Raw genomic sequence first — 72,089 nt, 5'->3', positions numbered from 1 at the left:
ACTGTCGGAGGGGCAATACTGAGGGAGCGCAGCACTGTCGGAGGGGCAGTACTGAGGGAGTGCTGCACTGTCAGAGGGGCAGTACTGAGGGAGCGCAGCACTGTCGGAGGGGCAGTACTGAGGGAGTGCTGCGCTGTCGGAGGGGCAGTACTGAGGGAGCGCTGCACTGTCGGAAGGGCAGTACTGAGGGAGCGCTGCACTGTCGGAAGGGCAGTACTGAGGGAGCGCTGCACTGTCAGAGGGGCAGTACTGAGGGAGCGCAGCACTGTCAGAGGGGCAGTACTGAGGGAGTGCTGCACTGTCGGAGGGGCAGTACTGAGGGACCACCATGCTGTCGGAGGGGCAGTACTGAGGGAGTACTGCACTGTCGGAAGGGCAGTACTGAGGGAGCGCTGCACTGTCAGAGGGGCAGTACTGAGGGAGTGCTGCACTGTCGGAGGGGCAGTACTGAGGGAGTGCTGCACTGTCGGAGGGGTAGTACTGAGGGAGTGCTGCACTGTCGGAGGGGCAGTACTGAGGGACCACCGCACTGTTGGTGGGGCAGTACTAAGGGAGCGCCGCACTGTCAGTGGGGCAATACTGAGGGAGCGCCGCACTGTTGGTGGGGCAGTACTGAGGTAGCGCCTCACTGTCGGTGGGGCAATACTGAGGGACCGCCGCACTGTCGGTGGGGCAGTACTGAGGGAGCGCCGCACTGTTGGTGGGGCAGTACTGAGGGAGCACTGCACTGTAGTAGGGGCAGTACTGAAGGAGTGCTGCACTGTCGGTGGGGCAGTACTGAGGGAGCGCTGCACTGTCGGAGGGGCAGTACTGAGGGAGCGCTGCACTGTCGGGGCAGTACTGAGGGAGCACTGCACTGTCAGGGGGCAGTACTGAGGGAGCGCTGCACTGTTGGAGATGCCGTCTTTCAGATGAGACATTTAACTGAGGCCCTGTCTGCTTTCTCAGGTGAACGTAAAAGATCTGATGACACTATTTCGAAGAAGAGCATGAGAGCTATCCCCGGTATTATGCCCAATATTTATCCCTCAATCAACATCACTAAAATAGATTATAAAAAGTATGATTATTTTTAATGGCCCTATGATTTTTCTCCTGGGTTGCTCCCAGCAGTGTCGAGGAGATTAATCTTCAATTCCCAGTGACTCCAATCCTGGAGAGTTGGCGGCCCTACTTGTGACCATGGGCTCTGGCAACTCTGGCACTGATCTTACTGCTCCAAGGCTGGACCTTTGGAGACTGTTTCTGCTACTAATTCAGAGCTTGGGATCTCACAGCGGATCCATAGGCCCTACACCCATCCTGTGGCAAGGAGCAGGGCCTCAAAGTTTGGTGCGGAGGAAGTTTTTAACTCCATCCAGGAAGCAACTTTAGCCACACTTTACTCTGAGGAACCCGGCAAAGCTAAAGTACATTTGAAAGGGATCAACCCTGATTTATGGCAACATCCTTCCATTTGCATGGAAGGGAAGGAAAGGGAAGGAGGTCTGGAAAGGTCCTGAAAGATCTGGAAAGGTTACATAAGAACATAAGAAATAGGAGCAGGAGTAGGCCAATCGGCCCCTCGAGCCTGCTCCGCCATTCAATAAGATCATGGCTGATCTGATCCTAACTGCCAATCCACTATCACAGAACCATCTCCTGAATCTAACAGAATTAGACACACGAAATAGGAGCAGGATCAGGCTACACGGCCCCTGGGCCCGCTCCGCTACCCACAGGGCCATGACCGATCCGAACCTAGACTCATGTCCAAATTCCTGCCCGCTCCCCGTAACCCTTAATTCCCTTTACTTCTAGGAAACTGTCTATTTCTGTTTTAAATTTATGTAATGATGTAGCTTCTACAGTTTTTTGGGGCAGCATATTCCATGGACCTACCACCCTCTGAGTGAAGTAGTTCCTCCTCATCTCAGTTTTGAAAGAGCAGCCCCTTATTCTAAGACAGATTGGAAAACCGCAAATGCAATGCTGTACGAAAGGCTGATATTTAAAGATATTTAGTAGACGAGAATCATATATGTATAACTTCAAGTGTAGCCATTGACCAAATAATATTACCCATAATTACTCCTGGGTAACTAGATAACTTGTTCAAATTGTAGCTGCAGTCAAAAGCAGTTTTGACTAAGTTTTGATAACAAACAGCCCCAGACTGCGAGTGAAGGTTAAATCATGAAATAACATATTATAATGCTGTATCGAACTTAGAATTCACTTAACAAAACTATAAACAAGATAACACTGAACATGGCAAAGTTGGTGGAAAAATACTGGAAAGGCAGGATGCTACCTTAGTCTGAGTGACAATGGTATTTTGACCATTAGAACCAATTAAAAAAGGTGATTTTGTTAAAGACCATATATGGACACTGGCCAAACCAACTTTTGATAAAAGGGTTAAAACCTCGATACCCAAAGAACAACTTCACACAGACATAAAGCGAGGACAAAGGAACAGACTTAAGACGACGTCATCTGTGTCGGAGAGGTTCCAGAGGCCAAGGGCTGCGAGCTACTTGTTAAATCTATGGCCTAATGTTAAGTATATTACGCTGTATGCTTAATAAATCTTGATCTATTGCTCAAACATACTGGCTGCTGCCTATTGGCGTCTTGTCCAAGAACTCGGAGATCGTTAAGATCTTACAATGCCCATATTCAAGAAAGGAGGGAGATAGAAAGCAGGAAACTATAGGCCAGTTAGCCTAACATCTGTCATTGGGAAATGCTGGAATCGATTATTAAAGTAGTAGTAGCAGGACATTTAGAAAATCATAACACAATCAAGCAGAGTCAACATGGTTTTATGAAAGGGAAATCATGTTTGACAAATTTATTAGCGTTGTTTGAGGTTGTAATGAGCACGGTGGATAAAGGGGAACCAGTAGATGTAGCGTATTTTGATTTCCAAAAGGCATTCAATAAGGTGCCACATAAAAGGTTACTGCACAAGATGTTCATGGTGTTGCAGGTAATATATTAACATGGATAGAGGATTGGCTAACTAACAGAAAACAGAGAGTTGGGATAAATGGGTCATTTTCAGGTTGGCAAACTGTAACTAGTGGGGTGCCACAGGGATCAGTGCTGGGGCCTCAACTATTTACAATCTATATTAATGACTTGGATGAAGGGACCGAGTGTACTGTAACCAAATTTGCTGCTGATACAAAGATAGGTGGGAAAGCAAGTTGTGAGGAGGACACAAAGGGCTGGATTTTCCAAGCCCCGAGGAGGCGGGACAGCGCGTAAAATCAGAGATATTGGGGGCGGGTGGCAAACCCGCCCCCATCCCGCCTCCATGCCCTTTTGCCAGGAGGCGGGAGAATGTACAGCTTCGGGTCCCGTCTCCTGGAGGCGGGAACGGCTTTTAATCCTTTTAACTGCCTGTTAACAGGCAGAAAAAGGGATTAGTGCCATTTTACCTTCACAGGTGAAGGCTTCCCGACCTCGGAGAACCCCACCGGGTTGGAGGAGACATGGAGGAGGTCTGCGGCGGTCGGAGGCACCTGGAAGTAAGGTGTAGAGGTGAGTGATGGGTGCAAGTGTGGAGTGGTAAGTATGCAAGGTGAGTGATTAGTTTAAAAAAGTATCCACTTACCTTTTTTTCCTTCTGTAGCCTTTAGCCGTGCTGGATTGGGAGAGCGGACATCCACCTTGTCAATTTCAGGTAATGGCTGATGAACCCTCTGATCCATCAGACATTACCTGAAATTTACTTTTTTACAATGTTTTTTCAGTCCTCACCACAAAAATGAATCAAACTCAAGAGAATGTCCGTGTTTGACAGCTTCACCGAGCTGTCAGACGCTGTCATTTCTTCTTTCAAGAAGTCTTGACAGTTGACGTGATCTGTCAGTGACTTCTTCCTAATTGGCTTGCTGAGCCCACAGGGCGGGCTTAACAAGCTCAATCAGGGGGAAATCCCTCTGAATGGTCAGGCGAGGATGGAGGCGGGATATTGACACAACAAGCAGCAGTCCCGCCTCCAACTCGCCTCCATTGACAAAATCCAGCCCACAGAGTCTGCAAAGGGATATCGATAGGTTCAGTGAGTGGGCAAAAATTTGGCAGATGGAGTATAATGTGGGGAAATGAGGTTATCCACTTTGGTAGGAAGAATAGAAAAGTGAAATATTATTTAAATGGAGAGAGACTACAGAATGCTGCGGTGCAGAGGGATCTGGGGGTCCTTGTACATGAAACACAAAAAGTTAGCATGCAGGTACAGCAAGTAATTAGGAAGGTAAATGGAATGTTGGCCTTTATTGCAAGGGGGATGGAGTATAAAAGCAGGGAAGTCTTGCTACAGCTGTACAGGGCGTTGGTGAGACCACACCTGGAGTACTGCGTACAGTTTTGGTCTCCTTATTTAAGGAGGGATACACTTGCATTGGAGGCAGTTCAGAGAAGGTTCACCAGGTTGATTCCTGGGATGAAGGGTTGTCTTATGAAGAAAGGTTGAGCAGGTTGGGCCGATACTCATTGGAGTTTAGAAGAATGAGAGGTGATCTTATCGAAACATATAAGATTCTGAGGGGGATTGACAGGGTGGATGCTGAGAGGATGTTTCCCCTCATGGGGAAATCTAGAACTAGGGACCATAGTTTCAGAATAAGGGGTCGCCCAATTAAGACGGAGCTGAGGAGGAATTTCTTCTCTCAGAGGGTCGTGAATCTTTGGAATTCTCTACCCCAGAGAGCTGTGGAGGCGGAGTCAGTGAATATATTCAAGGTGGAGATTGACAGATTTTTGAACGATAAGGGAGTCGAGGGTTATGGGGAGCGGGCAGGGAAGTGGAGTTGAGGCCAAGATCAGATCAGCCATGATCTTATTGAATGGCGGCGCAGGCTCGAGGGGCCAAATGGCCGACTCCTGCTCCTAATTCTTATGTTCTTATGTTCTTATGAGGGAGAAGGGGAGGGAGGGAAGGGGAAGGAGGGGGAAGGGGAGATAGTACTCTAGATAAGGGACTATTACTACACAAGATTAAAAAATGCACCTTGGATTAACACACAGAAACATTGAAATGGCAACTGATGCTAGATCAATTGTTAATTTTAAATCTGAGATTGATAGATTTTTGTTAACCAAAGGTATTAAGGGATGTGGGGCAAAGGCGGGTTTATGGAGTTAGATCGCAGATCAGCCACAATCTCATTGAATGGCGGAACAGGCTCGAGGGGCTGAATGGCCTCCTCCTGTTCCCATGTTCCTAATCTGTAACTCAAACAGGGCTTCACGGTTTCAACCTGTTTAGTCTGGCAAGTTTGTACTGGAATGAATCCATTTCGATCTCTACTCCAGAAACTGATCATTGTGAATCTCTGCCCCCAGACCCCACCCCAAAAAAAAGCACCCACTAGGATGAAACCTTCCCGTTCTGGTGCTGGGATCCCGATCAGTGCGGACAGGAGCTTCGTCCGATAGCTGAAGGAATCATTGATGTCTTCGGCATATCTCCAGACAACACAGGGCTTTGGGTTATTCCCTGGCTCCACACCTGCATAATTGCATTTCCACGATGTACAGCAATATTTCACGCTTGCTCCCCTCTGCCGAGGTTTTCCACACAACCTCTGCTTACCTTTCTGAGTCAACATACCCATGGACAACCTCCGCACAGACCAGGCCTCCGCATCATTCCTTGGACTAATCTCTGAGCAGTGCGGATTTTAATATCTCCACTCTGCCAACTCGGTGCAGGAACTGACAGCAGCCAAGGCAAAGCAAATCAGGTTTATTTGAGCGATGCTGCGGATTTTAAAGCAGCCTTTTCAATCCCATCTGCTGAATATTCAGTGGGTTTTGCTGCATTTGGGTTCGACCCAATTAATTGTGTGAGTAAAGTGCGAGAGGATTAAGAAATTATTTACAAACATTAGGTGTTTAACACACAAAGATCTGTTTCCCGAGTTCTCCCCTCAAGGTGCAATTAAACTGGATGTTGAAAAACATGCACTTAATGAGGAATGGTCCTATTTGTTCTATCGGAGACCTCTCCAGGCATTGGCTCAATAGACAGTCTTTCCCTGCACTTATGTAGATAATAGGCTTGACACTTGCTTTCAAAGCCTTGGCAAGAGCTCACAAAGTACTGTCTCAGTGCCTGGCATTGGTGTAGGAACAGGAAATAATACACTTGCATCACCTGTACAAGGTCAGATCATTAGTGCTAAGTGGGATCAAGACTGAGCGGCTGAGGAACAATTGGAGCTGACTTATTGCCGCAGGGAGTCTGGTCATAAAACGCAAAGCTGAAGTGCAGACTGGATTCAAAAGAGCAATAAGAGCACTGTGAGCAGTTCTGGGCACCGCACCATAGGAAGGATATATTGGCCTTGGAGGGAGGGCAGCGTAGGTTTACCAGAATGATACCTGGACTTCAAGGGTTAAGTTACGAGAAGAGATTACACAAATTAGGGTTGTATTCCCTAGAATTTCAAAGGTTAAGGGGTGATCTGATCGAAGTTTTCAGGATATTAAGGGGAACTGATAGGGTAGAGAGAGAGAAACTATTTCCGCTGGTTGGGGAGTCTCGGACTAGGGGGCATAATCTAAAAATTAGAGCCAGACCTTTCAGGAGTGAAATTAGGAAACACTTCTACACACAAATTGTAATGTATGTAATGTATATATACCTTAAGGGAGAGAACTACTTTTTACAGCTCCTGTATACTGTAGTACCGGCAGTGACCACACCTGTATATAAACCCTGAGTAGTGATCTGTCGAGTTAGTTCTAGAGTAACCCTCATTCAGTAAACACCTGTTGAATCGTTCCCTGCAGTCTGTTGTCAGATTATTGAAGGACACAACATTAAGATACACGGACATAACACAAAGGGTGGTAGAAGTTTGGAACTCTCTTCTGCAAATGGCAATTGATACTGGATCAATTGTTAATTTTAAATCTGAGATTGATAGATTTTTGCTAACCAAAGTTATTAAGGGATATGGGGCAAAGGCGATTATATGGAGTTAGGTCGCAGATCAGCCATGATCTCATTGAATGGTGGAACAGGCTCGAGGGGCTGAATGGCCTTCTCCTATGTTCCTATGTTCCGATACTACGATCTTAGCTTTCATTGGCTGAGGATAGAGAGTCACTGGATCACAGCCAGAGACGTGATTTGCTGGAGCTGATTGGCCTCCCAGGAACCCGGGCTGGAAATGCTCAGAGTGGAGTGGAACTTGTTGTGTGGAGAATTGCAAGTGATAGAGAATCACCTGATGCTGAAACCATCCTATTTAAGATTTTGAAAAGAGACTACGCAGGGTGGAACATGGTTTGTGCTATATATTGTGCCTATATTGATTCAGTACGTTAAGAAAAAAACATCAGTGGTGCTATAAAGATGATGGCCTTCTCTCTCTCTCTCACTTGCTCTGGGATGGGGCAGAACTCAATTGCCTGCGATTCACAACCTGCTAAACTGGATCAGCTATTTCAGATGTTAACTTCAACAGTCTCACTTTTTAAGGCCCTCGTCACTCCCAGGGGCAAAGGCGCTTGGGGTGGAGCGACAAGACTGACCCACAGCATCAGAGGACTGAGTTATGGGAACAAATACACTGTCGGAGGGGCCGTCTTTCAGATGAAATGTTAAACCGAGGCCCCGTCTGCTCTCTCAGGTGGATGTAAAAGACCCCGTGGCCACTATTTCGAAGAAGAGCAGGGGAGTTCTCCCTGGTGTCCTGGGGCCAATATTTATCCCTCAACCAACATCAATAAAACAGATGATCTGGTCATTATCACATTGCTGTTTGTGGGAGCTTGCTGTGTGCAAATTGGCTGCCGCGTTTCCTACATTACAACAGTGACTACACTTCAAAAAGTACTTCATTGGCTGTAAAGCGCTTTTGGACGTCCTGAGGTCATGAAAGACATGATATATCTACCTTTTTATAAACTTTCCGAGTCTACACCACACAACAGTACGACGAATCTGCAGTCACACTGTCAGACTGAACACAAAGTATTAATTAATACTCACACACAAAGCTAGTTCTGCCTCGATATACGGTGACAATACCAGAGAGCTTTTCACAGGCTGTTTTGAAATGCCAAAGGTTTAGAACAGAGGGCAGAAGAAACTTCTTCACACACACAGAGCTGTGAGGCTGTGTGATTCACTCCCAGGGCTAGGGGTTCAGGCAGAAATGATGTCCAACATTCAAGATTAGATTGGACAGGTGGATGAAGGAAAGGGGATAGGGCAGGTAAATGTGATTAGGACCAGCTGCTCCTGTGGAGGGTAAATGCCAGCAGGGGCTGGTTGGGCCAAATGGCCGGTTTCCTTGTTGTAATGTCTATGTATTCCTATGTACGTTGTCATGTATACTGTAATTAAACCGATACAGTGTACAGCGCAGAACTGTGTGTTTTTACAAAATGAATTTTACCCAATTCTCTGGCAGAATGATTTTTAATGCATGTTATGAACATTACGAAGGCCAATTGGGGTGGGGATGGGGGGTGGTGGTGGGGGGGGGTGGTGGTGGGGTGGGGGTGGGAGGGGGTGGGCGGGGTGGGGGGTGGGGGTGGTGGGGGGTGGGGTGGGGGAGGGGGGTGGGGGTGGGGGGTGGGCGGGGGGGTGGGGTTGGTGGCGGGGTGGGGGCGGGGGGGGTCGAGGGTCATTGATTGGCGATCAGGAGTAGCTGCTGTTCTCTCCACCCCTGCCTGGTCGCAGCTAATCACAGGCCCGAGAGTGAACCGAGGACCTTCTGTGGTGCTTCAGTGACCACACTCAGAGTACAAGGACCTCCCACCCAGGGATGTTTGAGAGGATCATGTTTTATATCCTCAGAACAAAATGTTCTCGGTTAACATCAGAATGGGGTAATAATCCCTGCCCTTGTGATGTGATGTTGGTCAGTAAATCCTGTTGGATATTATGGGATTGATTAATGCCAGGTTGGACAGTATGGGGACATGGTTAGAAAATATGGATACAGCAGTAGAACTCTTCTAAATCCTACAACTGGTTTATGGCCTGCTGAACCATTCATCATAGTCCCTTGTTCTTTACATGCACTTTATTTTCTACTAACACTGGCACAATTCTAGCTGAACACGTCATAGAAATTGCAGCACACAAGGAGGCCATTCAGCCCACCGGACCTGTGCTAGCTCCACATCCGAACTCATCTACTGGAATTCCATTTCCCTGCTCTGCCCCCATTGCCTTCTATTCCCCGATTTTATTCACTCCACCATTGGCGGCCGTGCCTTCAGCTGCCTGGGCCCCGAGCTCTGGAATTCCCTCCCTAAACCTCTCCGCCTCTCTCTCCTCCTTTAAGACGCTTTTTTAAACCTGCCTCTTTGACCCAGCTTTTGGTCACCTGCCCTAATATCTCCTTATGTGGCTCGGTGCCAAGTTTTGTTTGATAACGCTCCTGTGAAACGCCTTGGGACATTTTACTATGTTAATGCTGCTATATAAATGCAAACATTGTTATTGTATTGACCCCATGATGCATCCTAATGTGCGAACTCTGCAGGGGTCATTCAGGCAGTTGGGGGAGAAAAGGTGAAAGGTTTCTGACTGTTCCCCATCCACAGGATTGGTTTTTGTTGCTAGGGTGACTCTTACAGTAACCGCCTGGTGACTGCCCTATCCAATTCGTCCGGAGCAAGATGGTCCTTCCAGGAATGTGATCGCAGTAGTAGATATCTCCAAGGATTTCATTTATCTTCAAAGTCTATAATCATTGTTAATTTTAGGTAGAATTACACAATGGCCCGTAATTTCCGATCGAAGGCTTCCTGAGTGCGGATGCCTCCTATCGGGAAAAGATCTCCGCCCTTACCTGAGGGCTCCCGAGGTCCGGCCATTTCCGCTCCTGGGCCTCGCCACAGTCCCCACATATCCCAGGGGCGACCCTGGGATCACGTGGGCCGGGCCAGCCAATGAAAGAAGGGAATCCCCCTTCATACTTTTGACAGATAGAACTGCCAAAAGTATGAATGGGAATCACTGAAAAAAGACACTAAAACATGAAATAAATTTATTTTTAAATCACGTTTTTAAAATGAGTTAAAATTACATTAAATTAAATATTTTAAACAAAAGTTAAATTTTTTGAAAAGAATAATTAAAGTTTTTTATGGGGCTAAAAATAAATTTACCTTTTTTAAAAGTATTTTTTAATTATAAATGAGTGAAAAAAAAATTTTTTTTTTTACGTTTTGAACTCTTATGCTGGTAAAAGCAGACCTTACTCCTGCTTTTACCAGGCGTTAGATTTTTAAGTGATTTCAGCGGGCGGAGGTTCTGCAGAAAGCGGAACTCTCCCCCCGCAGAGGCCCTTCTCCAGGGCAGGCGTCCGATCTGTCGAGAGGATTCTTGACTGATCGGAAATGCCGGTTTTCAGCGCATGCGCTTCGCCTGAAACCGGTATTTCCTATGTCCCTACGGGTGTGTATGCAGCGCGTACTCACCCATAGGGATCGGAAAATACAGGCCATTGTATTTACAACACAGAAACAGGCCATTCGGCCCAACTGGTCCGTGCTGGTGTGTCTGCTCCACACGAGCCTCCTCCCACCCTCCTCATCTCGCCCCATCAGCATAACCTTCTATTCCTTTCTCCCTCATATGCTTATCGAGCTTCCCCTTAAATGTATCTCTGCTATTCATCTCAACCACTGCCTGTGGTAGCGAGTTCCACATTCTCACCACTCTCTGGGTAAAGAAGTTTCTCCTGAATTCCCTATTGGATTTATTCGTGACTGTCTTATATTGACGGACCCCTAGTTCTGGTCTCCCCCACAAGTGGAAACATCTTCTCTATGTCTACACTATCGAACCCCTTCATAATGAAAGACCTCTATCAGGTCACCCCTCGGCCTTCAGAAAGTGAAGTGCGGAATGATCAGTGTGTTCACACTTGCGAGCCTCCCGAGATTATGGAGCACTTTCGAATGACCTCTGACTCCTTGGCCAAGCCCAAAGTTTTTTTGTGTTTTGATCAATAATTTAATTGATTTGGAAACAAATGATTGTGCTGCTGTTTTTAATGTTTCTGCACTAGTTATGGGCACAGTGCAGACAGTTTCCATCTCCCACAGCTCCATGTTTTCTTACAGCTCCTTAAACATGCAAATACAGCTGGACCTTTCAACTCAGTGTTTGTGCTGTTACTCCATCAAAGCTGCATTAACCCGACTCCATTGACTGTTTAAGAGTGAACTTGCGGGCACAAAATGTTCCAACACATTTCGCAGTTTGGCACCGAGATGAGAATCGTGTATCTTTGCATTCTCCTCCAACAGGACAATCAAGGGAGCATCTTACCGGGTCTCCGGGGTTTCCACAATATACAGAATTTTATTGGAGCGTGTAGTTAATTCAGTGAAAGTTAACAGTTATTAACTTATAATTTTAGAACCTCTGAATGTTGGAACTTGACATATTGTTTTTAAAATTCATTCTGCTATGAAGAAGTGACAAAGAGAAAAGTTAGATTGAAGTAAATCCACCCTAACGCTAACCCTAACCCTAACCCGAACACCCTAACCCTAACGCAAAACCTAATAGTCTAACCCTAACCCGAACACACTAACCCAAACACTAACCCTAACCCTAACGCTAACCCTAACCCTAACCCAAACACCCTAACCCTAACCCTAACCCAAACGCCCTAACACTAACCCTAACCCGAACACCCTAACCCTAACGCTAACCCTAACCCGAACACACTAACCCTAACACTAACCCTAACGCTAACCCTAACCCAAACACCCTAACCCTAACCCTAACCCAAACGCCCTAACACTAACCCTAACCCGAACACCCTAACCCTAACGCTAACCCTAACCCGAACACACTAACCCTAACCCTAACCCTAACCCTAACCCTAACCCTAACCCTAAACCCTAACCCTAACCCTAACCCTAACCCTAACCCTAACCCTAACCCTAACCCTAACCCTAACCCTAAATTCAGTGTTCACACTTGCGAGCCTCCCGAGATTATGGAGCACTTTCGAATGACCTCTGACTCCTTGGCCAAGCCCAAAGTTTTTTTGTGTTTTGATCAATAATTTAATTGATTTGGAAACAAATGATTGTGCTGCTGTTTTTAATGTTTCTGCACTAGTTATGGGCACAGTGCAGACAGTTTCCATCTCCCACAGCTCCATGTTTTCTTACAGCTCCTTAAACATGCAAATACAGCTGGACCTTTCAACTCAGTGTTTGTGCTGTTACTCCATCAAAGCTGCATTAACCCGACTCCATTGACTGTTTAAGAGTGAACTTGCGGGCACAAAATGTTCCAACACATTTCGCAGTTTGGCACCGAGATGAGAATCGTGTATCTTTGCATTCTCCTCCAACAGGACAATCAAGGGAGCATCTTACCGGGTCTCCGGGGTTTCCACAATATACAGAATTTTATTGGAGCGTGTAGTTAATTCAGTGAAAGTTAACAGTTATTAACTTATAATTTTAGAACCTCTGAATGTTGGAACTTGACATATTGTTTTTAAAATTCATTCTGCTATGAAGAAGTGACAAAGAGAAAAGTTAGATTGAAGTAAATCCACCCTAACGCTAACCCTAACCCTAACCCGAACACCCTAACCCTAACGCAAAACCTAATAGTCTAACCCTAACCCGAACACACTAACCCAAACACTAACCCTAACCCTAACGCTAACCCTAACCCTAACCCAAACACCCTAACCCTAACCCTAACCCAAACGCCCTAACACTAACCCTAACCCGAACACCCTAACCCTAACGCTAACCCTAACCCGAACACACTAACCCTAACACTAACCCTAACGCTAACCCTAACCCAAACACCCTAACCCTAACCCTAACCCAAACGCCCTAACACTAACCCTAACCCGAACACCCTAACCCTAACGCTAACCCTAACCCGAACACACTAACCCTAACACTAACCCTAACCCTAACGCTAACCCTAACCCTAACCCTAACCCAAACACCCTAACCCTAACCCTAACCCAAACGCCCTAACACTAACCCTAACCCGAACACCCTAACCCTAACGCTAACCCTAACGCCATCCCTAACCCTAACCCGAGCAACCTAACCCTAACCCTAACCCGAACACCCTAACCCTAACGCGAACCCTAACCCTAACCCGAACACCCTAACCCTAACGCTAACCCTAACGCTAAACCTAACCCTAACCCGAACACCCTAACCCTAACGCGAACCCTAACCCGAACACCCTAACCCTAACGCTAACGCTAACCCTAACGCTAAACCTAACCCTAACCCGAGCAACCTAACCCTAATGCTAAACCTAACCCTAACCCTAATCCTAACCCGAACACCCTAACCCTAACTCCAACCCTAACCCGAACACCCTAACCCTAACGCTAAACCTAATACCCCAACCCTAACACTAACCCCCAAACACTAATACCTATAGAGTCTGAATCTTATATAAAATTATACAGCACAGAGTCAGTGACGTGCAAAGTCTCTTAACTCGATATTTGGAGAAGCATAGGATGGAGAAGCCAGCTGTTTAAAAAAAAGACTTTGCAAATGTAATGAAGGAATTTGCTTCAAGGTTTCAATTACCTTGTGCATATTATACAGGAAGAATTTGGTTTTTTTTGATCTAGAAAGTGTGGAGCTAGTCGAGGGAGTTGTGTTATTCTGCACTGGAAGAGCAAACTACGGTTTCCATAGTCATCCCATTCTCCTTTTCTGTTCAATTGTGCAAACAAAAACCTGATCAAGAGTCAGGCCCTGAGACAAAGCGAGGGGGTATTTTAAGAAAAGCGAGCCACCCTGGAGAGAAGGGGAGGAGTTGGGACCGAGACTGCAGCTGAATCCATTATCCTCTCTCACACTAATTAGGCCTTTTCCCTAACTATTCAGCGTGCTCACCGAGCCATCCACTGCCAAATTCCAGCCCCTAGAAAAAACTTTTACAGGTAAATTTGCATTTGTTTGCCTATCCCTATGGTGAGCAAATCAGCACTTCAAAGGAGTCAAGGACAGGGTGATCACAAACATTATGAATTATTGTTTTGTCTTTTCAGCTGACAGACGACTGAACTAATTGAGCTGCCTCTGCTCTGAATGTATCGGCTTTGCTTTCAAGCCTTGGTATGATGGATGGTCCGTGCTCCGGGGGCAGTGAAGGGTCAATGGATGGGAGTAATGTTCTGACACTCATCAGCGGAGACCGGGTGCAGTTAAATGAGGCTCTTGCCTACACTGTGCTGCCAAGCACAAGGATGTTTTGTCTTTGGCCAGACCACTGACTGTTTATAAAAGAGGGCGAATCCTAAGCCATTTGAATACGGTTCCTTTCATGAAACAACTGCATTTCCACAGTCTTAACAGAGCAAGAAATAAATTCTGCAACTCATTCTAGTCGGCCTCCCACACTTGGCGGAAAGGGGGGGATGACTCCAAAAGAACGCTTCCTTGATTACCATCTTTATACCTAACTAATTGTTGACAAATTGCAGTTGGACAATGGGACATTCTCCATTTCAGATGGAAGTGATTGTGTTGAGTGAAGTGTAAAATCTTACTCAATGCTAATGGGATTCATAGGGTTAACGCTCAGGTACTGAACAGATACCTCGAAATCAGGGCCTGCCAATATTAGTGCTTAACACATCTGTATAAAGTTCCTTTGTGTTACTATTAAACAGGTGTAAACCCGGTCACTTTAAACAGGTGAGCGCCACCATTAAAATAGCAGACACGGGGATTATTGATCATAACCAATGATCTTAATTTCATAGTTAAAGTGTGCAACTGAGGATTTTTTGTGGGCACTCTCCGTAATTTCAAATGAAAACCTCCGGTCTCGGAACAGTGGGGGTGGGGGGCTGTGGGTGTGGGGGGAATGGGGGAGGGGGGATGAGAAGGGGGTGGGGAGGGATGGGGGAGGGAAGATGAGATGGGGGGAGCATGAGATGGGATGGGGGATGGGGAGGGGGGATGAGATGGGGGGATGGGGGATGAGATGGGGGCAGATGGGGAGGAGGGGGGATGAGGTGGGGGATGGTGAGATGGGGGAGATGGGGAGGAGGGGGATGAGAGGGGGTGGGGGGATGGGGGGATGGGGGGATGAGATGGGGGATGGGGGATAGGGGAAGGGGATGAGATGGGGGATGGGGGGATAGGGGAGGGGGGATGAGATGGGGGATGGGGGGATAGGGGAGGGGGGATGAGATGGGGGGATGGGGGAGGGAGGGATGAGGTGGGGGGGAAGACGGAGACCATTGGCCAGAAATTGGTCCTCATTGCACCCGTGATCCCGTTTAATTAGTGACCAGATTCAACACTGGTCACCTTTATCTGGCCAACAAGCTTGATACAGGTGACAATCGGAATTCTGTCGAAAGATCATCTAAAGATGATGGAATTAATCAATTGCTTATCTTCTGTAGGTTGAGACTCTCTGGTATCTTGATGAGGAAGAGCTTTAAGATTGAAAGGAGTTCCGTTCTGAAGCCAAGATCTTCACTGTAAAATGTACTTTTAGAAAGTCAGGAAAATGTATGGAATGTCTCTCATAATTTTATTTGCACCGTTCTTTTTATACTCTTTCTTTCAAAGATGTTCATTAACCTATAATTTTCTAAGTTATCTGAAGCTTGAAGTATGTAACATGGATTGTTGCAATGTCATTTTTTAATTAGTTTTACAAGAGTAAAATCTCTAACAGAAAAAAAGATCTACAGTATCAGCATCTGTGGGTTCTGTCACCACACCAGCCATTTTGGGCAAACTCAAATATAAAAGGATTGACGTAATAAAACTCACTACGCACTTGGTTCGAGTATAAAGCAAGGCTTTAATCAACTTGTTTCAGAACATGGAGGTCGAGTTGTACTTCACTAGTTCCTTGTCTTACAAAATGTCCCTGGTAAGCTGGGCCCAAGCCCGAGTATTTATACTCCTTGGACGGCGCCACCAGCTGGCCGTCCAGCGTTATTTCATAAGTAGTTTCTTGATGATGAGATTTATAACAAGTGTATTATATCATTTTTCTCAAATTATTTTAAGCTCACCTTTTTTAAAAGGGAAATCGTCTTTGTCTATTTTTATCCATAATAGTTTCCTTCTAAGTTGTCACAAAAGAATCCAGCAAGACTTTGAAAGAACACTTGGGTTATAGTTCCTTGACCTTGGTTGCAAAATGCTCTGATGGCAGTACTGATTATCTGTGAATTGACTGACCTATTCTTTCCCGGTATGTTTTCCAATCGGAGATAGTTTATGTCACTTTCTACACCTCGGCTCCCACTCTGGGCATGGCTGGTGAGGAAGCATCAGCATTCAGTAGCCAATCGTTCTCTGGGATTCTTCAGTTCTCCCCGTGTTTGCGTGGGTTTTCTCCGGGTGCTCCGGTTTCCTCCCACAGTCCAAAGATGTGCGTGTTAGGTTGATTGGCTATGATAAATTGACCCTTAGTGTTAGGGGGATTAAATACGTGGGGTTACAGGGATAGGGTGGGATATGTGTTGGTGTAGGGGTTACGGGGATCGGGTGGGATATGTGTCGGTGCAGGCTCGATGGGCCAAATGGCCTCTATCTGCATTGTGGGGTTTCTGTGATTCCTCACATGCAAGCAGTATCCTGTTGTCTGTTGTCTACCTGCTTCAGTGTCTGTTGCTAATGGAACCCTTTGTATGTGTTTATGCTGAGGCACCCGCGGCCTCTAATACTAAAGATAATGGCCTGGATTTTCCAGGGCCTATGATGGTGTACGCGGCTGTAAGTGCCCCGCAGGTTCCAGGTTACCGAGTGTGATGCGCGTGTGCGAAAACCTGGAACTTGCGACCTGTCAAGTTTCAGCTCGACAGATTGTACGAATGCGCAGGAAATGGAGATTCGCGGGCAGAGAGTCGGGCTAGTTGCCAGCGAATGCCCACGGAACTCTTACGCCTGGTAAAAGCATAAGGGTTTAAACAAATATTAAAATAATACTTTTTAAATCAGTAAACATTCAAAAACCTTTTCAAATGTTTAAATTTACTTTTCAAAAAATTTAATTTTTGTTTTAAATGTTTAATTAAATTGTCTTTTAATTAATTTTTAACATGTTGATGAATTTTAAGATGTGATTATTTTAATTTAAGTGGGGCGAAAGTGTTTTTTAGGGGATTCCTATTCCTGCTTCTGGGGATTCCGTACCTAATTGGAATCTTCGTAAGCGCGATGGTAATCCCCCTTTGTGATTGGTTGGGCCGGCCCACGTGATCCCAGGGACGCTTGCGAACCGCCTGCGCCCCCTGGGATACGTGGCCCTTTACGCAGGCGTACGCAGAGAGGGCCAGGAGCGCAAGAGTCCGAAGATACGGAGGCACCAGGTAGGTGTGTACTTTTCTTGCAGTTCGGAGGCATTCGCCCGCGGGAAGCCTCCGACCGCAATTTCCAGCCAAATATTCATCCTTCTTTTCAGAAGGTCAGGAGTCTGGTCCTCCAACCAGTTATCTACACTTTTTGAAAGGAAAGGACTTGTATTTCTATAGCGCCTTTCATGATCTCAGAACATCCCAAAGTGCTTTACAGCCAATGAAGTACTTTTCAAGTCAAGCCATTGTTGTAATGTAGGAAATTACATTAAGATCCCACAAGCAGCAGTGTGATAATGACCAGTTCATCTGTTTTAGGTGTTGGTTGAGGGATAAATATTGGCCAACAGATCGGGTAGAATTCCGCTACTCTTCTTCGAACTAGTGCCATGGGAACTTCTACGTCCACCTTGGAGGGTAGACGGAGCCTCGGCTTAACATCTCATCCAAAAGAGGACGCCTCTGCCAGTGCAGCGCTTCCTCAATGCCAGCACGAGGAGTGTCGGCCTAGATTATATGCTCAAGTCTCTGGAGTAGGACTATGAACCCACAACCTCCTAGCTCGGCAGCGCGGGTGCTACCGACTGAGCCACGGCTGACACCTTGAAGGCCGCAACGGGAAAGGGAAGCCTGATGATGAAAATCCTGCACTCTCCCATCAGTAGATTTCCTCTTTTTTTTAAATGGTCTCACAGCCATTGACCACAAGCCTAGACCTGCTTTTATCTACTTCTCGGACAGAAGGCTGCGGACCTGGTGTGGTGCCAGCGGTCCTGTGTAATTTCAATGCGTTGAGATCAATGAGAATCTATTCCACCCTGAAAAAAGACTTGTGACAAAAACCTGCCGGATGTAAGATTGTAAGATTGTATTGGGGTGGAGTTCACCGTGGGCAGGAGTGCAGACAGGCGATTGCGAATTGTCAGTCTGTTTTACACACCCACTGATTTTCTTTCCCATTGAAAGCACTCCCACAATACTTCACTGAAGTGTCAACCTACGTTTTGTACTCAAATCCTGAAGTGGGCCCTGTACCCACAACCTTCTGACTCACTGAGCCACAGGGGCTGATGCAAGGTCAAGTGGCACCTTTGAAAGGAGTTGGATCAGTATCTGTTGAAAAGGAGAATTGAGGGTGAGAGAGATATTAACAGCACTATTAAGGAGAGGAACTTTATTGTTCCTTTAAAGTAGGGGAGGACAGTCCAGGATCGAATAATCAGACACGGTCTCTGGATGGAGTGGGTTTAATGGGTCAAATGGTCCTATCTGACGCCAATCATTCCTATGATCTTAACGTCAGGATTCATGTATCAGTGTTGCACATTTGGAGGTTTTGATGGCATGATACTGCTCTGGAGAGACTGAAGGCTTCACATAGCTCCTACCACAACAAGCTAAAGAAGCTTTCATATTGTCTAGTTATTTCTCCCCTGTCGATGGAGAGTGATCTATGTGTGTGTGTGTCTCTCGCGTTCCTCCTTTTACAGTCAGGTACGAGTTGTGCTGATATTCACTGTGGAAAGGCATCGGGTTGACTCTTCACATTTACCATCCAGAAACTGACTCCCTTAATCTAGAGGCACATTTACGCAGGTCTGGGAAACTTCCCCAAGTTTGGGGGTGTTTACACCTCGAGGAGCGACTGCTTGAGGCAGATACACGGGGCCCCGTCCCGATTTTAATATCCCTCCACGGCCTTGCCCCCCCCTCCCTATCTCTGTAACCTCCTCCAGCCCGACAACCCTCCAAGATCTCTGTAACCTCCTCCAGCTCTACAACGCTTCCTATCTCTGTAACCTCCTCCAGCCCGACAACTCTCCAAGACCTCTGTAACCTCCTCCAGCCCGACAACCCTCCGAGATCGCTGTAATCTCCTCCAGCCCTACAACCCTCCGAGATCTCTGTAACCTCCTCCAGCCCTACACCCCCCCGAGACCTCTGTAACCTCCTCCAGCCCTACAACCCTCCCTATCTCTGTAACCTCCTCCAGCCCTACAACCCTTCGAGATCTCTGTAACCTCCTCCAGCCCTACAGTCCCCGAGATCTCTATAAGCTCCTCCAGCCCTACGACCCTTCGAGATCTCTGTAACCTCCTCCAGCCCCACAACCCTCCGAGATCTCTGTAACCTCCTCCAGCCCTACACCCCCCCCGAGACCTCTGTAACCTCCTCCAGCCTGACAACCCTCCCTATCTCTGTAACCTCCTCCAGCCCCTACAACCCTCCGAGATCTCTGTAACCTCTTCCAGCCCTACAACCCACCGATTTTCATCGCTCCGCCATTGGTAGCCGTGCCTTCAGCTGCCTGGGTCCTAAGCTCTGGAATTCCCTCCCTAAACCTCTCTGCCTCTCTACCTCTCTCCTCCTTTAAGACGCTCCTTTAAACCTACCTCTTTGACCAAGCTTTTAGTCACCTGTCCTAAAGTGTCCTTTATGTGGCTCGGGGTCAAATTCTGTTTGATAATCGCCCCTGTGAAGCGCCTTGGGATGTTTTACTATGCCAAAGGCACTGTATAAATACAAGTTCTTCTTGTTGAATGAACTTAGTTTTAAATTAAATATCAACAGAATTTCAGGTTTACAAATGGCACCATTGACACTAAGGAATCAATCCCAAAAAGGGGGGGGGGTGACGATTTCATGCTTTATTTTAACAGATTGTTTTAAATTAATGCATCTTTTCTAATGCACAAGTGAGAAACTGAAATAAAAACAGACAATGCTGGAAACACTCAGCAGGCCAGGCAACATCTGTGGAGAGAGAAACAGAGTTAATGGCCCCAATTTTCGGCTTGTGTGGGAAATGGTCGGACTTCCCCGAACGTGGGGTTTCTGACACACATAAAAAAGTGTCAGCCAGCCCCATGCAATTTTCCCTCAATTGGCCAATTAATTCCCAGCATGTGGGAAGCCTTGCTAATTGTCTAAATCGAGTCAGAAATCCCCACAGTATGATGTCATCATTCGTGGTGCTTTCAAGGTCCATGGCAAGCACTGCATCCTCTGAAGGCTTCCAAATGAACCATACAGGATGGCATAAGGAGCCTGCAGCAGCTGTGGCCAGTGCCATACCCCGAGCTGCCTTCAAATTCGACGAGGCTTCACTGCAGGCATTATTGGATGGGGTTAGGGCCCACAGGGAGGTTCTCTTCCCTAGGTCAGGGAGGAAGAGGCCTCCCACTGAGACCAATGCTGCATGGATGCAGGTGTCAGCAGATGCCAACTCGCTGGGAGTCACCAGAGGAACCTTGGCATTACATCTCTAACTCCTTCCTTTACTCCCCCACAGTACCATCCAGAGCCCCCGTCCTCACTGTGGAGGAGGAAGAGGCTGTGCAGCCAGACTCCTCAGAGGAAGCTCCAACCTCTGAGGGTGCAGCGTCAGCAGAAGTAAGCGCACCCAGCACCAGCGCAGACACTCACACCTCGGGGGGACCTTGGGGACATAGAGTAGTGTTGTCACCTGGTGTTTCACAGCTGACAAGTGAGCCTCAGCAGATTCTGGAGACAGGGACAGCAGTGGAGAGTCCTCGTCGGAGGGCGCAGGGCTCTGCCAGCTCAGTTCAGCTGCACTGCATCTCGACCCTCTGCCTCTGGGTCCATCCGCAAGAGAAGAGGTGATGGATCTCCATGCACAGATGCAGGAGTCTCTGGCAGGTTTTGTCTCCAGGGTCGCTGCGAGTGTGGAGCGAATGGAGGAGTCTATAGCGACCATGAGCAGAGCCTTTGTGGAGTCATTGGCGCATGAACGCAGCACCATGGAAAGGTTGGCAACCTCCATGGAGGAGATAACTCGCCAGGGTAGGGAAAACATGGTGAGTGCTCATAAGAGAATGACATCTCTTGAGGAGCGTTGGCCATCTGTTGAACAGAGAAACCAGATCTTCATGGAAGTCCTTCTGAGTAGGACTGCCAGTGCAGAAACGGGTCCCACTGGCCCCCTAAAGCGCAGCAAGGTGCTCTCAAGCCACTTCCAAGCGCTGGCCCCTTCTGGCTTGTGCAGCTTCAGGTGAGTGAGCAGCAGCCTGGTGCTCCTGGTGCTCATCCTGCTGTTCCTGGTTCTGCTGCTGCCGCCTCTGCTGTTGGAGATCCTCTAATGCCAGGAAGGGAAGGTGCCAAAGGTCTCCCATGCTTCTAGCAGATGCCTCGGTTGAGGAGGTCCTGAGTTAGGGTGGTGAGAGGGGCTTCCCAGGAGCTCACACTGAAGAAGTGTGTGAGGCTCCAACTTTCTGCAGCTGCTCCTAAGGCTTCAAATAGTTCCCCCAAGCCTTGATCAACAAGGTCCTGCAGCCTGCAAATGCTGCCTCTTTAAATATCTTCAGCCTTCAGCGACCTGCTGCTGCAAGCAAGCAAGCCAGCTGTTTTCACGCCAGCTCTCATCGGCGGGGTTCTACGCAGGCGGGTTTCAGGTGGGGAAAGCCCCAAAGTCGCAACGGCACGGGAAAATCCACTTCAACAAGCAGATAATTGCTTGTTAGTGCTCCGACGACCAGTCCCGCCAGCGGCGGGCGGGACTGAAGCGGGGCGCGGAAACGGCGTTCCGAAAGTCAGGCGGGGGGGTCCCGACCCGCCTTTTCCGCGATTTTCGGACCACGGCCACATGAAAAGCTGCCCGACAGCTGCCCGAAAATCGGGGCCAATGTTTCAGGTCTGTGACCTTTTGTCAGAACTGAGATGTGAGAAACTGAGCTAGGAAGTGAGAATGTCAGTGAATGAGACAACATTTTTGTTACCAGGAATTAGTTCACTTTCCTTCAAAAGACTGCTCTGGAAACTGCTCAGAAGTTCTGCCTTCATAGCGTTGTCACAATTGACGAGGATCCACGAAACTCGGTGAGATTGAAATCAGGACCCCAGTGTTCAGAGAAAGTGGTCAGTTCAGGGTCGCCAACTGTCCAGGATTGTCTTGGAGTCTCCGAGAGAAATGTTTTTAAAAAATGGTGTGTTTTCTTTATTTTCTTTCAAATCTTTCATTTATTAGTTATAAAAATACTGGAGATAGGAGGGGACCGACAGCCAAGGATTATCCAATCGGTAATGAAGAGTCTGTTTGCTTTCTGATTGGCCGTGGGAAGGTGGGCACCGCGGGGATGGAGGTGTCGGGCGGCCAATGGCGGGAGTGCGGGGGCGGGGTGGTCGGAGGTGAGAGGTCATGTGATGAACCCTCCAGGAATACATCCAATCAGAGTTGGCGGCCCTGGGATGTCGACAGCGAGAGAGAGAGAGAGGGAATGTACTTTTACTTTTTATTCATAGTCACCCTCATGCAACAAGATTTACCGTGTTTCCAAAAGCTAGTTCTCTTCTCCTTTAGGTTCCCCATCCTGTGCTGTACGTTACTGGCTGGTTGGCAGGGTGGGCAGTTGACCTATTTCAAAGACCTCTATTATCGATTCTCTGCAACCATCCAACAGGAAATACCCAGGACAAAATGGGGAGGGGGATTCATGTACCTTCTGGGGGGTGGGTGAGCAGAGTAAAGACCCTCTGTGACCACCTGCTCCGTCTAACGTAGCTCAGATGAAGAACCTCCCCTGGGGATTGGGGCGGACTGATCATCTCCCTCTACAGACACATTTATAGAGAGATCAAACAACTGAAATTCCCCAACTTCAAAAACATCTTTATAACAACAGAAAACCTACGTCCTTCATTATCTTTAAAGTTTGATCAATACATGAAGTTTAATGATAGGAAGAGGTTGCATATACTAGATCACCACGGTCTCTAAATTGTCACACTGCTTCTCCGACATCCAGTACTGGATGAGCAGAAGTTTTCTCCAATTAAATATTGGGAAAACTGAAGCCATTGTTTTCGAGCCGTGCCACAAACTCCGTTCCCTGGCCACTGACCTCTCCCTCGTATCTGTCTGAGGCTCAACCACACTGTTCGCAACCTTGGTATCATATTTGACCCTGAAATGAGCTTCCGACCACATATCCGTGGCACAACTAAGAATACCTATTTCCACCTCTGTAACATCGACCGTCTCCCTCCCTGCCTCAGCTCATCTGCTGCTGAAACCCTCATCCATGCCTTTGTTACCTCTAGACTTGACTATTCCAACGCACTCCTGGCTGGCCTCCCACATTCCACCCTACGTAAACTTGAGGTCATCCAAAACTCGGCTGCCCGTGTCCTAACTCGCACCAAGTCCTGTTCACCCATAACCCCTGTGCTCACTGACCTACATTGACTCCCGGTTAAGCAACGCTTTGATTTAAAAATTCTCATCATTGTTTTCAAATCCCTCCATGGCCTCGCTCCTCCCTATCTCTGTAATCTCCTACAGCCCCACAACCCCCCGAGATATCTGCACTCCTCTTATTCTGCCCTCTTGAGCATCCCTGATTATAATCGCTCAACCATTGGTGGCCGTGCCTTCTGTTGCCTGGGCCCTAAGCTTTGGAATTCCCTCCCTAAACCTCTCCACCTCTCTACCTCTCTCTCCTCCTTTAAGACACTCCTTACAACCTACCTCTTTGACCGAGCTTTTGGTCACCTGCCCTAATTTTTTATGTGGCTCGAGATCAATTTTTTGTCTTATAATACACCTGTAAAGCGCCTTCGGACATTTTACTACGTTAAAGGCGCAATATAAATATAAGTTATTGCTGTTGTTATGGTAACTACTTAGGCCGTTTCTATGTTGTCACGACCATCACACTCCCCCGCCTCCTGAGAGGAGACAGTCCCTTTAAAATCATAGAATCATAGAATGGTTACAGCACAGAAGGAGGCCATTCAGTCCGTCCAGCCCGTGCCCGCTCTCTACAAGAGCAGTTCAGCTAGTCCCACTCCCCCGCCCTTTCCCCGTAGTCCTGCAAATTTTTTTCCTTCAGGTACTTATCCAATTCCCTTTTGAAAGCCACGATTGAGTCTGCCTCCACTGCCCTTTCAGGCAGTGCATTCTAGATCCTAACCACTCGCTGCATAAAAAAGGTTTTCCTCATGTCGCCTTTGGTTTTTCTGCCAATCACCTTAAATCTGTGTCCTCTGGTTCTCGACCCTTCCGCCAATGTGAACAGTTTCTCTCTATCTACTGTGTCTAGACCCCTCATAATTTTGAACACCTCTATCAAATCTCCTCTCAATCTTCTCTGCTTTAAGGAGAACAACCCCAGCTTCTCCAATCTATCCATGTAACTGAAGTCCCTCATCCCTGGAACCATTCTTGTAAATTGGACACAATACTCCAGTTGAGGCCGAATCAGTGTTTTATAAAAGTTCATCATAACTTTCTTGCTTTTGTACTCTATGGGCTGGCTTTTGACACTGGGGGCGTGCAGGAGGCGGGACTACAACTTTCGGGGTTGTAGTCCCGCCTCCATCGAGTTGTGGCCAACTCACTCGATTTTCACTTGATTGACCTTGTTGAGCCCGCCCAGCGGGCTCAGCAGGCCAATTAAGGGCCACCCGGTGACGTCACAGATTGACATTTCATCTGTCAAGAGCTTTTGACAGATGAAATATCAGCGTTTGTCAGCTCTTTGAAGCTGTCAAACACTGACAATCTGTGCGCTAAGTTAATTCCTTCCTCTCAGGCTGATTTAGAGATCTCTCCAGAACAGAAAGCTGAATGCTGCAACTTTTGACAGCTCGCGGCCATTCTGCTTTCTGTGCCGGTGAGATGAGGGACTCCCGAGACCTGAAGGAAGGAAGGCTGTAAAGGTAAGTAAAACTTCTTTAAACACTTTACACACACCAAACACACTTACCTCTGCACTCATGCACACATCACTCACCTGAACACCGGACATCTCGAACCCTCAAAGCCCTTCAGCCCGACGGTCCGCCTCGCTAACTTGGCGTGGTTTGGAGCCGTCGGGAATCCCACACTTCAGGGATAAAAATAGGGATTAGGCCAAAAACTGCCTGTTAACTACCTGTTAACAGGCAGTTAATTGGCACTAATCCCCTTCCTGCCTCGGGGAGGTGGGTCCCAGTGCGGGGCGGGTACCCGCCTTCTTGGAAACTGGCATGGAGGTGGGTTGGGGGCGGGATGGGTTCGTGCCCCCCGATTTCACGATTTTAACCCCCCGCACGCCTCCAATCCCGCCTCAACAGCCGAATGAAAATCGAGCCCTGTATCTCTATTTATGAAGCCCAGGATCCCGTAAGCTTTTTTAACTGCTTTCTCAACCTGCCCTGCCACCTTCAACAATTTATACACATATACCCCCAGGTCTCTCTGTTCATGTACCATGTTTAGAATTGTACCCTTTAGTTTATATTGCCTCTCCTCATTCTTCCTACCAAAATATATCACTTTTCTGTGCTAAATTTCATCTGCCAATTCCACCAGCCTGTCTATGTCTTCTTGAAGTCTATCACTATCTTCCTCACTGTTCACTATACTTTCAAGTTTTGTGTCATCTGCAAATTTTGAAATTGTGCCCTGTACACCCAAGACTAAATCATTAATGTATATCAAGAAAAGCAGTGGTCCTAGTACCAACCCCTGGGGTACACCACTGTATACCTTCCTCCAGTCCGAAAAACAACCGTTCACCACTACTCTCTGTTTCCTGTCACTTAGCCAGTTTCGTATCCATGCTGCCACTGTCCCTTTTATTCCATGGGCTTCAACTTTGCTGGCAAGCCTATTATGTGGCACTTTGTTGAATGCCTTTTGGAAATCCATGTGAACTACATCAACTGCATTGCCCTCATCAACCCTCTCTGTTACCTCATCAAAGAACTCAATCAAGTTAGTTAAACATGATTTGCCTTTAACAAATCTGTGCTGGCTTCCCTCAATTAATCCACACTTGTCCAAGTGACTGTTAATTTTGTCCCGGATAATCATTTCTAAAAACTTCCCCACTACTGAGGTTAAACTGACTGGCCTGTATTTGCTGGGTTTATCCTTACACCGTTTTTTGAACAAAGGTGTAACATTTGCAATTCTCCAGTCCTCTGGCACCACCCCCATATCCAAGGAGGATTGGAAGATTATGGCCAGTACCTCTGCAATTTCCACCTTTACTTCCCTCAGCATCCTAGGATGCATCCCATCGGTCCTGGTGACTTATCTACTTTAAGTACAGCCAACCTTTCCAGTACCTCCTCGTTATCAATTTTTATCCCATCCAGTATCTCAACTACCTCCTCTTTCAATATGACTTTGGCAGCATCTTCTTCCTTGATGAAGACAGATGCAAAGTACTCATTTAGTACCTCAGCCATGCCCTCTGCCTCCATGCGTAGGTCTCCATTTTGGTCCCTAATCGACCCCACCCCTCCTCTTACTACCCGTTTGCTATTTATGTGCTTGTAGAAGACTTTTGGATTCCCTTTTATGTTAGCTGTCAATCTATTCTCATCCTCTTTCTTTGCCCCTCTTATTTCCTTTTTCACTTCCCCTCTGAACTTTCTATATTCAGCCCGGTTCTCACTTGTATTCTCAACCTGACATCTGTCATACACCCACCTTTTCTGCTTCATCTTATTCTCTCTCTCTTTCATCATCCAGGGAGCTCTGGCTTTAGTTGCCCTACCTTTCCCCCTCGTGGGAATGTACCTCGACTGTACCCGAACCAGCTCCTCTTTAAAGGCAGCCCATTGTTCGATTACAGTTTTGCCTGTCAATCTTTGATTCCAGTTTACCCGGGCCAGATCCATTCTCAACCCACTGAAATTGGCTTTCCTCCAAATAAGTATTTTTACTCTAGATTGCTCCCTGTCCTTTTCCATAGCTAATTTAAACCTTCTGATACTGTGATCACTGTTCCCTAAATGTTCCCATTCTGACACTTGCTCTACTTGACCCACCTCATGCCCCAGAACCAGATCCAGCAATGCCTCCTTCCTCGTTGGGCCGGAAACGTACTGATCAAGAAAGTTCTCCTGAACACACGTCAGACATTCTTCCCCCTCTCTGCCCTTTACACTATTACTATCCCAGTCTATATTAGGATAGTTGAAGTCCCCCATTATCACTACTCTATAGTTCTTGCACCTCTGTAATTTCCCTGCAAATTTGCTCCTCTATATCATTCCCATTAGTTGGCGGCCTATAGAATACACCTAGTAGTATAATGGCACCTCTATTGTTTCTCAACTCTAACCAAATAGATTGTCCTTCACCTCTCCAGGACATCCTCTCTCTCCAGCACTGTAATATTCTCCTTAATCAATACCGCCACCCCACCTCTCTTCTTTCCTTCCCTATCATTCCTGAACACCTTATATCCAGGAATATTTAGTACCCAATCCTGCCCATTTTAGAGCGAGGTCTCCGTTATCGCCATGACATTATATTCCCATGTGTCTATTTGCGCCTGCAGCTCACCAACCTTATTTACCACACTTCGTGCATTCACACACATGCACTGTAAACCTATCTTAGACCTTCTTGTATTCTCTCTTATTCTGACTCGGCCCAATACCGTACTATTTCTTACTCTAGTGCTATCTGTCTCTCCCCATCCTTTGTGCACCTTCTTTCTCCTTTCTAATGCCTGGTACCCAGGGCAGATTTAATTTTCTTCCGAGAAGCTCCTTTAAGAAACTGCAGATTGTATATTATTCTGTCTCTTGAACCTAAGGAAGTTGAACAACTCACATTCCACTTGCAAATGTACAAAATAAATTACAAAAGGGCTTGAGCCTTTTACTTGGTCTTTAACTTTGTGTTTTCTCATGTGGAGAATTAAAAACATTTTCCTTTACTTTCTGTGCGCTCTGATGGATGATCTGGGTGGCTTTTATATGCAAACTAGTCTGGACACAAACCCTATTAGAAAGAAGCTTTCAGCTGTAATTGAATTTCTTCACTTGTTAGCTTGCAATGAAAATGTCATATATATCGGTGCCCCTATTCAGCCCGAATTAGGTCTCGTTAGAAAGAAATGGTTCCTTTGGCGAGGCATGAAACTGCTCGGAGTGCCCTGTAACTAAGGAGGGCAGCTGGAGAAAGCTCCTCCACACACATGCGCTGCAGTTTGGAGACGCTGTATAGACTTGTGAATTCCTATTCAGTGTGGCCGCCCCTCTCTGTCACTGGGGGTTAAGTCTGGGCCTTCTCCTGGGCAGCCATGCTGAAAATTCAGAGTGACACTTGAACAGTCTGCAGATCAGGCCCCCGAGTTGTACATGAGCTTTAATGTGGCGCAGTTCCATTTTGCGAGCACACAAATCCGGGATGTCGCGATGTGGGCAGGACACCTTTCCTGCAGTCAGGGTTTATTCTCCGGCCCGGGCTGTGGCAACAATCTACAAATGCGATTAGCTCCGTATGTTTGCGGGGTGAATGAAAGCCACCTGCATTGATTTTCACTCTCTGCCACAGCGCATCTCTCTGAACCGCCTTCACTCAGTCAGAAGTGATCCTTCTTACTTAATGACTCTGTTTAATAAAGAAACAACACAGTGATTAAATCAAATGGGACACCAATGAAATAAGTTACAAATATCTGCTTTACACCACAGTTATGTTCTGCATCACTACTTTTGGTCAACTGATTTCTGGGACCTTTTAACAGTGAGACAGAGAGAGGCATCGACTAAAGTTAAATCCAGGAGATTTAAATGTACAAGTCCGCAATCAAAAGGTTTACGGTCATCCAGAGAATGATTGTGTTAGTCACTTTATCTGGTCAGTAAACTAATGAGAACGAAGCAATGTGATTGTATTTGCCATAAAACATATATCTTGAGAACCGCATTTTAACCGTTTCAGTTACAGTGAGAGCAAGTATCTGATTTAGTACGTATTTTATCCACTGATCTACATGGTGAGATTTTGGATCAGACTGTTCCTACATTTGCTCAGAAACTGAGCCTGCCCCTTTAAACTGCCCAGTGAAGTGATAACAGGTATTTAAGTTTCAGGCCACTGTTGAAACCCTCAGCGAATTTAGTTGGTAACTGAGTCACCCTGACGAGGAAGGTCCGAGGTTTGGTCCACTCTCTCTGTTGAGTTGGTCGATCTTAGTCATGTTGTTATGGGCGTTACAATTGTGTTCAGCACCCTTCAAGTTGAGAAGGGGAGCAAATGGCCCACTCCTCATTGCTGTCTACTGCCCCCGGTGTGATGTACTCGTGTGGATGATGGGCGAGGACAAGATTGAGCCCGGTGGTGATTCCTCCAATGGGCGAATATCCCGCTGACACCGCCGACCAGGCTCACACCTGGAGAATGACCATAAGGCTACCTAGGAAAGTGCAGTTTAGCAAAAGGCCAGCACCTGCAGCAGAAAGATAAATAACCCAGAGTGTATCTATGAGAAACAGCTCATTTCACATCAGCCAGACCTCACTCCGCATTTGTTTACATTACAAAGGCTTGTAGAAAATTATGGAAAGAAAGACAGACTTGTATTTGTATAGCACCTTTCACAACCCTAGTTCATCCCAAAGTGCTTTTCAGCCAATGAAGTGTAGTTACTGTTGTAATGTAGGGAAACATGGCAACCAATTTGCGCACAGCAAGATCCCACTAAAGGCAATGACTAGCTAACTGTTTTAGTGATGTTGGTTGAGGGATAAGTATCAGCCAGGACACCTTCCCTGCTCTTCCAATAGTGCCACAGGAACATTTACATCCACCTGAGAGAGCAGACGGGGCCTCGGTTTAACCTCTAATCCAAAAGACGGCACCTCCGACAGTGCAGCACTCCCTCAGTACTGCACAAACTATGCAACTCAAGTCTCTGGAGTGGGACTACCAACCCACGACCTTCTGACTCGGAGGCAAGAGTGCTGCCCACGAACCAGGGCCGACACTTTGCAGTGCTGTGCCGGAGTTTCTTTCATTAATGCTAGTTTCTGGGGCAATAGTTTTCTGTGTTTTTTTTCCTAGAAAATTCTACAGACTTTATATAGATTACATACTTTTATACAAAAACAGAATCTTACTTCTATTAATCAATTACTTTTTTTTTGCAATCCTTCTGTTTATGAAAGACACTCTGGAGAAGGTGTTTCTTGTAAAGGGATAATGTGGGCAGGGTGGGAGAAGAATGGTTGGGTTTCTGCTCTCTGGGCTGATTGTGTGGAAGGGTTTTGGGCACTCCAAACTGAAAGTGATATCACGGGGAGGAGCATTACTTTTTGATGAGGGTTTAATCTGGGCCCAATGGACGACTGGAGCTAAATCCCGGGCTGCAACAGATGGGCTTTTACATGTGTTCATTGGTAAACTGAGGAGACATCTGCACACGAGAGTTACTGGTGGTCCCGACCATTGCAAGGGGATTGAAGGGGGATTTGTGTTGGCTCACCGCAAAGGAGAACACTTATTAGGCAGGGTTCAAAATGCCTAATAAATCCCCTCACTCCTTGAAGAAAAATAATCTGAATAGAAAACAAAAAATCAAGGGTCAAGGTAGATGTTCTCTTGCTGGTGAGCTGGCGAGGCTGAGCAGCAACCCTTCCTTTGTCCCGGGACCCTCTAAGTTTTTTGTGTGTGAAAAGAGCACTGCAAGATCCGATCTGTTGATTGCATTCAAGTCATCACCCCTAGCATCCAATCCATCATTAAAAGGACAGGGGGGTAAAGCACCACTTCAGCTAATTGGAATAATCCTCTGTACAGTCATGTGATAATGGTGCTCCTGGACTAGGAGGCCCTGATAATTATGGTAATTCACAGCTATTCAGAAAACAGGGTAAGCTCAAAAGCTTTGGAAGGTGTGAGGAAATGGGCAGCCCACAGGGCTATTATGCATAATTCCACACAGCTACTTACTGAAAAGAGTTTGCAAGCATTATTTTGCTATCAACATACTTTTTGTTGTATTGTGCGAGTCTGTACTCTAAACGCCACAAGACATTGGGACAATTGCTCCCAGCCCCACCAGGGATTTTGTGCTGATATAAAAATATCTGAATAGGGTTTAATTTAAATACACTTGGAATAAAAACCGGTTCAGACAAACTTTAATAAGCTTTTCATGGAGAGGGTTTCTATCGGACTAGATGATGATAACTAGTTCATACCAGGCTTGCGATAGAACTTATATCCAATATTTCTTCCTGTTTTGTACAAGTGATAACGGAGCCTCTGCCTTTCAATACTTCAATACTCAGGTCGATTGTATTGCATGTGATTATGGAATTTTGCTGCCGGTTTGGGCAGCGTATTCCATTTGACCACGGACGGCAACATTGATAATAAGGATACATTAATAGATCATTGAATCATACAGCACAGAAGGAGGCCATTTGGCCCATCGTGCCTGTGCCGGTTCTTTGAAAGAGCTCTCCAATTAGTCCCACTCCCCCTTGCTCTTTCCCCAGAGCCCTGCAAATTTATCCCTTTCAAGTATTTATCCAATTCCCTTTCGAAAGTTACTATTGAATCTGCTTCTACCGCCCTGTCAGGCAGCGCATTCCAGATCACAACAACTCGCTGCGTAAAAAAAACTCTCCTCATCTCCCCTCTGGTTCTTTTGCCAATTCTCTTCAATCTGTGTCCTCTGGTTACTGACCCTCCTGCCACTGGAAACAGTTTCTCTCTATTTACTCTATCACCCTATCTACTCTATCAAATCCCCTCATCATTTTGAACCCCTCTATAAATCTCCCCTTACCCTTCTCTGCTGTAAGGAGCTTCTCCAGTTTCTCCACATAACTGAAGTGCCTCATCCCTGGTACCATTCTAGTAAATTGTCTTTGCTTTTATACTCTGTCTCTATTTATAAAGCAAGGTCCTGTATGCTATTTTAACTGACTTATTCTCCATAAGCACACGAGCCTCCTCCCACCCTTCTTCATTTCATCCCATCAACTAAACCAGTTAAGGGAGAATCCAACAATTCTTTTTCACTCAAAGGGGTTAAGAGAACTCAAATGCACTGCCCAGAGGCTAGAGATGCAGAATCAAATTGAGCTGTTTTGAAAGAGAGATGGATGTCAAGTTGGAATACACGGGTAGTATGGGATATGGAGAAAGGGTCAGGAATTGGGATTGAAAAGACAAAACGGTAACATGGCTAACAAAATGGCAGAATTTTTTCAAAGGGCTGAGTGACCTCGTCCTGTCCCTGCGCTACGGTATGCTCAGTAATTTATCAGAGGCAGATTATGGGCACTTACTAGAAGATCGAGAAATGGACGGTCTTTCCATTTTGTTGTAGTTTGTCAACATGATGTATGTGAAGAGCTTATATCCTGTGAATAATCAAATAACACACTTCAGTTGAGACAAACTTAACTGTCTGTGTATTTTTAAAAATTTGATGATCGATGTGTCTATTTTGCCAACTTCAGTGATTTGCTTACAATGTATTGTAACGTTGAAAAGACTGACACTTTAAAACCTCAACCACTGTGCATATTGTTTTGTGCTCAAGAATTAAACAAGCGTGGAACAATCTGTGAGAGCTAATAGGTTATTTTTAAAACAAGCTATTTGTGAACAAAATAGAGTGATGTAACTGTTTTTTTTAAAAAAAACCTACATTTTGCTTTATTTCCAGAGTCTGTGGAATAGTTTGGTCAGCTCTAAGAAAATGTTGCCTCCTGGTGGAGACATGGTATTATAGTCAGCGCTTCGATTTAAACATCACACCAAGGGCTGTATCGAAGCAGATATTTATTACAAAATGATTTTGAATTAGGAATGAACATTGTAACTCAAGTATGTATAAATTGTAATATAATCGTGCATTACATGGCTCAATATAATTATAATACATAATGTGAGTGTCAGTTTGAATGATGTTTGAAACACTTGTTACAGTGAAAGGCTAGTCAGTCAATTTAAGTTTCAGGGCAGCCTCTCCAGTACCTGACTCAAGCAATCAAGCCACCTTCAGGACACAGCAGATTCCTAGTCAATGTCCAGAAGTTCCCTATTGAGACAGGCATCACAGTTAATGTCCCTTCTAAAGGAATGGAGCAATTACAAACCCAATAAACTATAAGCAAAGGCACTTGGCATTCCCGTGATCAATATTAATATGATACATATTAATTACTCCCATTACTTCGCTGTACTTGGCATCGACTAGCATTTAGTAGGCAACATGACGAGCTCAGTCTTAAACTAATGCATCCACTCGAACAATCAAACTGACTTTCTACCAGCAATGGAGGAAGATGCCTCATTTCATTCTGGGGACAGCCCATTCCGCACCCTCCTCAGAGACAGTTTACAAATGCTGCAATACTGGCAATCTACAAGTTCCCAGAAAATATACATCGTACAGAGATTCTTATGGTCTGAAACAGGACAATTCATTGATCCGTCACAGGAGACACACACCATCTCAACAGAAAATTAGTTCATTCAATTAAACACACTGCCACTCATTTTCCACAAGATTTTAACTGGCTGTTGTTATTCTGTCTTACACTTAAATGGTAGCTACACCTTAATTTCCCAATTGATATTTGGACGCACAGACTGATTATAGATTTCACTTTAACAGAGCTTTTAACTCACCGGCAGTAAATGAGCAGGTTTTGTCTCCAAATATAGATCAAAAATACCAGACTGAAGGACGCAGAGCAGTCACAATCTACACACAGAGAATGAACACAATTGGCTGCGTCTATTTGCAACACCAGGTTTCTGATTGGTCCCCTTGGAGGACAAGACAATTTAGAACTCAAACTCCAGCCAGGATTCCTTCTCGCTCTTTCTGCCCTCCTTTCACACTTGACCTTCTCTCCCGACAGGACACTTTAGTTAAGACACCAAACAGATGCCTGTAACAGAATGAAAAGTACTATTGAAGTTTAATAAAAGTATATAACTAATTTTGTAAAATTCTCAGACATATATACCAATGGGGAACCCCCAGTAACACAACAGTTCAGTTTATTTAAAGGCACAGTAACACACAAAATATATCACCTGTTATGAAAAAATTTTGTCAAGAATCACTTTATCTTCAGTCTGGTATTTTTGATCTATATTTGGAGACAAAATCTGCTCATTTACTGCCAGTGAGTTAAGAGCTCGGTTAAAGTGAAATCTATAATCGGAAAGTATTGCTTGACTTCCTGTCGCAATCCCTAGTGTGAATCAAAAAGTTGCAAGAGGAGTTGTTTGATTTGATAAGACAGAAAGAACATCTGACAATGACCCAGATGTGTCTGTTTTGATAGCGGTGGAGTTAAAAACTGGAGGTTTGAGGCAGCAATGTGAGTTCTTCGGAAAGCTGGTCCCATGAATTACTCTCCCAGAAGAGGTTTGCGCTGGAGTAGGAACAGATGGAATCACTTCCCGGTAACAACTTGCTGATACTATGCTGGTGTGAAATTCCTGTGTCTGTTAATTCGGCTAAGAGATTAATACATAAAAAAATAAATGGGATAACACTTTTATTAAAATAAGGGCTAAAAAGATATTAATTCTGTTACTAATATTGCGCAGCGTTAATGGTACTTTTAATATTTGCTGCTTGTTTTACTATTTGTTTGCAGATAAAGTTCTCAGTAAATTTTCAGGAAGCTCACCGTAAACTCGAGGAACAGCACCTCATCTTCCGATTAGGAACTTTACAGTCTTCCGGACTCAATATCGAGTTCAACAACTTCAGATCATAAGCTCGGCCCCTATTATATTTTTTATCCACACTTTTGGTTTGTGCCCTTTCCTTTTTCTCTCTCCCACATGGCAGCTGTCTCTCACTCTGCCAGCGCATTTCACACTTCATCTAGAGCCATTGTTTGTCTCTTTACCTACCCTATTACCATCTCGTCTCGCCTTGAGTATCTCTTAATGTCTCTTCTTTCATCCCCTCCCCCATTTCCCAGCCCCCAAACTGCCTTTTGTTTCATTTCCTGCCTTTTCTCTCAGTTCTGTAGGAGGGTTTTGACCTGAAACGTTGACTCTATTTCTCTCTCCATGGATGTTGCCTGGCCTGCTGGGTTTTTCCAGCATTTTCTGTTGTTATTTCGGATTTCCAGCATCCGCAGTATTTTGCTATCTTCTCAGTAAATTGTTGGTCTAAGGAGTAATAACCAATATTTTGAGTGAATTTGGTGCAAAACGACATGAGCACGGTACAGTAAGTGAGACAATTGTCATCCCACATGGGATATCTCCGCAAGGACAAGGCTGAGGAAAAGGTCAAGCTTCAAGAACTGGGGGTGGGGGGGACGGGGGGACAAAAACCCACTTACAGGAACAACCACAGAGCAAGAAGACAAGTGTTCAAATCCCTGAAAACATTAACAATTTGGGGAAATTGTACCACGTCTCACACAGGATGCCTGATGGAATGTGTCCGGTGGGGAGACAGCTACGTCATGGCATTCATCACCTCCAGGTTCCCCTCCAAGTCACACACCATCCTGACTTGGGAATATACCGGCCGTTCCTTCATCGTCGCTGGGTCAAAGTCCTGGAACTCCCTCCCTAACAGCACTGTGGGAGCACATTCACCACACGGACTGCAGCGGTTCAAGAAGGCGGCTCACCACCACCTTCTCAAGGGGCAACTAGGGATGGGCAATAAATGCTGGCCTCGCCAGCGATGCCCAGATCCCATGAACGAATAATTAAAAAAAATTGATAATGAGAGTCCTGGTGAAATAAATCGCCCCGCCTGTCCTGACATCCCGTCTGAAAATGGAACCCCAACTTAAGAGAAGGAATAGTTTATTCCGAGAATGGTTTTACTGTGAACATGGGAACAGGGAGAGACTTTAATCTCAGAGTTGCTGATGGCAGATAGCAGTGAGGTTAGACTTTACACTCAAAAACATTCAGCAGATGCTCACCCGCACTACGGCAAGAGTTCCAGGGAATTTACTGTAACAAGCACAATGCTGGGATAGAGAGAGGAATCTGCATCCTTACATTCAGCCTCATTGTGATGCGAAAGTCACCTCAAAAGGGAACTGAGGAGATCGCAAAGCATCTTCATAATGTCTTGACACGGCTGAAATGAGATGGCAACAACAACAACAACTTGTATTTATATACCACCTTTAACATAGTAAAACATCCCAAGGCGCTTCACAGGAGCGATTATCAAACAAAATTCGACACCGAGCCACATAAGGACACTTTAGGACTGGCTTGGTCAAAGAGGTAGGCTTTAAGGAGCATCTTAAAGGAGGAGAGAGAGGCGGAGAGGTTTAGGGAGGGAATCCCAGAGCTCAGGGCCCAGGCAGCTGAAGGCACGGCCACCAATGGTGGTGCGATTAAAATCGGGGGATGTGCAAGAGGCTAGAATTAGAGGAGCGCAGAGATCTCGGAGGGTTGCCGGGCTGGAGGAGGTTACAGAGAATGGGGGGGGGGGGGGGGGGTGAGGCCTTGGAGGGATTTGAAAAGAAGGATGTTCCAGTCTTTAACAATTAAAACAGGATAATGAGAGATGCGAACAGGACCGCCTTCTCTCAGCTAAAGTAAAAGAATGATACCACCGCACAGATGCTGGTTAGCAGAGCTCGGCACATGTACTGAAGCACACAGACACAGGACTCGACCTTGCGCTGTGAAGCCAGCAGTATAACTTGATGTTGCCAACATACAGCAGTCTAAACACCCGCTTGCAGCGTAACAGAACATGACCTGCGAATGAGCAACATTTAATCATTCTGATATGATCCCCCAATGGCCTTCTCCCACCGTCCCCAGACAACACGGCACATATGTTGATCAGTAATGCAATACCCTCTGAGGCAAGGCTCACTTCTGGGGTGTGGCACTGCAGAAATGCCAGGGGAGATCGGATTCAGTTTGGATCAATAGATTCAGCCTGTTGCGTATTGACTACATTTTCAGGCAAACGAACCATTGATAATGAGGAGCCAGTATCGAGCGGGTTACACCCTGCACCGCGAAACTGAAGCTTAAGGGAAATAGATTGCCCGTGTGTGCCTGGGATGCAGTTGCTAGGAGTATTACAAGAGGGGGTAACTCTGTCGCACTGTTTCCATCGCAGCACTCCCAGAGCATGAATGATTGACAGCGAGACCCAGAGATAGCTACAAAGCTGAGCCCCTCAAGATGCTACAGACTATCAGGCTGCAATGCTGCCAATACTGACATGGCCACACTTCGGTAAAATTCTGCCCGCAGCAATCACGTTCTAGGTGGAATAAATTCTGATCCTGAATCAAGTTTTCAAGATAATGATGTACTCTATTTCAGTGTGAATGAAACCAAAAGCAAACACATTCTTTTTAGAAACAGATTTATTTAGCTGACTGGGCCGTAACACTAGAAATTGCACTTAAATATCAAAGAACTGTGAATTACAATCAAGCCATGAGATTACAATCAGAGTAATATGAACACATCAGTGGAGCACAGATTTACCAGAATGACACCGGGGCTTCGAGGGTTAAATTACAAGGACAGGTTGCATAAACTTGCCTTGTAGTCCCTTGAGTTTAGAAGGTGAGGGGTGAGGGGTGAGGGGTGATCCGATTGAAGTGTTTAAAAAGTTAGAAGGATTTGATAGGGCAGAGACTGAGAAACCAAGGACCAAGGGATACAATCTTAAAATTAGAGCCAGGCCGTTCAGGAGTGGAATCAGGAAGCAGTTCTTCACACGTAGGGCAGTGGAACTCTGGAGCCCTCTCCCCCAAAAGGCTGTGGATGTTGGGGGTCAATTGGAGCTTTCCAGACTGAGATCGATAGATTTATGTCGGGTATCAACGGCTATAGAGCTGAGGCAGCAAAATGGAGTTTAGGTTCAGGCCAGCCTCGATCTAACTGAATGGTGGAACAGGCTTGAGGGGCTGAATGGCCTCCTGTTCCTGATGTTCCAACTGCCTTGTGTTTATTTAAAAGTTTTCTGAGGACATTGTTTTAATATCTGTGAGGTGAGGGCCGGGAGCCTTTTGGCTCACACTGGGATAGATTAAAAGCAAAAGATTTGAGGCCAGATATCAAACATTCTGAAATCTGAATTGCCCGTGGGCCATTGCTCCTGCTGCAGTCTCTTCCAGCGAATGAGAAACAAACATTTCGCCATCATTTCCTGCTTTTGACGGTTTGTTCTAAACTTTCAAGGGTTCTTCCAGCCCCGTTCATCTCTCACTTGATAAGGTCAGTTTTTATTACCACAGTTATTGAACAAAATCTCAACGCATTCACACGCTTGATTGTAATTTGCTAGTCACACACTCAGCTTGGTTATATAAAGCCAGTGCACAGACCTCCTGAGTCTCTGTGTCAGCTTATAAGGAATATTAAGGAGATGTCTGTCTTTACATTCTGTGAGTTTAATTAGTTGGGGCAAATACATTATAAAACAAAGAATGGCTTCAGCCAGCTGTATCTCCAGGAGGTGTGTGTGAGAATTGCATTGTTCCACCGTTGGTACACAATGATCAATGTGAATAATTGGTTGTGTGCAGGAAGATCTCGCCATCGTATTTGATGGAAATATCTGCCCTGAATGGGCTTTCTTTAATGTTTCAGTGTAGGTCAGACTGCACCAAATACTGAGCCATTCAGGGGATCCATTCTAGGAGCATGCTTTTGCCTGTATCCTAACCCGCCCCAAGTCCCAAACGCTGGAACAGGAGTAGGCCATTCAGCCCCTCTAGCCTGTTCTTTCATGGCTGACCTCCATCTCCATCAACTTCAACTCCATCTACCCGCCTTGGATCGGTAGCCCTTAATACCCTTGCCTAACAAACATCTATGGTCTGTCCGCCGACCGGCCCTGTCCTTACTGACCTACATTGGCTCCCGGTCTCCCAGTGCCTCCAATTTAAAATTCTCATCCTCCTGATTAAATCTCTTCATAGCTCCTCCATCTCCAGAACCCCCGAACTCTCTGCTCCTCCGACTCTGGCCTCTTGTCCACCTTCACTTGTCCCACCGTTGGCAGCGAGCCGTCCAGTCTGTGAATCCCTGCTGTACAACTTGTTGCAGCAGAAATGATCCATGATGACATTGTGGCCCCAGTTATGCAATTTGCACATCTTCCTCTTCCCGGTCAACCCTTCAAAGAAAGAGTTGGGCTGGGTTTGGGGTTTAATGTGGGTTAGCTGACTTGGTTATCAAGGTGCTGTGTCTTTTCCGGGTCAGTCCACCTACAGTCAGTTGACAAGTTAACTCGGGACAGGACGTAGCTGAAAAGTGGATTCCTGGTCGGAATGAGGGAGTTGAGTTTCTGCCAAGGTTCTCCCGGTTGACTGCCAAAGTAACGGCAGTCGATTTGGGAGAACCGCCACAGAAGTTGCACGGCGATATTTTGGTAAAGTGGGGTCAACGTTCTGAGTCTTTGGTCGGTGAGCAGTGGTCAGCAAGCGGTGACTGTGCAGCTGGTGGTATCTCGATCCTCACCCACCAGGCGAAGACTCTCAAGATCCACCTTCAGATCTTCCTCACTGACAACGTACATTCAATCGCTCAACCATTGGTGCTCCGAGCTCTGGAATTCCCTGCCTAAACCTCTCCGCCTCTCTCTCCTCCTTTAAGACGCTCCTTAAAACCGACCTTTTTGACTAAGCTTTTGGTCACCTGCCCTAATATCTCCTTATGTGGCTTGGTGTCAAATTTTTTGTCTTTTAATACTCCTGAGAAGCACCTTGGGACATTTTACTATGTTAAAGGCGCTACATAAATACAAGTTGTTGTTGTTCCCTGAGTGTAGAAGCCGACAGCCTTCCTTTCCCTTAACCTCAATAATAACTGCAGCCCAACCACCATAAACCTCAGCTCTCAGAGAATTCTCTCAAGCTTAGGTTTTCAAACCAGGTCGCGATGCCCCAGTGGGATCCACATTGGGATCTGGGGCTCCGGACACTTCCCAGTAAGGTCTTCAGGTCTCCGCCTCCCCGGGGCTCAGGCACACTGTAGGTCTTGAGTCTGGTGTTTTTTCAAATTCTGTATCCTATAACTTGCTGCAATTTTTGACTCACTAAAACATTGGCCTCGATTTTAACACCCCCTCCACCCCTGAACCGCCCCTTCCGATCGCTCAACACGATGGAACCCCCCAGCACTCCCTGATCGCCCCCCATTGCCCTGGGACCCCCTCTCCCACTAACTGCTGGGGAGCGTGTCCCACAGCCTCCAGCCCCACACCGGCCAGCCTCTTACAAATCGAGGCCCTGTTACTATTGTCACATATTAATTTTTAAAAAAAATCAATTTCTAGATGGCCCTGTTTATCCTTTGAGCAGTTGACACTGTCTTTAAGAAGTTTTGGACAGGAGGCTCCTGCGATGGGATTGTTATCGCGGGATGTCCTGCACAGGAAAGTTTGAAAACAGTTGCTCTAAAAGTTGGAACGGAAAATAACTGAATTAACTCCACGGTGAGATGGCAGTCCAGCAATTAGGGGTCAGTTTTATAAAGGGCAGCTCCATGGAGCTTGAAATAATCTGACACAAGTTCCCAAACTGAATTAAAGGTTTTGAACAGGACCCGAAAAGGGGGGGAGGGGAGGGGGAGGAAAGATTTCTGAAAATAACAGAACAATGAGCTGAACTTAAATTTGAAACATCAACATCTCACAGTCCTGCGTTTGTCCGAGTCTTTATTTGCAATTGTAGTTTATAGGACTGAACAAACTCGGCAGTCTGCTCACTGACAGGAGTCATTGTGAACCGTCGCTGTGTAATGTGCGGAGAGCAGGTCTGGCTGGTTTTGTCTCCACCGCTGTTTGTGCTTTGTGTGTTTCGAGTTGCGGGCGATAGCTCAGCACTGCTGGGCAGTTTTGGTGCAAATTATACTTTACCGACTCTTCCTCTCTGAACCAGGCTCGTCTCCACCAACCCGAGCAAAACCTTATCGAGAACAGAAATACACAATCCCAAAAAACAGCCAGCAATACACTTTAAAAAAATGTATTCATTCATGGGATGTGTCGATTTTAAAATTATCATCCTTGTTTTCAAATCCCTCCATGGCCTCGCCCCCTCCCTATCTCCTTCAGCCCCACAACCCTCCGAGATCTCTCGCGGAGGGAATTCCAGAGCTTAGGGCCCAGGCAGCAGAAGGCACGGCCGCCAATGGTGGAGCGATTATAATCAGGAATCTAAACCCCTCGGCCTCTCTCCTCCTTTAAGACGCTCCTTAAAACCTACCTCTTTGACCAAGCTTTTGGTCACCTGCCCTAATATCTCCTTATGTGGCTCGGTGTCAATTTTTGTTTGATAACGCTCCTGTGAAGAGCCTTGGGGCGTTTTACTACGTTAAAGGCGCTATATAATGCAAGCTGTTGTGTGCGTCGCTGGCTGTGCTGTGAAATTCATCGGAGTAAAACCAAATCGCTCTTAACAAGTTGAAACAAGAAACTTGTCTCTGTGGATGAAAGTAGCTTCTCGGACTTTGGTGTTAAGGGAATGGAAATGGGAGCTGAAGGGAAAATGTAAGACAGACCACATGACGTGAATCTTGTCATTCATGCGGAAATGACTTATGAAATAATACTGGGCAGCCTGCTGGTGGCGCTGTCCAGGGAGAGTCTAAATACTCGGGCACGGGCCCAGCTTGCTCAGGAGATTCTTTAACAGGAACTAGTGAAGGACACAACTAGACCTCCATGTTGTAAAACGGTTGATTAAAGCTTTGTTTAACGCTTAGACCAAGTGCCTAGTAGTTTTCTTACGTCGCCACACTTTACTAATTTCAGTCTCTCTGTGCTGGTGAAGCAACATATCATATAGAAAGGTGGAATTCTTGGTTGCAAAAACCTCAACACCCTAACGCCAGCAGAAGGCTGTTGGAGCTGTGGGTATTTGTACTGGACAAAGTCACCAGCTTTTCAAAAGCTCTGGGGCGTGTAAAAGACCACAAATAAAAATGAATGCTCAAAATCTGCAGCCAGATTCAAAATAGCACCGAATGGTTGATGGATAAGTGACATATTCCTCATAAATGGTGCTACCGGACGAACAAGTCTTTCCAATATTAGCGGCTGCAGAGAGAGTCCAACATGTACAGTTTAAAGTATGGCTGTGATTGTCAGTTTCTACCACTGAATAATTCCCAGTTTACACCTTCAGTCCTTTTAGATTTTCTTGACTTTTTATTTTCCATTTTGCTTTACATTATCTTCTGATAAACATCCATTTTTCTCTAAAGGGGCAGTTTATTCATGAAAACAACAGGACAATCCTAAAAGGATATAGGGGAACAGGTCTGAATGGTAGCTGGTACAGGAACAATGGGCCAAATGGCTTTTTCCCTGTTTTGTAAAGTTCTATGATTCTATCTCAGATGGGTGTGAACTACAAATATTCTTCTGTTCCAAACCCCCGTACTTCCCTTCCTGATTCTGAGGCACAAGTTACTTCAACTAGCCCCAAAGTGTGTACCATCTACGAGATGCACTGCAGCAACTCGCCAAGGCTTCTTCGGCAGCACCTCCCAAACCCGTGACCTCTTCCACCTAGAAGGCCAAGGGCAGCAGGCGCACGGGAACACCACCGCCTCCAAGATCCCCTCCAAGTCACACACCATCCTGACTTGGAAATATATCGCCGATCCTTCATCGTCGCTGGGTCAAAATCCTGGAACTCCCTCCCTAACAGCACCTTCACCACACGGACTGCAGCGGTTCAAGAAGGCAGCTCGCCACCACCTTCTCAAGGGGCAATTAGGGATGGGTAATAAATGCTGGCCTTGCCAGGGACGCCCAGATCCCGTGACTGAAAAAAAGCACCAAGGTAAGAGGAACAATGGGGAATGAAGATTGATGATGCGCACAAAATTTCATTCAATAATTATTTATTTCTCCAATTTCTACCCATTTTTTAAAAAACTTTATATATTTTTCTTTCTGCTTTTTAAAAATTCCTGGTAAGTTATTTAAAAATAAAAGCTAAAAACACACACTACTCATTGATAAGAAACTACAAGATGTTAAATTTCATCCCTTCTACAATATAAGTTTTAATAAGGTCTTACAAATCAGATACACACCGTCCATTGTCTATAATCTATAAATTGCCAAAGGAAAGAAGATTTATTTCATTGTTTTCTATCCTTTGGAAACAGTTATTCGTAAAGGGTTCCAGTTCATGGTAAGTCCAAGAATCACTCCTTCAAACTTGAGCAGAAGATTCGGATCCATATCCTCGCATCTTTATAGGGCACCAGCATCATCTCCGAGGCGACTGTAAGGCAGAGCACACTATCACCCTGAAGCAAGGAGACCGAGAAGTCCAATTTGGTGGGTGTGCTATTGAATCATGTGAGGAGTATACAATCTTCATTGGGATCCTCCACTTAGTCTACCCTCAATGGCACCGTACAACCAAGAGTGCAGTGAAGCAGACAGGGTGACACAATGAATTAGGGTTAGGGTTAGCTTTTCATGAAGGAAAACTACCGGATCTTCACCACCCACAGCCCAGAAGGAAGGCAGGCTGATACCTCTCGCCACTCAGAAGCTGCACAGTCTGGTTATACCAAATGCACAGTGACGTGATGATGTTGCGCCAGATTGTGCACTTTGGTTGACAGGATGGGTTGGCTCGGTCGCTGACTAGCTCACTCACAGTGGTTGGGAACCAGGAACAGTCCTCACTCCATCCTGGGCGATTTGGTCATTGGGAGCTCCCAAGACGTCTGCGGAAATTGTTGGGCAGCATCCAGATCCTCTGTGCCTGGTCGGTCACTTCACTTACACTGTGATCTGGCTGGAGGAGCTTTCACAGGGTCAGCTCGCAGTTGGGACTTCCTTGTGACGTGTCCGAGCTGGCGATAGGCACGATTCCCTACAGCGCTCCAGAAAGCGGAGAGACGGCGGGCTGAGATCTTGATGGACTCCAGCAGAGGGCAGCAGGATTCCGAGGAGTTCCTGGGGTCAGTCTTCAAGGTCCATCTTCAGAAGCCGACTGGGCGATCAGCAAAGGCACGGGGATGAGGAGAGGGAGGAGGTAGAAATTGTCCTTAAAGGGCTGCTGAGTTAAAGGCATGCTGCCACATATGGGGGCAAAAATACTGTTGTGTCTTTAACGAGATGTAAATGCTTTACTACAAATGGCCACTGAGGCAGAAGCTTTAAGGTTATTTAAAAGCGACATGGATGTGTATTTGGAAAGAAAGAATATGGGGAAAGGGCAGGGGAATAAGATTAGAGCAGACAGTTTCAGTTGGAAGTGACCAGAGGCGCGATATTGGTGAGTATCTGTGCTGTTAAATCCTAGGAATTAATCACCTTTTGACTGAGGGAAAAGTGAGTTTAGTTGTATCAGAATTGGATTCCAGCCCAGGGGTTAGATATAAAGGCATGTGCTCTAATACTGTACCACCCACTACACTGCACAGTTACAATGAATTTTATCCGAGGTTTTCTTCCGATGCATTATGAACATCCAGCTACGAAACCCGCCTTGAACGCTGGGTGTTGGGAACGATCAGGAGACGTTGCATCAAGTGTGAAACAATGTGTGGGAACATTTCCAATCCGGCAGAGCAAGCCTCCGGATAACATTGCTGAGTTCCTGCATCACGGGAGGTCACAGCTCAGGCTGGAAACACACAAAACAAAACCGGATTGAAACTGGTTTAAGGGCCTGTGACTGGTGGGAGCAGGAGACTGGCTGAGCTTCTCTTAATGTTGGCAAAACTTGGGGGAATCCAAAACAAGGGGGGGCACTACCTTAAAATTGGAGCTAGGTCATTCGGGAGCGAAGTCCAGAAGCGCTTCTTCATGCAAAGGGTAGTGGAAATCTGGAACTCTCCCCCCCAAAAGGCTGTGGGTGCTGGGGGACAATTGAAAAGTTCAAGACTGAGATCAATAGATGTTTGTTAGGTAAGAGTATCGAGACATGTGGATCAAAGGCAGGGGAAATGTTGAGTACAGATCGGTCATGGTCTGATTGAATGGCGGGATAAGCTCGAGGGGCTGAATGGCCTCCTCCTGCTCAGCAATTCTGTGAAGGTCTCCTGGTCTCACCAGTCACAGGTTATTTCTCTAAGTTACAGAACATTGGATAACTCTCCATCCTGGCGTGACTGATGTATAAAAGTCACACCTGTACCCTGAACATGCGAAACAGAGCAAAGCGCTACAGAGAAAGCTTCCCCAGGTCCGACTGCCTCCCATGTTAGCGAGAATCAGTTCATTATTTGAGGTGACCTTTTGTACACCCATCCTCTTTAAGCCGATGTACGGATGGCTTGACAAGGTAGAGAAGTGTTGCATTGCTTTGCCCAGTCTCTGTTTGAGGTGGACTCACCAAGCACACAGAGGGCAGCTAAGAGTCAACCACACTGGTGTGGGACTGGAGTCAGGTATAGGCCCAGACCGGGTGAGGACGGCAGGTTTCATTCTCTGAAGGACGTTAGTGAACCCGTTGGGTTTATACAACAATCCGACAGCTTCATGCTCACTTTTACTGAGACCAGCTTTTTATTTCCTCACTGACTGATCGACATGAACTCGGCAAATCAGCGCACAAAGATTCAAAAGTAGATCTGCTGATAAAGCAATGAAACTGAGGAATGATTTTTGTTCAAAGTTCGCATTTACAAAACACTTAGTCAATGACCATCCGACTGGAGAAAATAGCCAAACATTCCAGACAATCGAGCAGTTGACGGTTAAACAATCACTTTCTCTTTTTATGTTCTAAACTGTAAATATTTTCTGTGAACCGGTTTTACAAGTAGAAGGGAAAAGAAAAATCATGGATACTTGTACATAGTCGCGTATAAAAACCAGGCAAATAATCCAGTTACCGATGACTAAATTGAGAAAAGAGGTACAGCCCGCCAATCAGGAGAAGGCCACGCATTCCGACCAACATTAGCAGCAGTATCAGAAGGACGGACATGATTGGTTCAATGACTTGATTTCCCAGATTCCACCGTGGAAAGCCCATGTTAATCAATCGCTGATTCATGTCCATAAACAGCGAGCGACCTTGATTGCCTTGTCCCTGGTGAGGCTGGTTTGCATTCCCGGAGTTACGGATAAAACCCTGATGGGACGACGAAAAAAAAAAATCAACATTCCAGCATCATTTAATCTGTTTTTAACTTAGTTCTCGGGGTTTATTACCCATCCCTAGTTGCCCTGAGTGAGCTTGCTGGGCCACTCCAGAGGGGCAGTTAAAAATCAACCAGGTTGGTGTGGGGACGGGAGTCACATGTAGGCCCAGACTGGGTGAGGACGGCAGGTTTCCTCCCTAAAGGACGTCAGTGAACCAGACGGGTTTTTACGACAATCCGACAGCCTCACGGTTGCAATTTTACTGGTCGCAATTTTTATTTCCAGATTTTTGAAAAAAACGGAATTCAAATTGTGGAAGTAGTGGGGCTTGAACTCACCTTCTCGGGATTATTTTGCTAGAGTGCCCTCGTACTCATTCATAAATCAGCATCAATGTGGTCAGGCAGCGTAAAGGACAACATTCACAAGCCATGGTCAAGATTAGAGATTGGAATAAATCGCCGCCCCTCTCGCACAGGATCAGAGTCTCAGGAAGTACAGCTGATTCAGGATCAACTGATACCTTTAAATAGGGAGTTGGACTGAGAGATGCTAAGAAATGGAATTGGGGGTTTTGGAGATGTTAATCGCGCTGCTCAATGTTTTTAGGAGATATAAACAAGAACAACGACAAACTGTGCCCAGTGGCAGGAGGGTCGGTAACCAGAGGACACAGATTGAAGATTATTGGCAAAAGAACCAGAGGGGAGAGGAGGAAACATTTCTTCACGCAGCGAGTTGTTGTGATCTGGAATGCGCTGTCTGAAAGGGCGGTGGAAGCAGATTCAATAGGGACACTGAATATATGCTTGAAGGGGAAAAAAATTGCAGGGCTATGGGGAAAGAGCAAGGCAGTGGGAACAATTGGAGAGCTCTTTCAAAGAGGCACGGTGGGCCGAATGGCCCCCTTCTGTGCTGCATCATTCAATGATTCTATGAACTTGCATTTATATAGCGCCTTTAACGTAGTAAAACGTCCCATGGGCTTCACAGGAGTGAAACAAATTTTGACACCGAGCCATATAAGGAGATATTAGGACAGATGCTTGGTCAAAGAGGTTGGTTTTAAGGAGAGTCTTAAAGGAGGAGGCGGAGAGGTTTAGGGAGGGAATGCCAGAGCTTGGGGCCCAGGCAGCTGAAGGCACGGCCGCCAATAGTGGAGCGATTAAAATCGGGGGATGCTCAAGAGGCCAGAATTGGAGGAGCGCAGAGATCTCGGAGAGATGTGGGGCTGGAGGAGGTTACAGAGATAGGGAAGGGGCGAGGTCATGGAGGGATTTGAAAACAAGGATGAGAATTTTAAAATCGAGCTTTTGTGTGGCGGGGGGGGAACTAAAGGCCGATTCTGCAGTCCCACACTCCCAGTGTGGAGTCGTGTACCAGCGAGTGTATCACGAGCATCCGCACTGCGCTGAGCACCCGACTGGGACAGCAGCATCACTGAAACGCCCTTTTAATGTTCCGTAATGTAGGAGATGGACGGGTTTCAAGGTGGTGGGGAAGAATCATGCACAGACTCTGGATTGAGGGCATTGTGGAGCCACTACGTGTGTACGCCTGACACTGGCCTCTGTTAAAGATTAAAACTGATAAATAGTTAAGAATCTATTTTGCGCGAAAGAATTACATAGAAACATAGAAGATAGGAGCAGGAGTAGGCCATTCGGCCCCTCGAGCCTGCTCCGCCATTCAATGAGATCATGGCTGATCATCCAAATTCAGTACCCTGTCCCTGCCTTCTCTCCATATCCCTTGATGCCTTTAGCCTTAAGAAATATATCTAACTCCTTCTTGAATATATTTAATGAATTGGCCTCAACTGCCTTGTGTGGTAGAGAATTCCACAGGTTCACCACTCTCTGGGTGAAGAAATTCCTCCTCATCTCAGTCCTAAATGGCTTACCCCTTATCCTTATTGCTTATGCTAGGTTCCATTTTATATTCTGTAATTAAAGACAGCAAAAGCAACTTACACAACAATATCTGTACAAGAGGCAGAGTCAAAGGTCGGGCTGACACATGTTTACATTTAGATTCACGTTATCGCCCGAAACTGGAGACTTGATGTCGCTGAAGAGGGGGCCTGGCTCCTTGTGTCTCGCTGACCCTAAAACACCGATGTTTTTCTGTACAACACGAGGCCATAAGAGGTCAGAATGGAGATTGCGAGTGAAGGTTCAAAGTGCAGGATGGCCCCAAGCTTGAAAAGACCAGGAGAGAAGATGAAACAAGTACAGGAACACTGATTGGGTGAAGCTGAGCTTGGGCTCCGACAGCTGTAGACTGTCAGAGGGACAGAGGGTTGTCGAAGGGAGCTGGAAACGCCAACCTCCTGGGCCTGGGAGGGTGCAGTGGATGGATGGGTGGGTGAGGGGTAATTTGGGGCCGGACCTGGGTCTGCTCGATCTCTACCCCTTTTTTACTCCTTGGTGAAATTCTACCAGACGTGGGACGGGGTTTGGTCACTGTTTGCTCACCCACTTGCCTTGTAGATCTCACTAGAAGAGGTAGGATGATATTACCTTTATAAAGGACCCAGGTGGAGTATAGTGTCCAATTCTGGGCCCCGCACTTCAGGGAGGATGTCAAGGCCTTGGAGAGGGTGCAGAGGAGATTTACTAGAATGGTGCCAGGGATGAGGAACTTCAGTTGCATGGAGAGACTGGAGAAGCTGGGATTGTTCTCCTTAGAGCAGAGAAGGCTAAGGGGAGATTTGATAGTGGTATTCAAAATCTTGAAGGGTTTTGATAGAGTAAATAAGGAGAAACTGTTTCCAGTGGCAGAAGGGTCGGTAACCGGAGGACACAGATTTAAGGTGATTGGCAAAAGAACCTGAGGCAACATGAGCAAAAAAAAATTACGCAGCGAGTTGTTGTGATCTGGAACGCGCTGCCTGAAAGGGCGGTGGAAGCAGATTCAATGGTAACTTTCAAAAGGGAATTGGATAAATACTTGAAAAGGAAAAATTTGCAGGGCTCTGGGGAAAGAGCACGGGGAAAGTGGGACTGATTGGAGAGCTCTTTCAAATAGCCGGCAAAGGCACGATGGGCCGAATGGCCTCCTCCTGTGCGGTATCATTCTATGATATCACCTGACCGAAATCCCGCCGGTTCTGCCTCACTTGCCCCCAAAACCAAAAGGACGTGGACTGATTGGCCACACCTGTCTACCAGGGTAAGACGTGGGATCCCAGAAAGGTGAAAACGGTGTTTGGAAAAGTGGCAACTTCGAAACCGCAACTGCTGTGAGTTTTCCCTGTGGGAATGGGAAATTCCTGGCCGTCTCTCACTGGACCCAGGGAATGCCAGGACTCAGCTGCTCGAATGACCCCTTGCCCCATGGATTTGGGACTGGTCAGTGGGGCGGAGTCCCTGCTCCAGTGACCGTCAGGCAGCACAGCAGGATTCCAGGAATTTTTTTTTGTTGGGGGGGTCACTATTTCTGTAGTGTATGTGCTTTAAGTTAGAACTACTTTTTACAGCTCCTGTATACTGTAGTACCGGCAGTAACCACACCGGTATATAAGCTGTGCGCATGCCTCTGTACCCCAGTCTAGAGATGACCCTCCTCCAGTAAAGACCTGTTGTTTGTTTATGTACAGCATCCGTGTAATTATTTATCCACTGAACCACGTATCTAACAGTGGCGACGAGTGTTGATGCGAATCTACCTGCAAAAAAAATAAATAAAAAAATAGTCGAGTCCAGGAACACGGGCGTCGACCGCTAGCAACCGCCCAGCAGTCAGGCAGAGATCCAACTTCGCTGGGGAGGCTGTGGAGAGCCGGGCTTGGTTCCCCAGCCACAACGAGCAGTAAGAGACCGACGACAGGTCCAGAGCAGACCCTTCCCGAGCAGCGGCGGCTGGAGCCGACCGACGGCAGAGAGAGAGAGCCGGGCAGCGTCGACGGGGTAAGAAAGAGGGTGAAGAGAGCAGGGCGTAGCCGGGGATTGATCACCGAGCGGCGTCGAGGAAATACTGCAAACCGGAGAGAGGGTAAGAAACAGCCGGGTTCTAGACTGAGCGGCGTCGACAAATATCAAGAGAAGAACGCGCAGAGCACAGCCAGGGATCATGGGCTGATCAGGGTCCGCGGGGCGAAGCAAGGGGAGATGCCATTGAGCCGCGGAGCAGCAGGGAGAGCGCGGGAGGTGCCATTGAGCTGCGGAGAAGGAAGAGCGCGGGAGACGCCATTTTGCGAAGCCGCAGCGGAGAAGACGGGCGAGCGCGGGAAGGAAGGAAAGCGCGGGAGACGCCATTTTGTGCCAGCGAAGAAGAAGGGGAAGCGCGGGAGGAGCCATTGGGGATAGTTAACGCACAACCAAGGATGCCGAAGAGTGGCAGTATCTCTACGTTCGACAATGAAGTCGAAGATTGGGCGACATATGTGGAACGTATTGAGGTGTACTGCAGGGCGAATGAAGTGCCAGATGCTAATAAAGCACTGGTTCTGTTAAATTCCATGGGTGCAAAAACTTATGGGTTACTGCGAAATCTAATAACCCCAGAGAAGCCGGTAAACAAGGATTTTGGAAGCATAGTAGAAATGCTACAGGACCACTTAAGCCCCACACCGCTGCTGATAGCAGAACGATTTAAGTTCCATAAAAGGAACCAACACAAAGACGAAAGCAATGCTGAGTATGTAACGGAACTGCACAAGCTATCGAAATACTGCCAGTTTGGAGCGGGACTATCAGGCACGTTAAGGGACAAGTTTGTGTGTGGGCTACAAAGTGAAGGAACCCAGAAACGGCTTCTATCAGAAAAGGACCTTACGCTGGACAAAGCTTTCAATATGGCAGTATCACACGAAGCAGCCGCAAGGGGCGCTGCAGAGATACAACGGAGACCGCAAGAATACGGCACCAACGAAATGACCTATGGAACAGGGAAGTGCTATCGCTGCGGCAGAACAACACATGACCAGAAAGATTGTTGGTTCAAGGACCAAGTGTGCAGACAGTGTGGGAAAGCAGGACACATAGCAAGAGTCTGCAGGTCTGGGAAGAAAACCAACAGTAAGAAATCTCCACAGGAGAAGTACAAAAAGGTACACCAGGTGATGGACAGTGGTTCAGACGAACAGAAAAGTGACACAGACTCCGGAAGCAAGGAGCTGGGTTGTCTGAAACTACATAATGTAACCGAAATAGAGGATCACCAGGCTATCTGGGTTACACTCAAGATAGACGGAGTCCAAGTGGAAATGGAATTGGACACAGGGTCAGCTCTAACAGTCATAAATCAAAGAGACTACAAGCGGCTATTTTCACACATACCCTTGCAAGCTACAGAGATTGTCTTGAAGACGTATGCGGGGCAAAAAGTCTACCCCAAAGGAAAAATAAGGGTGAAAGTGACATATAAAGGTCAGGAAATACCTAAAATGGATATATATGTATTGCCAAATGGAGGACCACCACTGCTAGGACGTGAGTGGATCCGGAAGATACATTTAGATTGGCATTCCATACAAGCACTGAAGGTGGAGGCCAAAAAGGATGACGACGTCACACCTGGACGACTGTCAAAAATGCTAACTGACGCAAAAGAAGTGTTCCAGGAGGGACTAGGAACACTAAAAGGAATAACAGCAACAATTAAAATAGAGGATAATGCAAGCCCAAAGTTTCTGAAGGCCAGACCAGTGCCTTATGCGATCAGATCAGCGGTTGAAGCAGAGCTGGAAGGGTTGGAACGTTCAGGAGTACTGTCCAAAGTGGACTGGAGCGAGTGGGCTACACCCATCGTCCCTGTAATGAAGAGGTCGTTGAGTAATACGCCTGGGGAACCAAAGAAGGTCCGCATCTGTGGGGATTTTAAGGTGACAGTGAACCCAGTCCTTCACACGGTGCAATATCCGCTTTCACAAATTGAGGATATTTTCGCCTCGCTATCTGGTGGTAAACGCTTCACCAAAATTGATCCAGCCCAGGCGTACTTGCAAATGGAGGTAGAAGAAGCTTCGAAACATTACCTTACGATCAACACCCATAAAGGTCTCTATCAATACAACCGGCTGGTGTTTGGAGTAGCCTCGGCTCCGGCTATCTGGCAAAGGGTGATGGATCAGGTCCTGCAAGGGATTCCAGGGACCCAGTGTTATTTGGACGACATCTTGGTCACGGGCGAAAATGACGGTGATCACCTCGCTAACTTGGAGAAGGTGCTCGCCAGATTAAAGAAATATGGGCTACGAGCTAATCGTCACAAGTGCGAGTTTTTCCAGAAACAGATCTCGTATTGCGGCCACGTCATCGATGAAGAGGGGTTACATAAGTCCCCTGACAAGATTGAGGCAGTAGTCAAGGCTCCAGCACCGGAAAATGTGTCACAACTGAGGTCGTTCCTTGGGCTGGTAAACTATTACCACAAGTTCTTACCAAATTTGTCTACGGTACTACACCCGCTGAACACCCTACTGCAAACAGGGGTACCATGGAAGTGGGATGACGAACGTAGACGAGCTTTCCAGAAGTGTAAAGAATTGATCACTTCAAAAGAGGTGTTGGCCCATTTCAACCCAGCACTACCAATTCGTTTGGCATGTGATGCATCATCCTACGGCATTGGAGCGGTGCTGTCGCACAAATTCCCAGACGGGTTGGAGAGGCCAGTGGCCTTTGCGTCTCGGTCACTAACCTCAGCCGAGCGCAACTACGCCCAGATTGACAGGGAGGCCCTCAGCCTAGTATGGGGAGTAAAAAAATTCAACCATTATCTGCATGGGCAGAAGTTCACCTTGCTGACTGACCACCAACCACTTGTCTCCATCTTTAATCCTAAGAAGGGCATGCCAGTAATGACTGCACAGCGGTTACAAAGATGGTCCCTGTTTCTAGGGGCGAATCAATATGAAATAGAATATAAAGGCACGAAACAGCATGGGAACGCTGATGGGCTATCGCGCCTGCCACTGCCTACGGTGGAGGAAGCACCAGCAGTGGACCCTATCGAGATATTTTATTCGTCGATAATTGAACGATTGCCAGTAACAAACGCGGATATAGAGGAGACCCGCAATGATCCGACGCTGTCACGGGTATATGAATTGACGGTGAGAGGATGGCCAACACATGGCGACTCACTGTTGCCAGCATTCTCATCCAGAAGAGAACAGCTGTCAGTATGCCAGGGGACAGTGATTTGTGGATCCAGAGTGGTGATTCCACCCAAGTTAAGGGAGAGAGTGCTAAAGGAGCTACATGAAGGTCATCTGGGGGGAGTGAAAATGAAAAGCCTTGCTAGGGCTTATGTGTGGTGGCCGGGAATCGATCAACAAATCGAAGACCTAACTAAGAGCTGCTTAGGATGCCAGAAGGTTCAAAATGCACCACTACATGCCCCTCTACACCCATGGGAGTGGCCCTCCTCTCCATGGCAACGGGTGCACATTGATTTCACTGGTCCATTCATGGACTCAATGTTCTTAATAGCAGTGGATGCTCATTCAAAGTGGCCTGAGGTGATAAAGATGTCTTCAACCACTACAGAGAAAACGATTGCAGTCCTACGGACCATATTTGCCAGAAACGGTTTGCCAGAGCAGATCTGCTTTGATAATGGACCACAGTTTGTGTCCGACGAGTTCCAAAAATTCATGAAAAGGAATGGGGTAAGGCATTACACATCCGTCCCGTATCATCCAGCCACCAATGGATTGGCTGAGAGGTTCATACAAATCTTTAAGGTGATAAAGGCCATGTGCGACGAGGAAATTCCACTACAGCATAAGATGGACAATTTTTATTAGCCTACCGAAACGCGACACATGCAGTTACCAACCAGACCCCGGCCATGATGTTCTTTAACCAAAGGTTGAGATCTCGTCTGGACTTGCTCAAACCAAATGTGCGAAGAAATGTTGAGGACAAACAATTCCAGCACATCAACGAGAAGCCGACAAGGAGCTTCAATGTAGGGCAACCAGTCTTGGCCCGGGACTATCGAACAGAGAAGTGGCAACCCGGAACGATATGTACAAGGCAGGGGCCATTAATGTACACAGTGGATGTCGGGGAGAACATTGTGAGACGCCACGTCGATCAGATCTTAGCGTTACAGGAAGGCGTCAACCCCATGTCTCGAGTACCTGGGGATGAACCCGACATACCGGCAGCATCTACTTCAGACCCAGTAGCAGTGGAACCCGATGAACTACCCGATGAAAGGGGGTCAGAATCGCCTCTGCACCAAGAACAAGAACCTCCGGAAAGGCGCTATCCCGAAAGGGTCAGGAAGCCGCCCCAAAGACTGAATTTATAAATGGACTTTTGTTATTAAATGTACATGTAAAAATGTAATTGTTATTTGAATATTAAGGGGGTATTATTAATCTAAAAAGGGAGGAATTGTAGTGTATGTGCTTTAAGTCAGAACTACTTTTTACAGCTCCTGTATACTGTAGTACCGGCAGTAACCACACCGGTATATAAGCTGTGCGCATGCCTCTGTACCCCAGTCTAGAGATGACCCTCCTCCAGTAAAGACCTGTTGTTTGTTTATGTACAGCATCCGTGTAATTATTTATCCACTGAACCACGGATCTAACAATTTCAAAACTCAAGAGCAACGGATGTAATTTAAAAAAAAATTAGAGCAACTTGTTTCTGTTTGGTGAAGTGGGATGAGAAGGAAAATGGGCAGAAATGTCTTGGGACTGATGCAACTTTGCTGAATAAATTGCCAATTCAAACCTGGAGCCTGCCAGCTTTGTCACCCTCTGGCATGAATAGGTCAGTCTGTTAAAACTGCTGAGCTTTGCAATAAACGAGCCCCCGACCGTGGAGCCTTCCTGTCGCCCCTTTGGCCAGCCCTCTGATGGACACTTACCTGTCGGGGTCTGTTCAGATCTTCCCGGCGTTGAGGCGCCTTCCGAACGCGGGGATCGTCATCTTGCACAATATCCCCATTTGCCAGAATGCGAACCATTTTCCTGCAATCGGTCCAAAAAGCCTAAGGGAGGAAGAACACAGAGAGAGAGAGAGGGGGGAGAGAATCAGCAAGGGTGCAAGATGCAGATCAGATGCCTCCGATTGCAATACCTCTCCAGTCCCTGTCCCATCCAGCAGACCCGCTCCTCCCGATCTCAAAACTCCCCGTCACCAAAACAAACCGAGAGGAAATGGGAGTCACCAGAGTGTGTTACAGCGAATGAACTCCGAGCGAGTGAGCGGCCCCTTCCTTGTCTCAACCTCACTCTGCAAACCCAGGACCGCGGGGCCAGGACAGGGCAACCTCCCCCTGCCCCACACTCTCACCCCCTGCCCCACACTCTCACCCCCTGCCCCAACTCTCACCCCGCACTTTAAACCCTTCAGCAACAAAACACAGCGGCAGCTAAACACTTCCTGAGGTCGCACATTTTGTTCAGTTCAAAACCCAATCCGATTCAGAGTAGGAATGGGGGAGGGGAGCGGGTTACACTGTAGGTTGGGGGGGAGGGGAGAGGAAAGATTGTGAGCTGGAGTAATTGTGAGTTGGAGTAATTGTGAGTTGGGGTGAGATTGTGAGTTGGGGCATGATTGTGAATTGAGATGTGATTGTGAGTTTGTGTAATTGTGAGTTGGGGTAAGATTGTGAGGATGATTGTGAGTCAGGATGATTGTGAGTTGAGGGTGATTGTGAGTTGGAGTAAGATTGTGAGTTGCGCGAGATTGTGTGTTGGGGTAATTGTGAGTTGGGATAATTGTGAGTTGGGGTGATTGTGAGTTGGAGTAAGATTGTGAGTTGGAGTAAGATTGTGAGTTGGGGTGATTGTGAGTTGGAGTAAGATTGTGAGTTGGGGTGATTGTGAGTTGGAGTAAGATTGTGAGTTGGGGTGGTTGTGAGTTGAGGTAATTGTGAGTTGGAGTAAGATTGTGAGTTGGGGTGATTGTGAGTTGGAGTAAGATTGTGAGTTGGGGTGAGTGTGAGTTGAGGTAATTGTGAGTTGGAGTAAGATTGTGAGTTGGAGTAAGATTGTGAGTTGGGGTGATTGTGAGTTGGGATGATTGTGAGTTGGGGTGATTGTGAGCTGAGGTAATTGTGAGTTGGAGTAAGATTGTAAGTTGGTGATTGTGAGTTGAGGTAATTGTGAGTTGGGGTGATTGTGAGTTGGAGTAAGATTGTGAGTTGGGGTGATTGTGAGTTGGGATGATTGTGAGTTGGGGTGATTGTGAGCTGAGGTAATTGTGAGTTGGAGTGATTGTGAGTTGGAGTAAGATTGAGAGTTGGGGTGATTGTGAGTTGGGGTGAGATTGTGAGTTGGGGTGATTGTGAGTTGGAGTAAGATTGTGAGTTGGGGTGATTGTGAGTTGAGGTAATTGTGAGTTGGAGTAAGATCGTGAGTTGGGGTGATTGTGACTTGGGGTGATTGTGAGTTGGAGTAAGATTGTGAGTTGGGGTGATTGTGACTTGGGGTGATTGTGAGTTGGAGTAAGATTGTGAGTTGGGGTGATTGTGAGTTGGAGTAAGATTGTGAGTTGGGGTGATTGTGAGTTGGGGTGATTGTGAGTTGAGGTAATTGTGAGTTGGGTGATTGTGAGTTGGAGTAAGATTGTGAGTTGGGGTGATTGTGAGTTGGGGTGTTTGTGAGCTGAGGTAATTGTGAGTTGGAGTGATTGTGAGTTGGAGTAAGATTGAGAGTTGGGGTGAGATTGTGAGTTGGGGTGAGATTGTGAGTTGGGGTGATTGTGAGTTGGGGTGATTGTGAGTTGGAGTAAGATTGTGAGTTGGGGTGATTGTGAGTTGAGGTAATTGTGAGTTGGAGTAAGATTGTGAGTTGGGGTGATTGTGACTTGGGGTTATTGTGAGTTGGAGTAAGATTGTGAGTTGGGGTGATTGTGAGTTGGAGTAAGATTGTGAGTTGGGGTGATTGTGAGTTGGGGTGATTGTGAGTTGAGGTAATTGTGAGTTGGGTGATTGTGAGTTGGAGTAAGATTGTGAGTTGGGGTGATTGTGAGTTGGGGTGATTGTGAGTTGGGGTGTTTGTGAGCTGAGGTAATTGTGAGTTGGGGTGATTGTGAGTTGGAGTAAGATTGTGAGTTGGGGTGATTGTGAGTTGGGATGATTGTGAGTTGGGGTGATTGTGAGCTGAGGTAATTGTGAGTTGGAGTGATTGTGAGTTGGAGTAAGATTGTGAGTTGGGGTGATTGTGAGTTGAGGTAAGATTGTGAGTTGGGCTGATTGTGAGTAGGGGTGATTGTGAGTTGGGGTGATTGTGACTTGGGGTGATTGTGAGTTGGGGTGAATGTGAGTTGGGGTAAGATTGTGAGTTGGGGTGATTGTGAGTTGGGATGATTGTGAGTTGGGGTGATTGTGAGCTGAGATAATTGTGAGTTGGGGTGATTGTTAGCTGGGGGTACGTTTCCGCCTCCGACCCCCCAATTCACAGTCACTCTCCCCCTCAGTTTATAAAACACCTTTAACATAGTAAAATATCCCAAGGTTCTTTGAAGAGGGACTGAAGGGGGCCGCAACCTGTTTATCTGGTGGGGGGGTCGGTACCTGAGGACTGTGGGGGCAGCTAGTTGCCCAAAGCCCCTGGACAGGTGCAGACACCTGTTGGCCTGTGGCAGTGAGGTGCCCTCCCTCTGATCCCTCCTGTTCTGGTTCCCAATCCCAGTGTAACTTGGCCCGTAAACGCACGGGTCCCCTCGGCCACTTCTCAACATAGCCAATGGCAGCGCCGTGAGCCCGGCCCAAGACAAAGAAACCCAAACCGAACGTTCGAGACTCGTGGTGCAAGAATCGATCCTTCAAATCAAAGTGATGTCAACTGACATTGACCATCAAACATCATCCGTACAGCACCATTCCCACCCTCAGGACATCCCGTACAGCGCCATTCCCACCCTCAGGACATCCCGTACAGCACCTTCCCCACCCTCAGGACATCCCGTACAGCACCTTCCCCACCCTCAGGACATCCCATACAGCATCATTCCCACCCTCAGGACATCCCGTACAGCACCTTCCCCACCCTCAGGACATCCCGTACACCGCCTTCCCCACCCTCAGGACATCCCGTACAGCACCATTCCCACCCTCAGGACATCCCGTACAGCACCTTCCCCACCCTCAGGACATCCCGTACAGCACCATTCCCACCCTCAGGACATCCCGTACAGCACCTTCCCCACCCTCAGGACATCCCGTACACCGCCTTCCCCACCCTCAGGATATCCCGTACAGCACCATTCCCACCCTCAGGACATCCTGTACAGCGCCATTCCCACCCTCAGGACATCCCGTACAGCACCATTCCCACCCTCAGTACATCCCGTACAGCACCTTCCCCACCCTCAGGACATCCCGTACAGCACCATTCCCACCCTCAGTACATCCCGTACAGCACCTTCCCCACCCTCAGTACATCCCGTACAGCACCATTCCCACCCTCAGTACATCCCGTACAGCACCTTCCCCACCCTCAGGACATCCCGTACACCGCCTTCCCCACCCTCAGGACATCCCGTACAGCACCATTCCCACCCTCAGGACATCCTGTACAGCACCTTCCCCACCCTCAGGACATCCCGTACACCGCCTTCCCCACCCTCAGGACATCCCGTACACCGCCTTCCCCACCCTCAGGACATCCCGTACAGCACCATTCCCACCCTCAGGACATCCTGTACAGCACTATTCCCACCCTCAGGATGTCCCAAAGCGCTTTCCAGCCAATCCATTGCTTCTGAAGAGTAAGGAGTCACTGGAGGAAACGCGGCAGCCAAGTCGCGCACAGCAAGCTCCCACAATAATGGGCAGGTCATCTGTGACGTAAGAAAACTACTCGGCACTTGGTCTGAGCGTTAAACAAAGCTTTAATCAACTGTTTTACAACATGGAGGCCTAGTTGTGTCCTTCACTAGTTCCTGTTAAGAATGTCCTGCGCAAGCTGGGCCCGTGCCCGAGTATTTACACTCTCCCTGGACAGCGCCACCCGTAGGCCGCTCAGTATTGTTTCATAAGTCTTTCTTTCATAGCTCCGTATGTTTTTTTGCGGGGTGAATGAAAACATTGATTCATGTCAATCTGTTTCAGTGATGCTGGTTCAGTAAAATGAACATTACTCAAGGAGCTTTGCAACCAACTTCGGGCGACTGAAGTCAAAACCTTTATACGAGGTGACCTCATTGGGCTGAAGAACGCCCCCCCCCCCCGTGGCCTTTGTTGCTGATTTGTGGCCTGGTACTTTATGTTGTGACGGTTGCTGGGCCCACACTGTCACTTTGCGGCTTTGCTGGAGAGACATTATCTGACTGTAAGACTATATAAACGGCTCCTGCTCTCGACCTCACTGACTGAAGACCTCAGACAGCCCGCAGACGAGCAGTTCCTTTCTTCACCCCTGAAATCTGCTCACATTGTTCATTCCCCTGGTTTTTTTTTCAAAAAACGATTAAAAAATATATTTTCCTTTGCTTTCTGTGCCCACTGATGGATGATCCGGGTGGCTTTTATATGCAAAGTAATTTGGAGACAAACTAAATGAATGAGCTATTAGAAAGAAGCTTTCAGCTGTAATTGAATTTCTTCACTTGTTAGTTTGCAATCAAAATGTCATATATATCGGTGCCCCTATTCAGCCCGAATTAGGTCTCGTTAGAAAGAAATGGTTCCTTTGGCGAGGCATGAAACTGCTCGGAGTGCCCTGTAACTAAGGAGGGCAGCTGGAGAAAGCTCCTCCACACACATGCGCTGCAGTTTGGAGACGCTGTATAGACTTGTGAATTCCTATTCAGTGTGGCCGCCCCTCTCTGTCACTGGGGGTTAAGTCTGGGCCTTCTCCTGGGCAGCCATGCTGAAAATTCAGAGTGACACTTGAACAGTCTGCAGATCAGGCCCCCGAGTTGTACATGAGCTTTAATGTGGCGCAGTTCCATTTTGCGAGCACACAAATCCGGGATGTGGCGATGTGGGCAGGACACCTTTCCTGCAGTCGGGGTTTATTCTCCGGCCTGGGCTGTGGCAACAATCTACAAATGCGATTAGCTCCGTATGTTTTTTTGCGGGGTGAATGAAAACATTGATTTGCACTCTCTGCCACAGCGCATCTCTCTGAACCGCCTTGACTCAGTCAGAAGGGGGACAGCCTCAGAATAAAGAATAACCAAAGGTCCCACCGCTTCAGTTAATGAGGAGGCGCCGCAAGTTTAGCAAACTGCGGCCCCCAACAGAGCAACATTCATTTTAAAAGTTGGTGCACTGAAGGTATTTGTAACACACCAGCTACCTGCCAGCAATCACAAATACTGGAAACAGAAAACAAGATCTTTCAGCGTCGAAAAGATGAAAGGATGGATGAATCTTTCCAATGTTGCTTCTCTACCCCAACCCTAGCCAATAATTCCTCATTACAGATGTTGACAAACCAGATGTTCATTTCCATTTTGCCTTCAGCTGACTCTGGTCTGTTATTTCAACGCCTAGTTTAATTTCGACCCCTCCTCCCCGTTCACTTTAAATCACAAAGATAGGCTTTGCAGATTTCCAGTTAACGCCCCGGTTAAAATGTAACTGAGGTTAAATTGTTCCGCTAAATTCTACTGAATTCCTGATCTTGACAATCCAAGGGGAGCAAAGAGGAATATTGGAGACTGTTGCAGGTTTCGAAACTGCTGCAAAAATTATTGCAATTTGCGACGTGAAGAAATGACAAAGGACACAGGATGAAGCATAACTGAGAATGATTTTGTTTACATTTTTCAGAGCACATCAGACTGCTAATGCTGCCTTGCTTTGCTTCTCCCTTTCTGCCCCTCTCCTTCAGACCTGTGACTGAAAGGGTGACCTACTCCCAGATCGCTGTCCAACCTGCTTTTCCCTCACTTGCTGCGAGCGAAATAAGGACAGCCCTGGGCTGACTCTCCCTCTGACTTTGGAGAACAGGCCGGTCTTCACTTTGAACACTCTCTGCATCAACGCAAATGGCTAAGATTGACATTTCAATAAACTCCATAATCTTGACTATTCCAACGTTCCCCTGACCGGCCTCCCATCTTCCACTCTCCGTAACCATCCGCTCATCCAAAACTCTGCTGACCGCGTCCTAACTCGCACCCAGTCCCGTTCACCCATCACCCCCTGAGCTTGCTGACCGTGTCCTAACTCGCACCGAGTCCTGTTCACCCATCACCCACTGTGCTCACTGCCCCGTGTCCTAACTCGCACCCAGTCCCGTTCACCCATCACCCCCTGAGCTCGCTGACCGTGCCCTAACTCACACCCAGTCCCGTTCACCCATCACCCCCTGTGCTCACTGCCCCGTGTCCTAACTCGCACCAAGTCCCGTTCACCCATCACCCCCTGTGCTCACTGACCGTGCCCTAACTCGCACCCAGTCCCGTTCACCCATCACCCCCTGTGCTCACTGCCCCGTGTCCTAACTCGCACCAAGTCCCATTCACCCATCACCCCCTGAGCTCGCTGACCGTGCCCTACCTCGCACCAAGTCCCGTTCACCCATCACCCCCTGTGCTCACTGACCGTGCCCTAACTCGCACCGAGTCCCGTTCACCCATCACCCCCTGAGCTCACTGCCCCGTGCCCTAACTCGCACCGAGTCCCGTTCACCCATCACCCCCTGTGCTCGCTGACCGTGCCCTAACTCGCACCGAGTCCCGTTCACCCATCACCCCCTGAGCTTGCTGACCGTGCCCTAACTCGCACCGAGTCCCGTTCACCTATCACCCCCTGTGCTCGCTGACCGTGCCCTAACTCGCACCAAGTCCCGTTCACCCATCACCCCCTGAGCTTGCTGACCGTGCCCTAACTCGCACCAAGTCCCGTTCACCCATCACCCCCTGAGCTTGCTGACCGTGCCCTAACTCGCACTGAGTCCCATTCACCCATCACCCCCTGAGCTCGCTGACCGTGCCCTAACTCGCACCAAGTCCCGTTCACCCATCACCCCCTGAGCTTGCTGACCATGCCCTACCTCGCACCAAGTCCCGTTCACCCATCACCCCCTGTGCTCGCTGATCATGCCCTAACTCGCACCAAGTCCCGTTCACCCATCACCCCCTGTGCTCGCTGACCCCGTGCCCTAACTCGCACCCAGTCCCGATCACCCATCACCCCCTATGCTCACTGCCCCGTGTCCTAACTCGCCCCAAGTCCCGTTCACCCATCACCCCCTGTGCTCGCTGACCGTGCCCTAACTCGCACCAAGTCCCGTTCACCCATCACCCCCTGTGCTCGCTGACCTACATTGGGTCCCAGTCCGGCTACGCCTCAATTAAAAAATTCTCATCCTTGTTTTCAAATCCCTCCATGGCCTCGCCCCTCCCTATCTCTGTAATCTCCTTCAGCCCCACAACCCCCCCGAGATCTCTGCGTTTTAGGTGTTTCTGGAGTCTTTAGGGTTTTGTTGAGTTTTTAGGGTTTTGGAGAGTTTTTAGGGTTTTGGAGAGTTTTTAGGGTTTTGGAGAGTTTTTAGGGTTTTGGAGAGTTCAGGGATCGATGAGGATGATGCTCAGATTGTGTGAGCCTCAGAGAGCTGAGCCTTTCACTGGGGAAAGAGGTTTAACAGGGGCCACAATCGAATCTTGAAGGTAATGAGAACCTTGGATATTATGGCTCAGTGTTAGAGTGAGTGGAATGTGTATACTTGTTATGTTGATGAATTGTTCTTTATTAAATAAAAAAGCAGTTAGTTAAAGGGGGGGATTGAATTCTGGGGATAGTACGTTTTATATTAAAAAGATATAGCCATAACGATCTGGACTAACATTGTAAAGAATACCAAGGCCTAGAAATTCAGTATAGCCACGTTTGGGGCGCTACAGCCGGGCGGCCGCTAAAGGTTGCGCCCGGCGCAACTTCGCGCCACCTTTGCCGATATTCAGTTGCATCGCCCCAAGAGGTTGCTGCTGTGCTAAAGCAGGCGATGCACGGCTATCTTTAGGCGCTAAGCCGGCGATCTGGGGCGCTAACACCGAGGACGGGCGCAGCGCAGGTGCGGCGAGTTGCTCAATGAAGGCAGACACGCTGGCGCCGGTCAGCTCTTAAAAGGGAAGGGTCGACTTGTTTGGCTGCCATGCCCTGCACACTGCAGCCCTGAAGCAAGGCCTGACCATTGCTGGTTCATCAGTTCTACGCCCTCAACCATGGGGAAGCCCGCTATTCTTCCAAATCCAATTGCACGCTCTTGCTGCTTGTCCAGGGTCATGGGGAAGGAGATGTACTGACGTCTCCTTCTGAAAAGGGCATTGTTCACCTGGCGGATGCAGCAATGTTCCGCGAACTGGGAGATGTTGGCAATGTCCCCAGTAGCGGATTGGAAGGAGCCAGTGGCATCGAAGTTGAGAGCCACCGTCACCTTCACTGCCACCGACAGAGACGTCCTGCTCCTCAGCTGTGGCTGCAGATCTCTGCGAAGCAGGTGGCAGATCTCAGTGACCACCTCCCTTCTGAATCGCATCCTCCGAACACACTGCTCCTCAGACATGTTCAGATATGAGAACTGCTGGCGGTATACCCTGGGTGGGTAAGGCCTCCTGTGCTGACGCCTGTTGGCCAATCTCCGTCTGGCCATGACTGGCACTCTCTCACAGCGTCTCTGATCCCTTTGAATGCAATGCAGAAAGCCAACGTTTCCACCCATTGCAGCCCCCATTATATGTGGCAACTCAAGGCTATGGCACTGAAAGTGAAATCCAAGTGCAAAGCTCTGGCCTGAAGCCACAAGTACCTGTGCGAGCACTGAGTCAAAGCAGAAAGCTCTCTGCCTTTGTCTCTCTCCAAATATCCGTCTCTCACACAGAGGGATTGGCACAAAATGGCTGCCACTTATACTGCAGGAGGAGTCCCCTTTAAATAGCGCCCCCCGCGCCCCGCAGCGATTGGGAACCGTTCCCCTCTACCAGTCGCTAGGGGCGCCAGGCGCACAATAGGCCGGCGCCACTGAATTTCCGGTTTGGGGCGCACAAAGGGCGTTGCACGATGAAATGACGTCAGGATCTGCGCGCGCAGCTGAGCGCGCGCAAAGGCTTTGCGCCGCCGCTAAATCTTTACTGAAGTTGGGGAGAGGCGCAGATCGCGCTGCGCCCAGCCGCTAGCCGCCTAGCGCCCCACATCTCCTCCTCCTAAGGCGCTAGCGGCTGGCGCAAACAACTGAATTTCTAGGCCCAAGTGTTTACTGACAGCGCTCTCCAGAGTGGAATCACATAGAATTACATAGAATGTACAGCACAGAATTAGGAAGAGTATTGGTATAGTGTGCACACTTCCTGCCAATGTCACACTTACTTCCTGTAACACTTTCCCTGTCACACTTTGTAGAAAACGCCCGATTGTTACAACACAGTTTATCCTGTGACTCACCGGGGGGAAATATTTGTGTTTGTAGCTTCTCTCAGCCTCTGCACACATGATCACCACATGGTACATACATGACCCAGACTGCTCGACTGTCTGTGCGTGTTGTGGATACCTGTGATCACTTACTTCGCTTTGTATAAAATCTTGTGTGTTTTACGGTATAACGCTCCTGTATTAAACAATGCATCCTCCAGCTCTCTGTGAACAACAGAATGGACCATTGATATTACTGGTGACACAACTCAGCACTTTGTTTCTGAGTCAGAAGGTTGTGGGTTCCAGTCCCACTCCAGAGACTTGAGTACAAAAACCTAGGCTAACACTCCAGTGCAGTGCTGAGGGAGTGCTGCACTGTCAGAGGTGCCGTCTTTCCGATGAGACGTTAAACCCGTCTGCTCTCTCAGGTGGGTGTAAAAGATCCTATGGCCCTATTTTGAAGAAGAGCAGGGGAGCTCTCCCCGGTGTCCTGGCTAATATTTATCCCTCAACCAACATCACTGAAACAGATTATCTGGTCATTGTCACATTGCTGTTTGTGGGAGCTTGCTGTGCGCAATTTGGCTGCCGTGTTTCCTACATTACAACAGTGACTACACTTCAAAAAGTACTTCATTAGCTGTAAAGCGCTTTGGGATGGCCTGAGATGTGAAAGGTGCTATAGAAATGTAAGTCTTTCTTTGAAAGGAAGGTGCTGACATCACTATTTAATTCACATTTGTTAATTTACAGTAACATGAAAGCCAATCACATCAGGAACGTACTTTAAATTCAACTGCTATGAATTATGCATTTTATGCAAACACAGGTTGTGAATCTTTACTTTGGATTATAACAAGCTAACTGATTAAAATGTGAAAATCTGACAATGGGGAAAGGTTGAAGTCTCCCCCTTGTGGCCGAATGGAGCAGTGCTGCTGGTTCTTGCAGGTGAGCAAGTTGCTCGTGGCCTGTTTGTGGGACATTCTGCTATTTTAACACAAGCACAAACTCATTTGAGATAAATGGGTTGATGCCTGCGTATATTCACACTTGGAGCACTCTGCACAGTTCTGCTCTCCATATTATAAAAAGGATATCGAGGCACTGGAGAAGGTGCAAAAAAGAATTACTAGGATGATACCAGAACTGAGAGGTGATATCCATCAGGAAAGGCTGAACAGGCTGGGGCTCTTTCCTCTTGAAAAAAGAAGGCTGAGGGGTGACCTGATAGAGGTCTTCAAGATTATGAAAGGGTTTGATTGGCTCGACGTAGAGAAGATGTTTCCACTTGTGGGGGAGACCAGAACTAGGGGCCATAAACATAAGATTGTCGCTAATAAATCCAATAGGGAATTCAGGAGAAACTTCTTTACCCAGAGAGTGGTGAGAATGTGGAACTCGCTGCCACAGGGAGTGGTTGAGGCAAATAGCAGAGATTCATTTAAGGGGAAGCTAGATAAACACATGAGGGCGAAAGGAATAGAAGGATATGGTGATGGGGTGAGATGAGGAGGGTGGGAGGAGGCTCGTGTGGAGCATAAACACCGGCACGGACCAGTTGGGCCGAATGGCCTGTTTCTGTGCTGTGGCCTGGACCTGGGCCATTGCAGCTTGGTCCTTTCCCAGTGTGCCATCCTCAGTGATTGCAAGATCAGCGACAAGCTAGTGTCGCCATCGAAAGGCGCGGTTTGAAGCGCAGTGGTGTCTTCCTGATGTTGTACGTTCAAGTTTAATTACAGCGTATGTTTCATTTTCACATAAAACATGAGTCCGTATTTATTATGAGCTTTGTAAAGATCCTAGAACCTGGCATTTTTCCCAAATCATCCCACTCTGGCATTCTTAGAGCAGTTGGAATTCCAAACCATTCCACATCGGGAGAAGGTCACAGCCCAAACTAGGAAATAAACACCATTTAGATCACCCTGTCCATGAATAGAATGACATCGGATTTACAGCACAGAGAGGCCATTCAGCCCAACTGGTCCGTGCCGGTGTTTCTGCTCCACACGAGCCTCCTCCCACCCTCCTCATCTCGCCCCATCACCATATCCTTCCAGGACAGCCCATGTTCCAGCTCATCCATCCCACGTCACGAATCACGGTCCTGATATAATTGACTTTTTGTAATAAAATAATTAATAAGGCGGTGATTTATTTTAACCCTTTCACTGCTGACAGTTCCAAGGCAATTTCTCACCCCCTGGACTGGCCGGTTTTCACAGTCCACACACTGTGACGCTGAAATAATCACTAAACTCGCACCAAGACTCGCTCTCCCATTACCCACTGTGCTTGCTGACCTATGTTCCTGGTCCAATAACTCCTCCAAATTAAAGTTCTCAGCCTCGTGTTCAGATCCCTCCACGGCCTCGCTCCGCCTTTTGTTACTGTAACACAACAACAACTTGTATTTATATAGCACCTTTAACACAGTAAAATGTCCCAACAGGAGCGATTATCAAACAAAATATGACGCTGCGCCACATAAGGAGATATTAAGGCAGCTTGGTCAACGAGGGAGGTTTTAAGGAGCGTCTTAAAGGAGGAGAGAGAGGCAGAGAGATTTAAGGAGGGAATTCCAGAGCTCAGGGTCCAGGCATCTGAAGGCACGGCCACCAATGGTGGGGCAAAGGGAGTGGGGGATGCTCAAGAGGCCGGAATTGGAGGAGCACAGAGATCTCGGAGGGTTGTCGGGCTGGAGGAGGTTACAGAGCCAGGGAGGGATTTGAACAGCCATACACTTGGAATAAATAGCCGTGGCCTGGCATCCAGCATCCAGCAAAAATAGTTGAGAAACACGACTCTAACTATTGCTGTCTATTGATCTTTATAGACAGTGACATTCCCACTGTACTTTATTGAGTAAGTTATCCGTATGCTCCAAACAGCCGGATAAAAAAAATGTGCTTTTACTAAAGATGCTCCATCACAAGGCGTTGTGACGACGGGTCGGATGTGAAAGGTTAACCTACCTGTTGCTTTCTGATGCTGACTGACTGATGGATCAGCATTTTCTGCTGTTGATCGCAGCATGCAGAGCCACTGGTCAGCAGCAGGTGGAGCTCACAGCTCAATGACAAGTAGGAACTTTCCATTTTTAGATCAAAAGGGAAGTTTTGTAAACCTGTTTGGTTCCTCTTGATTTTTTTTACATTTTGTGAAAGCAATCACTGATTAAAAGTATTGCAGCACTTGAAAAACCTTCTCCTTTAATCTTCAACAAAAAAAAACCCTGATTGAACTACTGAACATTGGTGGGAGTATTGAGGCAGGAGCCAGTCCCAGTGCACCTGAAATGAAGGAATTATAATATCAAATCCAACCATTTACTTTGTAGACCTGGCCAGGAAGAAGATCGATGGAAGTTGTACGAGGTTGAATTAAAATTCCCTCCCCTCCCCTCCCCTCTGTTTCGGTCAGTCCTGTTAACCAGTAACTAATGTTACTACTGTTAACTAATAAAGTGGGTTAACCACTTTCTTTTGAGTCTATGAGATTAAGGGAGCTTGCTGTGCACAAATTGGCTGCCACGTTTCCCACATTACAACAGTGACTACACTTCAGAAAGTACTTCATTGGCTGTAAAGCGCTTTGGGATGTCCTGAGATCGTGAAAGGCGCTACAGAAATGCAAGTCTTTCTTTTTCTTCTTTGAAAGGAGGCACCCAAGATACGGCCTTATAGAGGGGTGTAAGATAGTAAATGGTATGGAAAGGGGAAATTAAAAAAATATTTCAAATGAAGTTTTGAGAGTAGAACAAGCATGAGCGGGACTTGGTAAGGTGATTAAAGTAGTTGATAGGTTGGATCGAGAAAAACTACTTCCTCCAGTGGGAGAGTCTAGAACAAGGGGGCAGAACCTTAAAATTAGAGCCAGGCCGTTCAACAACAACTTGTATTTATATAGCGCCTTTAACGTAGTAAAACGTCCCAAGGCGCTTCACAGGAGCGATTATCAAACGAAATTTGACACCGAGCCACGTGTGGAGATAGTAGGACAGCTTGGTTAAAGAGGTAGGTTTTCAGGAGCGTCTTAAAGGAGGAGAGAGAGGCGGAGAGGCGGAGAGGTTTAGGGAGGGAATTCCAGAGCTTAGGGCCTCGGCAGCTGAAGGCACGGCCGCCAATGGTGAAGCGATTAAAATTACATTAAGTACATGGACAGCAGGGGAGAGCATGAAAAGAGAGAATATGAAGAGATTAGGAGAGAAGTCAAAAAAGCAATTACGAAGGCAAAGAGGAACTATGAAATTAAATTATCAATGAACATAAAACAAAATAGTAAAATATTTTACAGGCACGTAAATAAAAAAAGGAAGGTTGGGATGGGAATAGTGCCACTAAGGAATGGACAGGATAATACTACAGGCAGCGATAGAGAGATGGCAGAAATATTAAATAATTACTTTGCTTCAGTATTTACCAAGGAGATAGAACAGGTGGAGATGACATCAGATGATGAGACTAGTAATGAGATAACTGCATTTATAATAAAACAAGGAGATATATTAAATAAACTAATGAAATTCAAAGAGGATAAAACCCCTGGTCCGGACGGATTATACCCACGCATTTTAAAAGAATCTGGGGAAGATAGCAGAGGCATTACTACACATATTTAATAATTTGTTAGAAAAAGGTGTAGTGCCAGAGGACTGGTGGATAGCTAACATAATACCTATATTTAAGAAGGGAGGTAGAACATGTCCAGGGAACATCAGCTTAACATCGGTGGTAAGAAAAATAATGGAATCCCTACTAAAGGAGAAAATAGAAGAACATCTCGAAATGAAAAATATAATAATAAATAGTCAGCATGGATTTCAAAAGGGAAAGTCTTGCTTGACCAACTTCATTGAATTTTTTGAAGAGGTAACAGAGAGAGTAGACAAGGGTAATGCAGTAGATGTAATTTATTTAGATTTTGAAAAGGTCCTCGATAATGTACCACATAATAGACTAATGAATAAGGTCAGGGAATATGGAGTCAGGGGACAAGTAGCAGAATGGATAGCTAGCTGGCTTCAAGACAGAAAGCAGAGAGTAGGGGTAAAGGGTAGTTATTCAGAGTGGCAGAAGGTGGGTAGTGGTGTTCCACAAAGATCAGTGCTGGGACCACTATTGTTCACAATTTATATTAACAATTTAGACTTTGGAATCAAAAACACAATTTCTAAATTTGCGGATGACACCAAATTGGGGGGACAGTCAATACTGAGGAGGACTGCAACAAATTACAGGAGGACATTAATAAACTTGCAGAATGGCCATATAATTGGCAAATGAAGTTCAACACAGATAAATGTGAGGTATTATATTTTGTTAAGAAAAATAGGGCGGTCACTTATTAATTGGAAAATAAGAATCTAAATGGGGTAGAGGAACTGAGGGATCTCGGAGTATAAATACACAAATCACTAAAAGTAACGACACAGGTTAACAAGGCCATAAAAAAGCAAACCAAGCACTAGGGTTTATTTCTAGAGGGATAGAATTGAAAAGTAGGGAAGTTATGCTGAACCTGTATCGAACCTTGGTTAGACCACACTTGGAGTACTGTGTACAGTTCTGGCCACCATATTATAAAAAGGATATAGAGGCACTGGAGAGGGTGCAGAGAAGATTTACAAGGATGATACCAGAAATGCGAGGGTTTACATATCAGGAAAGGATGAACAGGCTGGGTCTCTTTTCTCTTGAGAAGGCTGAGGGGTGACCTAATAGAGGTCTTTAAAATTATGAAAGGTTTTGATAGAGTGGATACAGAGTGTTTCCACTTGTGGGGAAGAGCAAAACTAGAGGCCATCAATATAAGATAGTCACCAAGAAATCCAATAGGGAATTCAGGAGAAACTTCTTTACCCAGAGAGTGGTGAGAATTTGTTTTTTTTATTTGTTTATGGGATGTGGGCGTCGCTGGTAAGACCAGCATTTATTGCCCATCCCTAGTTGCCCTTGAGAAGGTGGTGGTGAGCTGCCTTCTTGAACCGCTGCAGTCCGTGTGGTGAAGGTACTCCCACAGTGCTGTTAGGGAGGGAGTTCCAGGATTTTGACCCAGCGACGATGAAGGAACGGCCGATATATTTCCAAGTCAGGATGGTGTGTGACTTGGCGGGGAACTTGGAGGTGGTGGTGTTCCCATGCGCCTGCTGCCCTTGTCCTTCTAGGTGGAAGAGGTCGCGGGTTTGGGAGGTGCTGCTGAAGAAGCCTTGGCGAGTTGCTACAGTGCATCTTGTAGATGGTACACACTGCAGCCACGGTACGCCGGTGGAGGAGGGAATGAATGTTTAAGGTGGTGGATGGGGTGCCAATCAAGTGGGCTGCTTTGTCCTGGATGGTGTCAAGCTTCTTGAATGTTGTTGGAGCTGCACTCATCCAGGCAAGTGGAGAGTATTCCATCACACTCCTGACTTGTGCCTTGTAGATGGTGGAAAGGCTTTGGGGAGTCAGGAGGTGAGTCACTCCGCAGAATACCCAGCCTCTGACCTGCTCTTGTTGCCACAGTATTTATGTGGCTGGTCCAGTTAAGTTTCTGGTCAATGGTGAGCCCCAGGATGTTGATGGTGGGGGATTCGGCAATGGTAATTCCGTTGAATGTCAAGGGGTGGATATTAGACTCTCACTTGTTGGAGATAGTCATTGCCTGGCACTTGTGTGGTGCGAATGTTACCTGCCACTTATCAGCCCAAGTCTGAATGTCGTCTGACCGACTTCGTCTTAATTGGTCGGCAAGCCTGCAGGGCGGGGCTTACATAAGAACATAAGAACATAAGAAATAGGAGCAGGAGTAGGCCAATCGGCCCCTCGAGCCTGCTCCACCATTCAATAAGATCATGGCTGATCTGATCCTAACCTCAAATCTTCTATCACTGTGCATCCACCCGAACCCATGTGATCTCCCGGGAGAGGCGAAAAACCAGATAAAGACCCAATGGCCAATTTGGGAGAAAAAAATCTGGGAAATTCCTCTCCGACCCATCTAGGCGATCGAAATTCTTCCAGGAGATCACTCTGTCCCTATATTTTCTACAGTACTTACCTTCTGTAAAGGCGATCTCCACCCCAGCCAGGAGCAGGAATAAAACCATCTCCTGAAATCTAACAGAATTAGAACACAAGAAGTAGGAACAGAACCAGGCTACACGGCCCCTGGGCCCGCTCCACTACCCACAGGGCCATGACCATTCCGAACCTAGACTCATGTCCAATTTCCTGCCCGCTCCCCGTAACCCTTAATTCCCTTTACTTCTAGGAAACTATCTATTTCTGTTTTAAATTTATTTAATGATGTAGCTTCCACAGCTTTCTGGGGCAACAAATTCCACAAACCTACCACCCTCTGAGTGAAGAAGTTTCTCATCTCAGTTTTGAAAGAGCAGCCCCTTATTTTAAGATTATGCCCCCTAGTTCTAGTTTCACCCATCATTGGGAACATCCTCACCGCATCCACCCGATCAAGCCTCTTCACAATCTTATATGTTTCAATAAGATCGCCTCTCATTCTTCTGAACTCCAATGAGTAGAGTCCCAATCTACTCAACCTCTCCTCATATGACCACCCCCTCATCCCCGGGATTAACCGAGTGAACCTTCTTTGTACAAGGTTAATCAACGTAAAATCACGTCCGTGGGCCGGCTGCAGTTGAAGGCGGGACTGGAAGCCG

General features: G+C 47.0%; 1 protein-coding gene across 4 annotated transcripts; it reads right to left on the bottom strand.

The window, feature by feature from the left end:
• Positions 1–42,907: 42,907 nt before the first annotated feature.
• Positions 42,908–55,552, bottom strand: LOC147098696 (protein FAM241B-like). 4 transcript variants are annotated; one of them, XM_085970738.1, is made up of 3 exons: positions 55,504–55,552; positions 54,974–55,096; positions 42,908–46,127 (listed from the first exon to the last, which is right to left on the bottom strand). In XM_085970738.1, exons 2-3 carry the CDS (start codon positions 55,070–55,072, stop codon positions 45,882–45,884), a joined length of 345 nt encoding a protein of 114 aa, XP_085826864.1. In that variant the 5' UTR covers positions 55,073–55,096; positions 55,504–55,552; the 3' UTR covers positions 42,908–45,881. The 4 variants fall into 4 exon arrangements, with proteins under 4 accessions (XP_085826864.1, XP_085826863.1, XP_085826860.1 ...); XM_085970737.1 differs by having other exon boundaries at positions 55,441–55,531; XM_085970734.1 differs by lacking the exon at positions 55,504–55,552 and adding an exon at positions 55,186–55,404.
• Positions 55,553–72,089: the final 16,537 nt, after the last annotated feature.

Source organism: Somniosus microcephalus, chromosome 29, assembly GCF_052327205.1.
Source record: "Somniosus microcephalus isolate GS21.2 chromosome 29, FLI_Smic_1.0, whole genome shotgun sequence".
Lineage (NCBI taxonomy): Eukaryota > Metazoa > Chordata > Chondrichthyes > Squaliformes > Somniosidae > Somniosus > Somniosus microcephalus.
Note: the sequence above shows the minus strand (reverse complement) of the source record. Positions and strands in the feature narration are given on the sequence as shown.

Bases quoted from the DNA above. Each gene is read 5' to 3' on its own strand.
- LOC147098696 (XM_085970738.1), bottom strand. From the start codon at position 55,072: ATGGTTCGCATTCTGGCAAATGGGGATATTGTGCAAGATGACGATCCC. The intron at 46,128-54,973 runs GTAAGTGTCCAT...TCGTCCCATCAG, and splicing joins ATCTGAACAGACCCCGACAG to GGTTTTATCCGTAACTCCGG.